General features: G+C 45.5%; 1 protein-coding gene across 2 annotated transcripts; it reads left to right on the plus strand.

The window, feature by feature from the left end:
* Positions 1 to 17,670: 17,670 nt before the first annotated feature.
* On the plus strand, positions 17,671 to 22,766 carry LOC143775590 (uncharacterized). Of its 2 annotated transcripts, XM_077263918.1 has the most exons (7): positions 17,671 to 18,151; positions 19,434 to 19,514; positions 19,601 to 19,693; positions 19,826 to 19,909; positions 20,009 to 20,222; positions 20,305 to 20,461; positions 20,589 to 22,766. In XM_077263918.1, the coding sequence occupies exons 1-7, from the start codon at positions 17,741 to 17,743 to the stop codon at positions 21,550 to 21,552; spliced, it is 2,004 nt and encodes a 667-aa protein (XP_077120033.1). In that variant the 5' UTR covers positions 17,671 to 17,740; the 3' UTR covers positions 21,553 to 22,766. The 2 variants fall into 2 exon arrangements, with proteins under 2 accessions (XP_077120033.1, XP_077120034.1); XM_077263919.1 differs by lacking the exon at positions 19,434 to 19,514.
* Positions 22,767 to 72,089: the final 49,323 nt, after the last annotated feature.

A 72,089-nucleotide genomic window follows, 5' to 3' on the forward strand; every position in this document is an offset into this window, starting at 1 on the left:
TAGAAACCCAGACGGAGGCCTCAGGACTGACCTCTTCTCCAAACCCACCGATACTAACAGTCTTTTGCAGTATCATAGTTGTCATCCGGTCTCTACAAGGAATAGCCTGCCCCGGTCGCAATTTAAACGGGTGTCACGAATTGTCTCTAACTCTGATCTACTAACCACACGTCTTGATGACACGTCACGAAAATTCATAGCAAGACAATACCCCAGCAATTTACTTGCCAGAGAAAGGACGCTGGCTCTTAGTCCATCTCCTAACCCCATATCAACAACTAAACCTGTACGGGTTCCCTTTGTTCACACCCATCACCCGGTCATGCCCATTGTTTACAACACCATTCGCAAACACTGGTCTCTTCTGCATAACGCATACCCACACATAGAAGCCTTTCAGACACCGCCTCTCATGTGTAAACGCAGACCAAACAATATTAGGGACCAAGTGGTTAAAGCAGACCTCGGCAGTTCCACCAGGTTACCACGTCAAACCTTTTTGGGCACTGAAAGGCGGGGCACATACCCTTGTCTCAATTGCGCCTGTTGCTCCAATGTGATCAAATCTAGTACTATCACCCATCCCCACTCAGGCAAATTGATCCCAATTAGGGGATTCTTCACATGCGAATCCAATAACGTGGTCTACGCCGTGAAATGCCCATGTGGGCTTCTCTACGTGGGTGAGACAACGCAACATATCCGCGAACGTATATCTAGCCACAAGTCCACCATTAGGTGCAAGAAAACCTGGCTCCCCCTTCCATACCATTTTGTAGCGGCCAACCACTCAGTGTCCCAATTACGCTTTCAGGTGCTCGAACAGGTCGAGCGCCCTAGACGAGGTGGGAATCACATAAAATTATTACGCCAACGTGAATCTTATTGGATTTTTACTTTGCAGACACTCACGCCGAAAGGTCTCAATAGGGAACTTGATTTAGTTTGATTAATATTTTTTCCTTAGGTGGCCACGTGATCTCCTGCTTAGCCATATGTTATTGCATACCATATTGTTCTGCATTTATTGTATGTTTTCAGCCATCATTTCTTTGTAGGTGTAAGCATGCTGACCTTCTCTATTTCCAATTCACTAACCTATCCTCCTACTTACAGGTAGCCTGAATACCGTTATCCAATACGTTCTACTGGGGTAAGTACCCAGACCATTTTTTAAATTTTTTTATTTATTTATTTTTTATTTTTTATTATTTTTATTTATTTTTTATTATTTTTTTATTATTATTTATTTTTTATTTTTTATCTTTTATTTTTTATTCATGTATTTTTATTTTTATTTTTTTCATTTTTTTTTATTTTTTTCATTCTTTTCATTTACTTTTTTATTTTTTCATTAATTCTTTTATATTTTTATATTTTATATATTTTTTTCATTTCATTTTTATTTTTTCTTTTCTTCTTTCCTTCTCTGTTATTTCATTTCATTACCATTATTATTTTTATTTTGCTTGTTTTTCCTTTTTCTTTTATTTGCTGCAGATCACCTTGCTCATTTTTTATTTTCTGGCATTTTTTCAACATTATTTTTTATTTTTTAGGTTTATTTCCGTTTATCTTTTCATTTTTCCACTCCTCATTCTTTAGTTTTATTTTATTTATTTTCATTTTTATCTTATTTTCTGGCACATTTTTCTAATTTTTTCCAAATATTATTACTTTTCTTTATTTTTCATGTTTTATTTTTCATGTTTTATTGAAATTTCTTTACTTTTCATTATTTTTCCTTTCATTCCCTCATTATCCTCTTTGTCTTGTTTCATCATCTTTATCTCCCCTTCTTCCCTTGATCAGGCCCCCTTTTTCTCCTTACACTATACGGCTCCCTCGGCTCTAACATAGCTGCACCACCGTTACTATTGCAGCACTCATTCACACTACGCAGGCGCCGCTCCCTTCTTATTCCTATGCTTCGCCCCTGTCTCTCTGCCGGGCTACCGCCGCTATGCGCATGCACATTGTGTTCGCGCATACTCCGCCTCCATCCTCCTTATGTTTCAGCCTGGCCACTGCCCCAGAGCGCACGCGCGGTGAGCGCTTTCTTTTCCTTTTACACCGGCGCCCTGCACGTCACAGGAGCGCTTCTTTGCGCTTGCGCTCCTGTGCGTTCCACCTCGATCCCTCTACACACCACGCAGGCGCCAGCCTCTTTCCCGCCCCTTCTCATTTCCGGCCCCGGGAGTACTTTAATCGCAGCCACCACACACGGGCCACACCACCGCTGCTGCTCCTCCTGACATAGGACCCACCAGGTATGCCTCATGCTACTACATACTCACGTACCCTCTCTAGCACTACTTTATCCAATTAGCCCCTCACTCTCAGTTTTTACAGGGACTCCATTCCCTATCCGTGCCGTTCCGGATCTGTTCAGTGTTCTTCTACTACAAGTGGTACGTTGTACTGTTGTTTACATTATCTCTCCTTGCCCCTTCCCTGGCTCCCCCTGGCTGGAACAGCCGTGGTGCTGCATTTGCCCAATCTGCCCTATTTTTTGCCTAAAGGTACCTTCACACGAAACGACGCTGCAGCGATAGCGACAACGATGCCGATCGCTGCAGCGTCGCTGTTTGATCGCTGGAGAGCTGTCACACAGACCGCTCTCCAGCGACCAACGATGCCGAGGTCCCCGGGTAACCAGGGTAAACATCGGGTTGCTAAGCGCAGGGCCGCGCTTAGTAACCCGATGTTTACCCTGGTTACCAGCGTAAAATGTAAAAAAAACAAACATTACATACTTACATTCGCGTCCCCCGGCAGCCGCTTCCTGCACTGACTGACTGTGTGAGCGCCGGCAGTAGCAGGGCACAGCGGTGACGTCACCGCTTTGCTGTGCTTTCACTTTCACTTTGCGGCGCTCAGTCAGTGTGGGAAGCAGACGGCGGGGGAATGTAAGTATGCACTGTTTGTTTTTTTTACATTTTACACTGGTAACCAGAGTAAACATCGGGTTACTAAGCGCGGCCCTGCGCTTAGTAACCCGATGTTTACCCTGGTTACCAGTGTAAAATATCGCTGGTATCGTTGCTTTTGCTGTCAAACACAACAATACACGGCGATCGGACGACCAAATAAAGTTCTGAACTTTATTCAGCGACCAGCGACATCACAGCAGGATCCAGATCGCTGCTGCGTGTCAAACTAAACGATATCGCTAGCCAGGATGCTGCAACGTCACGGATCGCTAGCAATATCGTTACAAAGTCGTTTCGTGTGAAGGTACCTTTAGTCTCTGTCTCAGTATTTCTATATTTATTTAATATTCTTCTCTTCACCTTCTCAGGAGCCTACGTGTCCCTCTGGACGTTCGCTCACTCTTCTTTTCTTGAAGGTCAGTTATGTAATACACTTTGTATGCTATTATTGTATACTATTATTTATTGCTTCATGTACTTTTTCACATATGGCTACTGTATCATATTGTATCATATTGGTCATAGGCCTGATATAAGATTGACATTATTGTCCACCTCTTTTGCCCTCGCCCTCCTTGTTCCACAGCGGTAAATCACGATCTTTGATACTCTGTTTTAGGGCAATTTTTGTTTAAAAAAAATTTTGTACAAATTTTTTTTAATAAAAATTTTTTTTGGGTAGTCTGTAAATTTTGTATATATTGTATATATCAGATTGTGATGTTTATTCAGTATGGTGTAACTGTACATGTACAATTTTGCTTTATGTTATACATGACTTCTAATATGTCTTTCTACATTTTTTCAGTGAGGTTTGATAAAGGCCTATAAGGTCGAAACGTTACCTCAGCTACTGTCTGTATCACTGTGGTGTTCCTATTAAAAGATTCTTCACATTCATGATGCAAATATACAAATTGAGTGCGGTTGTTTTCTTCAATTTCTGAATGGTCTGGATCTCTCCAAGTTCAACCAGCACCTTCTTCATTTAGGCCTTGTTATTATTATTATTATTATTATTCATTTTTATAGCGCCATTTATTCCATGGCGCTTTACATGTGAAATACGGGGCAAATATAGACAAATACATTAGACATGAGCAAAAAAAAACAAGGCACACGGGTACATAAGGAGGGAGGACCCTGCCCGCGAGGGCTCACAATCTGCAGGGGATGGGTGATGATACACTAGGAGAGGGCAGAGCTGGTTGTGCGGCGGTTCAGTAGGTTCAGGATCACTGGAGGCTGAAGGCTTGTCGGAAGAGGTGAGTCTTCAGGTTCTTTTTGAAAGTTTCTATGGTAGGCGAGAGTCTGATGTGCTGGGGTAGAGAGTTCCAGAGTATGGGGGAAGCACGGGAGAAGTCTTGGATGCGGTTGTGGGAAGAAGAGATGAGAGGGGAGTAGAGAAGGAGGTCTTGAGAGGATCGGAGGTTGCGTGTTGGTAGGTACCGGGAGATCATGTCACAGATGTATGGAGGAGATAGGTTGTGGATGGTTTTGTAGGTCATTGTGAGGGTTTTGAACTGGAGTCTCTGGGCAATAGGAAGCCAGTGAAGGGCTTGGCATAGGGGAGAGGCTGGGGAATAGCGGGGAGACAGGTAGATTAGTCGAGCAGCAGAGTGTAGGATGGATTGGAGTGGTGCCAGAGTGCTAGAGGGGAGTCCAGAGAGTAGGAGGTTGCAGTAGTCGAGGCGGGAGATGATAAGGGCATGCACTAGTGTTTTTGTGGTGTCACGGTCAAGGAATGCGCGGATCCGCGAAATGTTTTTGAGTTTGAGGCGGCAGGAGGAGGCAAGGGCCTGGATATGTGGCTTGAAAGAGAGGGCAGAGTCGAGGATCACCCCGAGGCACCGGGCGTGTGGGACTGGGGAAAGTGAGCAGCCATTGACATTGATGGATAGGTCTGGTGGAGGGGTAGAGTGAGATGGGGGAAAGATGATGAATTCTGTTTTGTCCATGTTCAGTTGTAGAAAGCGAGCAGAAAAGAAGGCTGAAATAGCAGACAGACAGTGCGGGATTTTGGTAAGTAAGGAGGTGAGGTCAGGTCCGGATAGGTAGATCTGCGTGTCATCAGCATAGAGATGGTACTGCATACCGTGGGATTCTATGAGCTGTCCCAGACCGAAGGTGTAGATGGAGAAGAGTAGGGGTCCTAGAACAGAGCCTTGAGGAACACCGACTGACAAGGGGCGAGGTGAGGAGGTGGTGTGGCGGAGGGAGACACTGAATGTCCGATCTGTCAGATATGATGAGATCCTTTTTTTGTCTGCGGATTTTTCAGGTCCTGATTTGGAAATCCCGCAGTGCTAAACCGCGGTGGTTTTCCCTGCGGGTTTTTGTGCGGTTTCTCCTGCAGATTCCACTGCGGTTTTCCATCTGCACTTTCCTATTGGTGCAGGTGGAAAACAGTTGCGGAATCCGCAGAAAGACGTTACATGCTACTTCTTTTTTTCCGCAGAAAATCAGCGCGGATTTTCCAGCGGAAAAAAGGAACGTGGGAACAGCGGATTTGGTTTTCCATAGGGTAACATTATACTGTACCCTGCATGGAAAACGTCTGCGGATCCGCAGCTGCAAATCCGCTGCGGATCCGCAGCAAAAACCGCAGCGTGTGAACATAGCCTTAATCAGAGTGCACGTCATTTCTTCTACATTAAATCTCTATGGGGGCCTAATGTGAATGCAATTCAATTTTCATATTTCATGTTTTGGCATTACAGTGTGCTGCTTTCTGTTTGAATGTATATGAGTTGGTGACTCTAGGTAAGCATCTGTTCAGACCTATTTATGTTTGGATGTGATGGTCAGTCTTTTGTTATTTGTATGCATTAGCCTTCTGACTGAACACTCTGCACCTTAGCTTCAGGCTTTTTAATTGCAGCAGGATCCTACCCCTCCATAGAGATATAGACTTCAGTCTAAGAGAGGATTCACATTAGGTTCCCATAGAGATTTAGACTTCAGTCTAAGAGAAGATTGGCATTATGTCCTGGCAAAGAGAATCGCCTTATATAAATAAATAATAATAATAATAATAATAAAATCGTGGCTGCCGGGTACACATGAATTGGCCAATTTATGCACTAAGCATTCTCAATTTTTCCTATTTCTAGTGCAGTAATGCAATACAATTTTCATATTTCATGCTTTAGCGTTACAGTGTGCTGCTTCTGTTTGAACAGTCTGATGAACTAGTCATAGGTAGAGATCCAAATCATACTTGAATGCTTTATTATAGACATATAAAAGGCTTAAGACAAATAAACACAATAATAATCTTTATTTTTATATAGCGCTAACATATTCCGTAATATAATTACAGGTACTAACCCGGTATATGAGTTTATTAGTGGGCCCATTCACTTTTGGTATGTTTTCCATCTCTTTTCAGTACTCATGTGTTACCCATACTTTGGGATTAATTTGTTTGATTTATGTCATTTATGTATCTGCTAGACAGAGCGCAGCGCCCCAGAGTCCTGGTCGTTGCAGTACTGTGGCTCCGCCGCTAAGGGGGCTATGGTACGTCTGATGGCACTGAAGGAGTTCATCTGACCAGGTATCACATACACCAATACATTTCACAGTCGGGCCTCCAGGGGGAGCTAAGGGTGCTATTTATTAGGCCACTCCTCACCGTGTGGGTAAACTGGGGGTCAGGCAGGAAGTTAGTCAGAAAAGCTGACTGGGTTGGAACCAGGCAACACCTGGTGGCAGAGGGTGTTGTGGGGGAAGATTCGGTAGGGTCCCTGTCAGGTTTGGGACCCTGACAGAGGCCTGGCCACAAGAAAGAACGTCACGGGACCGTGCCTGCTCAGCATAGCGGCGGTGCCCTAAGAAAGGAACAGAAGCGAGATTTATTGTGCTGAGTGAGAAACGAGATCAAAGCAAGAGGAGAAATACCAGTAGGAGTCGTGCTGTAAGACCGAGGCAACATCCTACTGAGGCGCACAACCGGCGGCCGGAACGCCGAGGAAGTATTTATATATCTAGCTCCAAGCAATACTTCAAACCAACGGCAGGACAGTCAGTCTCAGGCGGGCTGTCTCACATACATCACCTATGAAGACATGGGGGGCGCACTAGGAAAGGGGCGACTCTAGGGTCCCGGAAGAGCTCCGAGCCTACTCTTCATATGGGTGCCGTCCTAACCAGAACATCAGGGAGGGACGGAGGAGAAGAACATCATCCGAACGAGATGTGAGGGAACATCAGAAACAGACACAACAGTTGTGGGGTACTATCCCGTAAGCACAGCAGGGGAGGACCACAACACATAGCGCTAGCGGGAAGGCACAGATTTCCACCTGCAAAGAGAACTCTGGAGGTGCCATTGGGCCGGCCGGACTTGCGTAGCCTGGTGAACCGTATTCCGGACTGAGGACCCAGAGATCTTCAGTAAAGAGGTAAAGAGACTGCAACCTGGTGTCCTCGTTATTTACTGCGACCGGCACTTCACAACTACACCATCATTCACCACCCTTTCACCGGACGTCCCCCTGACAGGCAGGGCCACGGACTGGGCCTAGCCACCGTGACAACCCCCAGAACAGAGACTCTGAGGCCCGGTACCGGGTACCCCTCGGCCCTGCGGTAGTGGGGGCGCTCCATTTTGGCGTCACGAACAGGATCTACTTAAGCCTGAAGAGTCAGGTCATGTGTGCCTTGGAACTGTGATTTATTGTGTTTGGACTGTGCTTTATTACAAGAACTGTGTGCTGCCATTACTACAAGGATTACCGCCAAAACCGCCGCCATTGCAGCGCTGAGGAGAAGCGCAGGAGAAGAAGAAGGGCGTGGAGTGGGCGTAGACAAGCTGGAGAGCGCAAAGAACAATGGCCGCCCAGTCTAAATATTTCTGCACCGTGAGGACGTGTCCATCAGCAGCCGAGATCCACCTCCTAATCCTCAATGGAGGGCGGAGACAGAGAAAACGAAACCGCCCACGAAGGAGAGAGCGGGAAAAGGACCAGGAAGAAGAAGTTAGAGACATGGAGGACGCCATGGCCAGCCACCCGGAGCCGGAGCGTGGGGTCGGAGCCGAGGACTCCCCCAGCTACCCGGAGGGGCACCGCAACCAGGCCTCCACCGCTGATATTGAATTCCTGCAGGCCAGAGCGGATGAGCTCGGCGACCAACTCCGGCGGACACAGCGGAGCACTGAGGCCGAGTGGAAGAAGACCTTCATCGGGAGCCTCACCAGATGTCTGTCGGTAGCCTCGTCTGGTCCGGAGCAAGAAAAAAGTTCCAGCGCTCCGAAGCCAGAAGGCAAGGCCCTGCCGGAAAATGAGATGCTGCAAACGGAGATGACAACGCCGCAGCGCAAGGCCCTGCAACTAGAGTTCCAGACCCCAGCGGAGACGGAGCAGACCGGAACCGGCGGGACCGCATCTGAAGCAGGTATGAAGGACGACCCTGCCCTGACGACCGACACCACTCCAGTGACTGCTAGTGCCACAGCTGCTGACTCCGTTCCAGTGACTGATCTTGCAGCAGCCGCTACCTCTGCTGCCGCAGATGCCCATACTCAAGCTGCACAGACCTCCATCGCTGCGCCCGATTTAACCGTACATGCAAGACGGATTAACGGCGTTTGTCCAGCACTGGGTGCAACCCTGGACCTCACTTTTCCCAGGCCAGGAAGGCTTAAGTGCCAGGTGCAGCCCTGGAAGCCGTCCAACTAAACCTCGGAAACCTGAAACTGTACATAGTTAACTGTTTGTTTCCCTGCTTTTTGCTACTTTAAACCCGACCTGGGTTATTCTTAAAGGGATCCCTTTGTTTACCCGGGATCCCTTCTTTTGCTTTTTGGTTGTTTTTCTACCTTTTGCTCCGTTACTAAGAAACTGCTGGAATCATGAACGATGCATGGTACAAACTGCTTGTAAATAGTTTGCACCTTCTTAAAGGTGCTCCCTACTGGTTTTACTTAAAGAAAGACTCTTTGCGAAGATACCGCACCGGAGCCTTTGCTTAGTACGGACTGGTAGCTTGAGAAGATGTGCTACCTCATAGAGACTTGATCCCCTCTTAAAGGGGATGTTCGCGTATTGCGCTGATGAACCGCATTGCCTTAAGACAGTTGGGTGGCAATAATGTCTTGAAAAGAGAAAGTAATAATGCTGATATGTAAGAGTTAAATGTAACTAACTAGTTAATTGTAAGAAAGGTTCAATAATGTTGAAACAAAAATGAGGACAGAAAGTGAACCCGTATGGGGTTAATCAGTGAGTCCTCTTAGGAGTCATGTAGGGATGGCTCAGTGATTTCAAACTGAAAGTAAATGTTATGTTCTATACTGTGTATAGTAGTGGAAGGACAGTAGGCCCGGGCTGAAAAGGGCGGTCCTGTAAAGAAAGGAGAGGCAGTAGGTCTGGAGCATCTCGGACAGGCGGTCCTGCAGATTTAAAGAAGGAGTATGAAGTTAATTGCCTTATAATGTGTTATAAGAAGGTCTTTAGTGGATTAAGAGTGTACATCCTTAAAGGCAATGTTAAATTATTGTTCAACAATTTTGCACTTAGTAGAATACCCGGTTGGGTAAAGGAAAGTTAGTTATAGCATGTTGCTATAATATTTAACCATGTTTGTAACATTTAAGTGTCCTCACCTCCCATAAAGGGAAGCTCTGTTCAAATATGCTTATTGTTATTGCACTCACAGAAATTGTATGTCTTTTTGCTGACATGTATTGTTGTTTTCTTCCCAGTCCCGGAGTACTGGATTTAACCGGGGGGGAGTGCAGCGCCCCAGAGTCCTGGTCGTTGCAGTACTGTGGCTCCGCCGCTAAGGGGGGCTATGGTACGTCTGATGGCACTGAAGGAGTTCATCTGACCAGGTATCACATACACCAATACATTTCACAGTCGGGCCTCCAGGGGGAGCTAAGGGTGCTATTTATTAGGCCACTCCTCACCGTGTGGGTAAACTGGGGGTCAGGCAGGAAGTTAGTCAGAAAAGCTGACTGGGTTGGAACCAGGCAACACCTGGTGGCAGAGGGTGTTGTGGGGGAAGATTCGGTAGGGTCCCTGTCAGGTTTGGGACCCTGACAGAGGCCTGGCCACAAGAAAGAACGTCACGGGACCGTGCCTGCTCAGCATAGCGGCGGTGCCCTAAGAAAGGAACAGAAGCGAGATTTATTGTGCTGAGTGAGAAACGAGATCAAAGCAAGAGGAGAAATACCAGTAGGAGTCGTGCTGTAAGACCGAGGCAACATCCTACTGAGGTGCACAACCGGCGGCCGGAACGCCGAGGAAGTATTTATATATCTAGCTCCAAGCAATACTTCAAACCAACGGCAGGACAGTCAGTCTCAGGCGGGCTGTCTCACATACATCACCTATGAAGACATGGGGGGCGCACTAGGAGAGAGGCGACTCTAGGGTCCCGGAAGAGCTCCGAGCCTACTCGTCATACGGGTGCCGTCCTAACCAGAACATCAGGGAGGGACGGAGGAGAAGAACATCATCCGAACGAGTTGTGAGGGAACATCAGAAACAGACACAACAGTTGTGGGGTACTATCCCGTAAGCACAGCAGGGGAGGACCACAACACATAGCGCTAGCGGGAAGGCACAGATTTCCACCTGCAAAGAGAACTCTGGAGGTGCCATTGGGCCGGCCGGACTTGCGTAGCCTGGTGAACCGTATTCCGGACTGAGGACCCAGAGATCTTCAGTAAAGAGGTAAAGAGACTGCAACCTGGTGTCCTCGTTATTTACTGCGACCGGCACTTCACAACTACACCATCATTCACCACCCTTTCACCGGACGTCCCCCTGACAGGCAGGGCCACGGACTGGGCCTAGCCACCGTGACAACCCCCAGAACAGAGACTCTGAGGCCCGGTACCGGGTACCCCTCGGCCCTGCGGTAGTGGGGGCGCTCCAAGAGCACGTGATTCTTTTTGATATAACACCTGGTTACTGACAGTATATTTATATAGCTCTTATCTTATTGTGCAGGATAGCACAGGAGATCCCCCAACAGGGTACACCTTGTGTTTATTTGTCTTAAGCCTTTTATATGTCTATAATAAAGCATTCAAGTTTTAAGTATGATTTGGATCTCTTCCTATGACTAGTTCATTAGACTGGTCTTTGTTGTTTTAGTTTATCAGTTTTGTCTGGAGCAATCCTTAAAATAAAAAAGGGAATATAATATATATATTTTTTTTTTAGATAATTGATTACAATGTAGATCACTGTGATAATGTTTAAAGGTGTTCCAATGTGTTCCTCATTAACCATGTGATCAATTGCACTGTACACATTGAAAAATGCAATTCTGTACAATGAAAGTTAATAATGACATTTACATTTATTTTTGTTGACCAAAGAATAGTTCACTTTTGCAAACCTCAGAGGATGATGTTTCTGGAGGCTGCTGATGCTGGCACCACAGAGGAGTCAGTCACAGAGAACATGGGCTGTATCTGAATGTGAAAAGGAAGAAAAAAAATCTCTTTGTGCGTGCAGCTCTTTGTTTTCATTCCCAGCAGCACAATAGCCACCCAATTCATAGCTAAGTGCTATTCATTCTCTAAATAAACCCGCATGTGTTGAGATGTTCTCCTTAGCTCTGCAGAGTCTTCTCGTGCCTGCCTGGAGAAAACTGAATATCTTGTTGTTCCTTCCATTTAATGGTTTTGATTCTATCACCGCATTTATCTCAACACCGCACTTCTACTGCCCCTCACTGGAGCATGACGAGTATAATGACATTCAGCGCTGAAATAATTGCAGATTGGTGAATTATTTTTTTTTTAGTTCTTCGTAACATCAAATATTAGATAAATGAGCACAATACATCATGTACATTGACGCCCCCTGAGGAAGCGAGGCTATCTTTAGCACGCGAAACGCGCGTTGGGGTGACTGAGGCCCACACAGGAAGCTTATAGAGACCACATGGGTAAATATTGAGAGAATTTAACCTGTTCTTGTATTGACATTAACCAGGGCAACTGATGAGATGGCAGTGTTATGAATAATGGCCCACCAGCAATATGCTGCAGCACAGGTGTGAGGTCTAGGCACACTAGCTATATTTAATGTTGGGATGTCAGTAATCTTGTATTATTAGCAGGTGTTATTGTGGCTTTTTGTGTGGCCCATAGGTCATTTATACTCACCTGGGTAATTCACTTGTTACATTTGATATATATTATCCATCTTTTACTATGTAAATTTGATCTTTTTCATGTATTTGGAATTTAATAAATTATGTATTCAGCAAAAACTCTATGTTCTCCTGTGTATATAAACTATGTAAGAGTTGTTTGAAGAAAAAAATTGGATAGCGTTATGCAGCTGGTACTTTGCTTAATGATCATGTACATTTGTAGCTTGGTAAACACATTTTTTGTGCAAATTCTCTTGGTAAAGTGTCTCTTTAGGCTGGTTTCACACTTGCGTTTTTTGACGCTGCGTTTTAGCGCTAAAAAACGCATGCGTTTTTTTTCTATACTTAACATTAAAAACGCATGCGTTTTTTTCTATACTTAACAATAAAAACGCATGTGTTTTTTTTCTATACTTAACATTAAAAAAGCATGCGTTTTTTTGCATGCGTTTTGACACGTTTTTTGCAACGCATGCGTTTTTTTATGCGTGCATTTAGTTGCAGAAATGCAACCTGTAGTAATTTCTAGCGGCGTTTTTTTGCCGCAAAAAAACGCATGCGTTTATTCGCGGCAAAAAAATGTATTGCTGTCTATGTAAACGCATGCGTTTTTAAGCACATGCGTTTATAAACGCATGCGTTTCTATAGAAAAACACAAGAAAACACAAAAAAAACAAGAAAATCATAACCCTAACCCTAACCCTTGGGTTACTAGGGATCCTAACCCTAACCCTAACCCTAAGGTTAGGATCCCTAGTAACCCTAGGGATCCTAACCCTTAGGGTTAGTGTTAGGGTTAGGATCCCTAGGGTAACGGTTATGGTTAGGGTTAGGATCCCTAGTAACCCTAGGGATCCTAACCCTAACCCTAACCCTAGCTAATTCTATTAATAGTGGGTTTTCTAGTTGATTTTGATGATTGGCAGCTGTCACACACTTCTCAGCATGCGTTTAAAAAACGCAAACGCAGGAAAAAACGCATGTAAACGCGTCAAAACACCGCGTTTTTTTTCTGCATGCAAAAACGCATGCGTCTAAAAAACGCAGCGTTTAAACGCATTTACATGCGTTTTTTCACCAAATGCGTTTTTTTTTTAAAACGCTGCAGATCAAAACGCAAGTGTGAAACCAGCCTTAGACAATTCAGATATCTCACATTCATGTATTAGTCCTGCAGTCCCCAGTTTAGCATTAGCTTTAGAAGCAGAGCAATTTTCCAAAACCGAGGTCTCTGCGAGGTTCCCCAATCCCACCAAGCCACGTGCTCAATGGCAACCTCTGTTGATGTCAGACAAGTGGAGCTTCTTCATTCTTTTGTAGACAACAGCTTTCAGTATTCATTATTGGCCCATATGGAAATGATAGAGAAAAAGATAGATATCGCTCTGGTGATTGTGGCTTGTCATGTATTATATAATGGCCCATTCGTTTAAGTGGCCGGTATTTCACATTACCTTTCCCTTACCTTGGAGTGGTAATGTATGGCAAGGAGCAGCTGTCCTCCAGGGTAACAACTGATCTCCCTGGATTCCCTAGTGTATTATTCATGTGATAACCCCTTTAAGCAATACTTCTTTTCCCAGGGCATTATGTAGGCTTTTGAGAATAAGACATGAAAAGTATCTGTCTATTTCCTATACTGAAAGACTGTGCAGTGAAGCAGGAGAAGAGGTCACCAGTAAAATGTTCCTGTCTCAGCAAATTCTTGCTATACCTTGCCATAAATAGACAGTCTCCTATGTTTAGGCAGAGTGTCTCACGCTTTTTAAGATGTCTAGGGATAGCTTGAATAACTATATCCTGTATACTAATAACATGGCTAATATATTGATATTTAGATATTCATGTTTAGGCTTTGCGGTGCTACAGCTACTGTGTGCTAGCTGTAATAATAGCTCGAAGCATTTACAGAATTTTCCTTATTTAATTGATATTTCATTATTGATTTGTTAGCTTAGTTAATAGCATTTTCATGTTTTCCTATCCACAGGATTAGCTGTTCCATCATTCCTATAGTAGTGAATGGAGCGGTGGTCTAACATGCACATCACTGCTCCTTTCACACAGGGAACCCATTCATCAAATATGGTAAAATTCCATTAAATATAATGTTTTCCAGACAAGGTCGCCTTGTTGTGGCTGGTGAGCTCTCATGAATTGGTCAATTTCTGTACTAAGTACATTCAGTTTTATAATGATATTCTATATAGCAGTTTCAATTTCTTATATTCAGTGTTTGGTGAATTTCTTATATTCAGTGTTTGGTGACATTTTAGGGCTTATAGCATGCTCGTGTATTCTTTTGTTAGTATATTACCTGAACTTACATAAACTACATATTTTCCAATATACATTATTTGATACATTGCTAATAAATTAGTTTTTTTTTTTATTCTGAGGTTACCTTCATTATTTTACAAAATGTTTCTATAAGTACTAGGGGATACATTACTATGAAATGAAGATCCATAAATAATCCTAAAGCATAATTATAATTAATACAGGATAAGATCTAATGCAAATGTATGCTACATAGCCTCTGGCCTGTGGTTTATAGTAATGTCTATTTAATGATGGCAATTCCAGGGTGTCGGGCATTTGTAAGATAAAATACTGGCTTTGATTGTGTGGAGGAAGCTAGAAGCAATCTAAATGAACAAAACTAAAAAATAGAAAAATAAATATATTTTGCGGAAAAAATAAAAAGAAACAATTCAGAGTTATACAAATATATGTGTAGTGCTATACCCAGACAATTTACAAATAAACGAGCAATAACTGGTTTAATTACAATATTACAGCTAAGAAATAAGAAATGAGAAAAGTACCGGTAATATTAAGCAAAAAATAAAAGTACAGCTACAAGAAAAAAAAGTGTATTCTTTAAAATTACCTATAGCTCTGCAGTCATTAATAAAATGTGGTCTGAGAGTTTCCAAAGTCACAATTAGGCTACGGTCAAACTATCAGTATTTGGTCAGTATTTTACATCAGTATTTGTAGCCAAAATCAGGAGTGGAACAAGCAGAGGAAAAGTATAATAGAAACACGTCACCACTAGTGTTGAGCGATACCGTCCGATACTTGAAAGTATCGGTATCGGAAAGTATCGGCCGATACCGGCAAAGTATCGGATCCAATCCGATACCGATACCCGATACCAATACAAGTCAATGGGACTCAGGTATCGGACGGTATTCCTGATGGTTCCCAGGGTCTGAAGGAGAGGAAACTCTCCTTCAGGCCCTGGGAACCATATTAATGTGTAAAAGAAAGAATTAAAATAAAAAATATTGCTATACTCACCTGTCCGACGCAGCCTGAACCTCAGCGAGGGAACCGGCAGCGTTGTTTGTTTAAAATTCGCGCTTTTACTTGGTTACGTGAGGTCCCGGCTTGTGATTGGTCAGGGCGGCCATGTTGCCGGGACGCGGACCAATCACAGCAAGCCGTGACGAAATTACGTCACGGCTTGCTGTGATTGGTCCGCGTCCCGGCAACATGGCCGCCATTAACCAATCACAAGCCGTGACGTCACGGGAGGCTGGACATGCGCGTATTTTGAAAAGCGCGCGTGTCCAGCCTCCAGTGACGTCCCGGCTTGTGATTGGTTAATGGCGGCCATGTTGCCGGGACGTCACTGGAGGCTGGACACGCGCGCTTTTCAAAATACGCGCATGTCCAGCCTCCCGTGACGTCACGGCTTGTGATTGGTTAATGGCGGCCATGTTGCCGGGACGCGGACCAATCACAGCAAGCCGTGACGTAATTTCGTCACGGCTTGCTGTGATTGGTCAGGGCGGCCATGTTGCCGGGACGCGGACCAATCACAAGCCGTGACGTCACGGGAGGCTGGACACGCGCGCTTTTCAAAATACGCGCATGTCCAGCCTCCCGTGACGTCACGGCTTGTGATTGGTCCGCGTCCCGGCAACATGGCCGCCATTAACCAATCACAAGCCGTGACGTCACGGGAGGCTGGACATGCGCGTATTTTGAAAAGCGCGCGTGTCCAGCCTCCAGTGACGTCCCGGCTTGTGATTGGTTAATGGCGGCCATGTTGCCGGTACGTCACTGGAGGCTGGACACGCGCGCTTTTCAAAATACGCGCATGTCCAGCCTCCCGTGACGTCACGGCTTGTGATTGGTTAATGGCGGCCATGTTGCCGGGACGCGGACCAATCACAGCAAGCCGTGACGTAATTTCGTCACGGCTTGCTGTGATTGGTCCGCGTCCCGGCAACATGGCCGCCCTGACCAATCACAAGCCGTGACGTCACGGGAGGCTGGACACGCGCGCTTTTCAAAATACGCGCATGTCCAGCCTCCCGTGACGTCCCGGCTTGTGATTGGTTAATGGCGGCCATGTTGCCGGGACGTCACTGGAGGCTGGACACGCGCGCTTTTCAAAATACGCGCATGTCCAGCCTCCCGTGACGTCACGGCTTGTGATTGGTTAATGGCGGCCATGTTGCCGGGACGCGGACCAATCACAGCAAGCCGTGACGTAATTTCGTCACGGCTTGCTGTGATTGGTCCGCGTCCCGGCAACATGGCCGCCCTGACCAATCACAAGCCGGGACTTCACGTAACCAAGTAAAAGCGCGAAATTTAAACAAACAACGCTGCCGGTTCCCTCGCTGAGGTCCAGGCTGCGTCGGACAGGTGAGTATAGCGATATTTTTTATTTTAATTCTCTTTTTTACACATTATTACATTAATGTTGTTGCGATACCCGATACCCGATACCACAAAAGTATCGGATCTCGGTATCGGAAATTCCGATACAGCAAGTATCGGCCGATACCCGATACTTGCAGTATCGGAATGCTCAACACTAGTCACCACTTCTGTATTTATCACCCACTCCTGGTTTTGGCTTACAAATTCTGAGGTAAAATACTGACCAAATACTGGTGGTGTGACCGTAGCCTTATAGTCAAACACGATCTAACTAAACTAATAACACACAAATAATTATACATTTTGTGTCTTTTATTGAGTAAGTTGAGTAAACAGCTACAATAAAGAATTAATAAGTATGATAGTATGTGAACCCTTTAATTTAATAAACTGTAGATTCCTGTAGCAAATACAAGTGCTTCTCACTGAATGAGAATATCATCAAAAAGTTAATTTATTTCAGTTCTTCAATACAAAAAGTGAAACTCATATATTATATAGAGTCATTACAAACAGAGGGATCTATTTCAAGTGTTTATTTCTGTTAATGTTGATGATTATAGCTTACAGCCAATGAAAACCCAAAGTCTTTATCTCATTAAATTAGAATAATTGACAAAAAATACCTCCAAAGGTTTCCTAAGCATTTAAAAAGGTCCCTTAGTCTGTTTCAGTAAGCTCCACAATCATGGGGAAGACTGCTGACTTGACAGATGTCCAGAAGGCAGTCATTGACGCACTCCACAAGGAGGGTAAGGCCTCTTTCACACTTCAGTTTTTTGGCGTCAGTCTAAATCCGCCATTTTCCTCAAATAACGGATCCGTTTTTATTTTCGACGGATCTGTTTTTCCCCCCATAGACTTGCATTAACGACGGATTGCGACGGATGGCCATCCGTTCTATCCGTCATGCGACGGATCCATCGAAATTTGGCGGACGTTGTCTAGACATCGACGGACTTTGTAACGTTTTTTGTCGCCGCCTAATTAACGGTCCGCGATGGATCCGTCGCGTCCGTTATTTTATAGAATGGGCGCCTATGGACGACGGATCCGTCGCGATCCGTTTTTTGGCGGATCCGTCGCCCCAATCCGTTTTTTTCAACTGAGCATGCTCCAAAAAGTTGATACTTTTCCCAGACAACCCCAAAACTATATAAACAGGACAGGTGAGCCTCATTTTTCAATGTGCCATGAAGAGAGAACACAGATCCTGCCAGCAAGAGAGAATACAGATCCTGCCAGCAAGAGAGATCCTGCCAGCAAGAGAGATCCTGCCAGCAAGAGAGATCCTGCCAGCAAGAGAGATCCTGCCAGCAAGAGACATCCTGCCAGCAATCCCTCCAGCAAGAGACATCCTGTCAGCGAGAGACATCCTGCCAGCAAGAGAGACCCTGCCAGAGACTGCTATGTGAGTACTGCCATCCAGCGTGTGTGTATGCCTGCCTTGCATGTTTTTTATTTTTCATACTGTGCTGGTATTTTTAATGGCTGTGCTGTGATGTGTGTGTGTGTGTGTGTGTGTGTGTGTGTGTGTGTGTGTATGTATGTATGCCGTGTGATGTATGCCAGACCGCCTGCCTGCCTGCCTGACATGTGTTTTATTTTTCATACTGTGCTGGTATTTTTAATGGCTGTGCTGTGACGTGTGTGTGTATGCCGTGTGATGTGTGCCAGCCTGCCTGCCTGCCTGACATGTTTTTTATTTTTCATACTGTGCTGGTATTTTTAATGGCTGTGCTGTGACGTGTGTGTGTGTGTGTGTGTGTGTGTGTGTGTGTGTGTGTGTGTGTGTGTGTGTATGTATGCCGTGTGATGTGTGCCAGCCTGCCTGCCTGTCTGACATGTTTTTTATTTTTCATACTGTGCTGGTATTTTTAATGGCTGTGCTGTGACGTGTGTGTGTGTGTGTGTGTATGTATGCCGTGTGATGTGTGCCAGACCGCCTGCCTGCCTGACATGTGTTTTATTTTTCATACTGTGCTGGTATTTTTAATGGCTGTGCTGTGACGTGTGTGTGTGTGTGTGTTTGTAAATGCTGTGTGATGTGTTCTGCATTTTTTTGGTGATTTTTCATACATTAACATACTGTACTGGTATTTCAAATAAAGAGCAGTGTAGCTCCTACTGTCCAAACAAAAAAAAAAAAGAAAAAAAAAAATTGTAATAAAAATTACACAAAACTGTCCGTAGTATGATTTCAAGATAAATTTAAAACTGGTCAACAAAATGTTATCTGGTTATAACTAGGGTAACCATAATTATCATTTTTGGGTATTGGTATTTTAACTTTGAATGAGGGAATTTTTTTTATAAGGTTGAAACTGTCTCTGAAAGAAAGAGCTGAAGATCCTGTGGTGACGTCATCACTATCATAGGGCTTTCAGCATTTATCAGCTCCGCCTCCTGATCACATGACGATGAAGTCACATCAGGTCCTTCAGCTCTCAGCAGCTCATTCCTGGTTGTGTGCAGCTTGTGTTATCTGGTATCAACCAGCAGCAGATTTCGGGTTCCTGCTGTTCTGGTGAGATGTGGAGAGAGGGGCAGAATGTGGAGATGGATGGGGCAGAATGTGGATTTGGGTGGAAAATATTTTGGCAGGGGGGCCCCATTAGGAAGTTCGCACCGGGGCCCATAACTTTGTAGTTACGCCACTTTATAGTTGCTTAGAACTCTCTTTATACTTGCAGATTCTAGGGACCAAGACAGACTCAGGCAGAATAAAAATGTCTTCATCTGAGAGCCCCCCCTCACATCGTCAGGCACCTGAGGTTTTTTTTTTTTTATTCCTAAATTTTTTTTGGTACATCTCTGGTAATGTTTTTGAACCCTATATGTATTTATTCTGTTTTAACAGGAAGAAGAAGGAGGAGCAGCAGCAGCAGCAGAGGAGCAGCTTCATGAAGGAGACGGGCAGGGTGGAGAAATGAGAGGAGCGGGAGCGCATAGTGTAAGTTTTGCAGATACAGATCCTCACATAAAACACACTACACTCAACACAAACATTCAGCACAGCACACACACGGTACATATGCTTCCATCCAAGCACATAATTTATTTCTTATTTATTTTTTTTTATTAGTCTTCACAATCCGGGGCTCGACGTAGAGTTCCTCAGAGCACCTACCATAGTCGTCGGAATGCTAGGCGCGGCAGTCAACGCAGAGTAAGTTCCTTTTTTGGTTTGGTGTTTAGCAAACTGTAAAATTCATGTGTTATAATCTTTCCCTTTTTATTCTTTTTTTTTTTTTTTTTTTGTTAAAAGGCTTCACAGCGTGCTCCCGAACAGGATGAGGAAGAGGACGAGGGCATAGATGTGGACACCCTCTTCCAAGCGGTCCAAAGTCGGGAGCCGTTATGGAACATGTCGGACCGCCGCCATGCTGACCAGTACGTCACCCGACGGCTATGGGAGGAAGTGTGCAATGCTGTCATTGATAACTGGGAGGAACTCAATGCTGGGGCCCAGGATCTAGCACGTAAGTATTCACAGTTCATTATCGTGTGTTAGCATGATTTAATGTGTTGTATAGTAACCTTTTTTTTTATTTCTCTTTCCAGGTAACAGGGTAATCGTGCGGTGGCGGTCACTGAGGGATCGCTTTAAGAGGGAGTTCAATAAGGAGATGCAGGCCCCGAGTGGATCTAGAGGACGCAGGAGCAGGTATAAGCATTCCAGAGCCCTGTCGTTCCTCCGGTCGACGCTGCTGAGCAGAAGGTAAATATTCAACACCACAAGTTTTCAGTAAAACTGTTAAAATGTGTAACCTTCAATTTTTTTTTTGGCAGCAAGGGCAATTGTAATATCAAGATACTAATTTTTTTGTTTGTTTCTTCTTTAACAGTACTGTCAGCAGCACTCGGGAGCCTGCATCAGAGTTGCACCCCTCTGGAGCGATCCCTCAGGGGTCCGCCACCGGGGACCACGTCGACCCTTCTGTGTCTGCACCTTCCCTTTTGTGTGATCCCTCGGCCCCATCCACCAGCGCTGGAGCAGCAGGGTGGACTTCGTCACTTGAAGCTGCAGGTGATGAGATTGAGTTCCCTTTACCCCACCCCTCTGACACTGCCGCAACATCTAGACCACCTTTGGGGTCAGGACGGCAGCGCCAGAGAGGTCAGGAAAGGAGCTATGCGCCTGAATTTTTGCATTTGAATGCAGCCTTCCAGAATGCCATCAAGCTTTTGGGTGAGCAAACGTCTGCTGGGTACAATATGCTTCACAAATGCATATTGGAACTCAGCAGTCGTCTGGATAGGCTGCAGTCAGATGCAAACCAGTCACCAAGACACTGTTTTTTTCAGTCAGTCCTCAGGCACATGGAGAATCTAACTCCTGACCTGCAGATGCATGTGATGCAAGGCTGCCACACTGCTCTAGTGCAGGCGATGTCCCAAGCCCCTCCACCCACCCTTCATGTTTCAACACCTTTCCCCTCTCAAGTCGCCGTCTATCCTCCCATCCGTCCTCCTCCCGTCCATCCTCCTCCCGTCCATCCTTCTCCCGTCCATCCTCCTCCCGTCCATCCTACTCCTTCGCCATACCTTTCTTCCCCCCTCAGTATTTCCCAATTCCTACCTTCCCCTTTCCATTCTTCCCCTTTAACTTCACCGTTCCCACCCCCACCAACACCTTCACCATACCTCCCACAGACCATATCTGTACCTCAACTCCCTTCCCAACCTCATGTTTTCACCACCCATTCCACTTCTGTTCCTCCCCGTGATGTCCTGTCCCCCCCTATCGACGTGGCCCGCCCTGTCAGCCCCTCCGCTACTATCTCCACCCCAAATTATGAGAACCTTTAAAAACTATGTAAATAAATAAAACTTTTTGTGGTTTAAAAACAATTTTATTGCCTCTGTTTTTTTTTTTGTTTTTTTTAAAAACTGTATTAAAACCACCAAGGTTATGGTAATAGTAAACATTACAAAATGTTTAAAGGGTACCAGTACAAAACATACAAAATACAGCAAGGTTAACCAAACAAAAAAATGGTATTTTTACAAGTTTGAAAAAAATTTTTTTTAAACCATTTGATACTGCCAGTCAACTGATCCTGCAGGAGACATGAAATAGTCTGCAAAATTGTCCCGCATTCTGGAGACTGCTACAGGACTGCGAAAAGTTGTGTTGTGGTAGTCCGGCAAGGTGCTTTCTGAAACATTATCCTCCAGGGAAACATGTTCTTTTGATAAAACAAAATTGTGAAGTACCACGCAAGCCTTCACCACATCATCGACAGTTTCAGTCTGCAGTTTAATGGCAGTTAGTAGCACTCTCCATTTGGCAGTTAGGATGCCAAAAGCACATTCCACTACTCTGCGTGCTCTGGTTAAACGGTAATTGAAAATTTTCTTCCTCTGGGTCAGTCCACTACTTCCAAAGGGTTTAAGCAAATGTGGGGAAAGCTGGAAAGCGTCATCACCAACGCAAACAAATGGTAAAGGTGGACCGGTGGTTCCAGGGAGAGGTCTAGGGGGCGGAAAATCAAATGTCTCTCCATACAACCGACGCCCCATTGGTGAACTTTTAAAAATCTGTGAGTCATTTGCGCGTCCATACGCACCGATATCCACAGCGATGAACTTACAGTGTGCGTCGGCTATGGCCATCAAAACAATTGAAAAATATTTCTTATAATTGTAGAATTCTGATCCAGAGCCAGAAGGTTTGACGATCCTTATATGTTTCCCATCAACTGCGCCGACACAATTTGGGAACTGGCATATTTGTAGAAAATTTTGGGCAATCTCCAGCCACCTCTCCTGTGATGGCTCTGGAATATATTCCGCTTGTAAGCACTCCCACAGTGCCCGGCAGGTATCTCTGATTATCCCAGAAATGGTGGATATCCCAAGCCTAAATTGAAAATGTAGCGATGAGAACGACTCTCCAGTTGCAAGGAATCTGTTAACAAAACGAAAAGACAATAATTAATAAAAACTTCAAAAAACATCATTACAGTTATAAGTCTGATGAATGAGAATAATTAAAAAAAAAAAAATAAAAAAAAAAATAACTTACCGAATAGTCACCATGAGACGCTCCGCTGGTGATATGGAGAAGCGCATCTGGGTGTCTCGTCTCCGTATAGAGTCTTCCACATGACCCAATAAAATTTCAAAATTTTCAGCCTTCATCCTCACATAGTTGAAGAACTTCTGAGGGTTTTCCCTCAGTTCAAGGTAAAGTGTTGAATAAACACCACGGGTCATGCGTTGGGCTGTGATGGGATGGATCCACAGCCTTCTCTTCCGCCGCTGCCGCAGGATCCGCAGGCTTTCCTCCTCCTTGTCCCGAACGATGACTGCCAACTGATTTGCCTCAAAAGTAAAATCCGCACATATCTTCGCTATGTTTGCCAGTACTTGCTCCATCGCTGCCACTTTCTCTAATAAACCCTTTCAAAGATGTGATGTAAATACACAGTATATATAGTTTTCCAGTAGTTTCCAGTAGCCAATCACATTGAGATCCTCCCCTGCTAAAAAACGGATCAGTCAAAAAACGGATCCAACGGATAAAAAAACGGTCGTGACGGTTCAGTATAACTGATCCGTCAAAAAAACGGATCCGTCGGAACCGTTTTCCTAACAATTTTGACGGATCCGTCGATCCGTCACGATGTCGGAGGTGACTGACGCCAAACAACTGAAGTGTGAAAGAAGCCTAAGCCATAAAAGGTCATTGCTAAAGAAGCTGGCTGTTCACAGAGCGCTGTATCCAAGCATATTAATGGAAAGTTGAGTGGAAGGAAAAAGTGTGGTAGAAAAAGGTGCACAAGCAACAGAGATAACCGTAGCCTTGAAAGGATTGTTAAGAAAAGTCCATTCAGAAATTTGGGGGAGATTCACAAGGAGTGGACTGCTGCTGCTGCTTTAAGAGCCACCACACAGAGATGTATCCAAGACATGGGCTGCAAGTGTCACATTCCTTGTGTCAAGCCACTCATGAACAATAGACAACACCAGAAGCGTCTTACCTGGGCCAAAGAGTAAAATAACTGGACTGTTGCTCAGTGGTCCAAGATGTTGTTTTCAGAAGAAAGTAAATTTTGCAGTTAATTTGGAAATTAAGGTCCCAGAGTCTGGAGGAAGAGTGGAGAGGCACACAATCCAAGCTGCTTGAGGTCTAGTGTGGAGTTTCCACAATCAGTGATGGTTTGGGGAGCCATGTCATCTGCTGGTGTATGTCCACTGTGTTTAACAAGATCAAAGTCAGCGCAGCCATCTACCAGGAAATTTTAGAGCTCTTCATGCTTCCCTCTGCCGACAATCTTTTTGGAGATAGAAATTTCATTCTCCAGCAGGACTTGCCACCTGTCCACACTGCCAAAAGTACCAATACCTGGTTTAAAAACAACAGCATCATTGTGCTTGATTGTCCAGAAAACTTGCTTGACCTTAAACCCATAGAGAATCCATGGGGTATATTCAAGAGGAAGATAAGAGACACCAGACCCAACAATGCAGACAAGCTGAAGGCTGCTATCAAAGCAACCTGGGCTTCCATAACACCTTAGCAATGCCACAGGCTGATCGCCTCCATGCCACTCTGAATTGATGCATTAATTGATGTAAAAGGAGCCCTGACCAAGTATTGAGTGCATTTACTGAACATACATTTCAGTAGGCCAACATTTTGGATTTTAAAATCATTTTTCAAGCTGGTGTTTTAAAGTATTTTAATGTACTGAGAAAATGACTTTTGGGTTTTCATTGGCTGTAAGCCATAATCATCAACATTAACAGAAATAAACCCTTGGAATAGATCACTGTTTATAATGACTCTATATAATATGAGTTTTACTTTTTGTATTGAAGAACTGAAATTAATTAACTTTTTGATGATATTCTAATTTTGTGAGAAGCACTTGTACCTTGTATTTACACCCCAGTGACTGTACACTGGGAGAATAAACAAGTGTGTGTTGGTTTTATGTAGAAACTCCTGAAAATGGGCTTGGTAGATGGAAAAAGACATATGTGTTTATTTACTTAGTAACTAGAATCTACCATTAGTGTGTAATGCTGCAGAGTAGGGGGCATGAGTGAAGGGTTTGATAGTAACCAAACTGAAAAAATGTGGCACAGCAAGAAAAATGAGAATATACATATTCCAACTTCCGAACTCAACTTCATTCTCTTAGAGGTGAAAAACATGATGGTTAGTAAATCTGGGGTCACACAGCTGTACACGGCTGTATATTCTCTCATGTGAGATAATCGGGCCCATTATGCTAATGACACTCTAATCAACTCTGTTTCAGAGTTTGACCCGAGTGTTATCTGAGTGTGATTCGATTCTCTGATTCGATGAGAGAATCAGAGCATATGTGCGGAGAAGATCGAGAGCTTAATTTCTTCATCTTCTCCATTGCCTCTGTAACCGTGGATGTCGGACACGCAGCGAGTTTACGGCTATGTGTATACGTTGCGGAATGTATGCGCTTTTGCTGCAGTTTTTCACCTTGAAAACGTGGCGAAAACGCATACACAACACAGCCCATAGAATTCAATAGGATTCCGCAATGTTGTGCTAATGCGTATTTTTTCGCGGAGGAATCGCATCGCAGAAAAATACGCAGCATGCTCATTCTTTGTGCGGAATCATGGTGATTCCGCACAAATACAGTGCCTTGCGAAAGTATTCGGCCCCCTTGAATTTTTCAACCTTTTACCACATATCATGCTTCAAACATAAAGATACCAAATGTAAATTTTTGGTGAAGAATCAACAACAAGTGGAACACAATTGAATGAAATTTATTGGCTATTTTAAATCTTTGTGGAAATTGAAAAACTGAAAAGTGGGGCATGCACTATTATTCGGCCCCTTTAACTTAAAGGGGTTGTCCACTACTTTCAATTAACCCCCCAATGTATCCCCCCGGGGCCCCTGATGAATTGTGCAAATACCTTTTGTTGCCGTTTTTGCCTGTGAGCGGCGCTGTAGCGGCGGCTGAGTCCGGGTCACGTGACCCCCAGGCTGCAGCCGCCGCTTATTTCCGCCGACGTCACGTCAATTTCCAGGCTCTGGAAATTGACGTGACGTCAGCAGCAGGCGTGTCCCAGCCGCACAGTCAGAGCAGTCACTCATCAAGAGTGACTGGGCTGTGGGCGGGGCTGGTGGCTGCCTGCGGGGCTGTGCTGGGGGCGGGCGGGGCTAGGCAGGGATGTGCGGGCGCTGGGGCTTGTATGTACGTGCCGGCACCGGTGCTCTGCGTGCCAGCGCCGGTATGTAGGTACGGCGCCGGGGCTCTGCGCCGGCATGTGGGGGTGGGGGTGGGGTCCGGCGCCGGGGCTCTGCTGCCGGTATGTGCTGGGTCTGCTGCGGGGGGTGGGGTGGTCTTTGGTGTGTGTGTGTGTGTGTGTGTGTGTCTCTGTGTGCAGGCATTGTCCGATGGGACTACAAGTCCCATCGGGCTCTGCCTGCTACAGTGACAGTCAGTGACACATTAGCCATTGATGGGACAGTAGTAGTCCCATCATCCGGCTAATGTGTTGAATGTAAAAAAAATCAAACAAAAAAACAACACATATACAGTACATACACACATACAGAACATGCGCCATGCGACGACATGCGACATGCGCCATGCGACGACATGCGCCATGCGACGACATGCGCCATGCGACGACATGCGCCATGCGACTGCATGCGCCATGCGGCAGCATGCAACGACATGCGCCATGCGACGACATGCGCCATGCGACGACATGCGCCATGTGACGGCATGCAACGACACGCGCCATGCGACGACATGCGCCATGCGACTGCATGCGCCATGCGGCGGCATGCAACGACATGCGCCATGCGACGACATGCTGCATGCGACGACATGCTGCATGCGACGACATGCGCCATGCGACAGCATGCAACAACATGCGCCATGCGACGACATGCGCATACAGTACATACATGCATACAGACATACAGTACATACATACATACAGTACATGTAATAATAATAATAATAATAATAATTTTATTCATATAGCGCCAACATATTCCGCAGCGCTTTACAACTTATAGAGGGGACTTAGACAGAAAACAGACATTACAGCATAACAGAAATCACAGTTCAAAACAGATACCAGGAGGAATGAGGGCCCTGCTGCTCGCAAGCTTACAATCTATGAGGAAAAGGGGAGACACAAGAGGTGGATGGTACATGTAACATAGAGTACATACTCACCATCACTTGTCACTTTGATCCCCGAAGCCAGTGTCATAAAAAATATTAAAATAATAAACAACCAATATACTCCCTGATCCGCAGAAATCCAATTAAAACGAGTGTCCCACGACGATCTCCCGTGGAGAACAGGAGCATCTGCTGATGCAACCACTCACCAGGGGCTCCAGGAACACAATGAGGGGAGGAAGGTATCCTTCCACAATGTATTCCCCACAATGTATTCCTACGCCCCTGTGAGAAAATAGTCCCTAGTCTCACTTTATGGTATGCTGTATGAGAAAGTTCCCACGCAGCTTTTTGCCATAAAGTGAGACCAGTGAACTATAGTAACCTCAGTGATGCACTGCAGGAGCCATTGTCTCCTGTCAGTGTGTCACTGAGGGTCCTATAGAGCAGTGACATCAACCCTAACCCTAACCGTAAACGTGACAGAAATACGTGGCACTTAAATACGTGACACTGAAATACGTGGCACGTGGCACTTAAATCCGTGGCACTTAAATCCGTGGCACTTGCATCCGTGGCACTTAAATCCGTGGCAATGAAATACGTGGCACTTACATACGTGGCACTTACATACGTGGCACGTGGCACTGAAATACGTGGCACGTGGCACTTACATACGTGGCACTTATACACGTGGCACTTACATACGTGGCACGTGGCACTTACATACGTGGCACTTACATATGTGGCACTTACATACGTGGCACTTACATACGTGGCACTTACATACGTGGCACTTACATACGTGGCACTTACATACGTGACACTTACATACGTGGCACTGAAATATCGTGGCACTATGTCATAAAATGTTCATTAAACGGTTAGGGGTGAGGTTAGGGGTAGGGTTAGGGTTTGGATCCCTTTATCACCCTGATGGTGGTGGGTGGTTTTTCAGTGTTTTTTCTGTTTTTTTTCTATAAAAACGCATGCGTTTTTAACGCAAACGCGCGCGTTCAAAAACGCATGCGTTGCCGAAAACGCGTCAAAACGCATGCGAAAAAACGCATGCATTTTTAATGTTAAGTATAGGAAAAAAACACATGCGTTTTTTAGCGCAAAAACGCAGCGTCCAAAAACGCAAGTGTGAAACCAGCCTCAGTGCCGGAATTGGCGCATCTAAGGCTACGTTCACATTTGCGTTGTGCGCCGCAGCGTCGGAGACACAACGCACAACGCAAACAAAAACGCAACAAAACGCACGCTAAAACGCTGCGTTTTGCGACGCATGCGTCCTTTTTGGCCGAAAGTTGGACGCAAAAAAAATGCAACTTGCTGCGCCCAACGCTTGCGGCCAAAAAACCCATGCGTCGCAAAACGCAGCACAATGCATGTCCATGCGCCCCCATGTTAAATATAGGGGCGCATGATGCATGCGGCGACGCTGCGGCGCCGAACGCTAATGTGAACGTAGACTTACAGATGCGCCATTTCTGGGGTGGCTGCAGACTGGTATTTGTAGCCGGGGGGGGGGGGACCAATATCCATGGCCCCTCTCTAGGCTATTAATATCAGCCCGCAGCTGTCTGCGTAGCCTTTCTGGCTATAAAATATAGAGGGACCCACGTCATTTTTTGGGGGGGGTCCCTCTATTTTAATAGCCAGAAAGGCTACGCAGACAGCTGCGGGCTGATATTCATAGCAGGCTACAAATATTGGCCTCGGCCGTCGGCTTTCCCCCTCTGGCGCAGAAAATTTTTGCGGGAGCCCACGCCGTTTTTTTCAGTTTTTTATTAAATTAAACGCTCATTAAGCCCTGTTTCACACTTGCGTCGGTACGGGTCCGTCGCTATGCGTTGGGCCGACGTACCGACGCACGTTGTGAAATTTGTGCACGTCGTGGGCAGCGGATGCAGTTTTTCAACGCATCCGCTGCACATTCTGAAGTCCGGGGAGGAGGGGGCGGAGTTTTGGCCGCGCATGCGCGGTAGAAAATGGCAGACGTGACGGATGTGCCAACGGTCCGCCAAAACACGACGCATCCGTTGCACGATGGACGCGACGTGTGGCCATCCGTCGCGATCCTTCACTAATACACGTCTATGGGTAAAAAACGCATCCTGCGAGCACATTTGCAGGATCCGTTTTTTTCCCAAAAAGACGGATTGCGAAAAACGCAAGTGTGAAAGTAGCCTTATAGAAACATCGGCCTTTCTATTATATATCTATGGATATATCTATCTATAGATATATTTATCTATAGATATATCTATAGATACATAGATGTATCTATCCATATATTTGGCTGCTTTCACACATCAGGTTTTTGCCGTGAGGCACAATCCGGCGAGTTTTGAAAAAAACGGATCCATTTTTTTCCGACGGATCCGTCTTTTTCTCATAGAGTTTCATCCGTTTTTTGCCGGATCCGTCAAAAAAGCTGTTTCCGCCGGATGGAAAACACATACAGAGGAACGTTTTTTCTGTCCGGCGAAAAAACGCACAGCGACGGATCCGGCAAAAAAAGTATGAAACTGAGCTGTGAAATGATGAATCCGGCCTTGGAATCCGTTTTTTCATGCATGTTTCCATTCAAATCATGCACATTTTCCGTTTATTTACTTATTTCCAAAAACGGCATTAAAACCGCGCATAAACCGCACCCAAAAAAGCATAAAAACTGCACCAAAAACTGCATCAAAACTGCACCAAAAACTGCATCAAAACCTGGTGCAGTTTCGCAGTTTTGGTGCGGTTTTGATACAGTTTTTGGTGCGGTTTTGATGCAGTTCTTGGTGCGGTTTCGGTGCGGCCTTTTCCGCAGCATGTGCACAACAAGTCTGCGGCTCCCATAGACTTACATTGGTTGTACACTACACTGCGGATTTGATGCAATTCAGTGCAGCAAAAAACGCTGCGGATCTGCAATCAGATCCGCAACGTGTGCACACAGCCTTAGCATTTAGTGAACCTAGCCAAAAAGCCAAGCAAAAAACAAGTGTGGGATTGCACTTTTTTTGCCATTTCATTGCACTTTGAATTTTTTTCACATTTTCTGCTACACGACATGGTAAAACCAATGGTGTCGTTCAAAAGTAGAACTTGTCCCGCAAAAGATAAGCCCTCACATGGCCGTATTGACGGAAAAATTATGGCTCCGGATAGAAGGGGAGCGATAAACGAAAACAAAAAAGCTCCAGGGGTGAAGGGGTTTAGAAACATGGATATGGACATATGTATGGAAATAGACATAGATATATCTGTATCTATCTATCTATCTATCTATCTATCTATCTATCTATCTATCTATCTATCTATCTATCCCTCTATCTGTAATGGAGTGTGGGTTGGACAGATGTAAAAGAGGAGGTCGGACAGAAATGACATCACAAATCTTTCTGAAGCTAGAGGGGGGAGAGGAGGGAGGGGTTGGGGTGTGTTTTGGAGTGGGTGTGCTAGGTTCAGGCTTAGTAGCAGTGCAATGCATCATGGAACTTGTAGTATTAGAGCACAATGACTCAGGAGAAAGGAAGTTGTCGATTAACCCCATGAGAGCTGAATCCAGCACTAAAATGTGCTGCTACAGCATGATAAAAGGTAATATTGCTAAAATAAACACAGTAGATGTTTTCAGTGGCCCATAATAGCAAGATTTATGAAAAAAAAAAAAAAAGGTTATAGTAGTGGACAACTTCTTTAATACTTTGTTGCGCCACCTTTTGCTGCGATTACAGCTGCAAGTCGCTTGGGGTTTGTCTCTATCAGTTTTGCACATCGAGAGAATGAAATTCTTGCCCATTCTTCCTTGGCAAACAGCTCGAGCTCAGTGAGGTTTGATGGAGATAATTTGTGAACAGCAGTTTTCAGCTCTTTGCACAGATTCTCGATTGGATTGAGGTCTGGACTTTGACTTGGCCTTTCTAACACCTGGATATGTTTAATTGTGAACCATTCCATTGTAGATTTTGCTTTATGTTTGGGATCGTTGTCTTGTTGGAAGACAAATCTCAGTTCCAGCATCAGGTCTTTCGCAGACTCCAACAGGTTTTCTTCAAGAATGGTCCTGTATTTGGCTCCATCCATCCTCCCATCAATTTTACCCATCTACCCTGTCCCTGCTGAAGAAAAGCAGGCCCAAACCATGATGCTGCCACCACCATGTTTGACAGTGAGGATGGTGTGTTCAGGGTGATGAGCTGTGTTGCCAAAAAGTTTGATTTTGGTTTCATCTGACCAGAGCACCTTCTTCCACATGTTTGGTGTGTCTGCAAGCTGTAAACAACACTTTTTATGGATATCTTTGAGAAAAGGCTTTCTTCTTGCCATCCTTCCATAAAGGCCAGATTTGTGCAGTGTACGACTGATTGTTGTCCTATGGACAGACTGTCCCACCTCAGCTGTAGATCTCTGCAGTTCATCCAGAGTGATCATGGGCCTCTTGGCTACATCTCTGATCAGTCTTCTCCTTGTTTGAGATGAAAGTTTAGAGGGACAGCCGGGTCTCGGTAGATTTGCAGTGGTATGATACTCCTTCCATTTCAATATGATTGCTTGCACAGTGCTCCTTGGGATGTTTAAAGTTTTGGAAATCATTTTGTATCCAAATCTGGCTTTAAACTTCTCAACAACAGTATCACGGACCTGCCTGTTGTGTTCCTTGGTCTTCATGATTCTTTCAGTGCTTCAAACAGAACCCTGAGACTATCACAGAGCAGGTGCATTTATACGGAGATTTGATTACACACAGGTGGATTATATTTATCATCATTAGGCATTTAGGACAACATTGGATCATTCAGAGATCCACAATGAACTTATGGAGTGATTTTGCTGCACTGAAAGTAAAGGGGCCGAATAATATTGCACGCCCCACTTTTCAGTCTTTGAATTTCCACAAAAATTTAAAATAACCAATAAATTTCGTTCAACTTCACAATTGTGTTCCACTTGTTGTTGATTCTTCACCAAAAATTTACATTTGGTATCTTTATGTTTGAAGCATGATATGTGGGAAAAGGTTGAAAAGTTCCAGGGGGCCGAATACTTTAGCAAAGGCACTGTAGGAATGTATTGATCCGCTTACTTTCCGCATTGGGCAATGCCCACCATGTGCAAAGTAAGCGGATCATATGCAGATACAATATCGTTGTTAAAAAAAAAGAAAAGAAAAAATAGTTATATACTCACCTTCTTGTGTCCCCCGGATCCAGCCCAGGCCTTAGCGATGCTCCTGGCAGCTCCCGTTCCCAGTAATGCCTTGCGACAAAGACCTGTGATGACTTAGCAGTCTCACGTGATGTTACGTCATCTATGGTCATTGTAGCGAGGCATCACTGGGAACGGGAGTTGCCGGGAGCATCACAAGCATCGGGAAGACTGCGGGGGCCGCCAAAAGGTGAGAATATCACAAATTTTTTTTTAATTATTTTTAACATTATATCTTTTTACTATTGATGCTGCATAGTCAGCATCAATAGTAAAAAGTTGGTCACACTTGTAAAACGCTATGTTTGACAAATGTGACCAACCTGTCAATCAGTTTTCCAAGTGATGCTACAGATCATTGGATGCACCCGCAGCATAGCAGAGCAGCACTGCCAAATAGTATAACATTGTTCTGAGTGCTATCCGATAAAACATCACATAGCACTCGGCCGTGTTATACAGTAGTGTGAGCGAGCCCTAACGACAATACTCATGCAGGATAAAGAGAAAGTTCACCAGCTTATTGGTTACGCTCCGGACATCCACAAATACATGGCGATTGAGATATCATGATGGACTCAGTTTCAGCTTACGGTGAAGGGGATTGCTTGTTCGATTGCGATCAAGAAATAACTGTAACTGTCATATGGCATACGTCTCTAAAATTTGCAGGCAGCATGCTATGCATTGCCATTCATTAGGAGATCCTGCCATACATTAATTTATTCGGCTGTGAAGCTTAGGCTAGTTTCACACATGCGGTTGAGTCTGCAGCGTCTTGTTCGCAACCACAAACGCATGTTAAAACTCATGCTAACACAGCGTTTTTTACCCGCATCAGCTTACACATAACGGAAAGAAACCCGCTGCGTTTGTGCTTTTTCTGCGTATGCGTTCAATATTTCCAGGAGGGCGTGTCTCAACGGGCATGTCTAAATCAGTTCCTGGACATGCGCAGTCCAAAGTATGCAAGCGCATTGAACGCATGTGTACGCAAATACATGCGTAAGCATGCGTTCTCATAGACAGTAATGCGTGTTTTTAACCCACTCATCTGCATGCGCATACCTGTGCATATTTTACGGAAATTTGCCGCCTCAAAAATTGCAACATGGTGCGTTAGCCGCACCCAGCTGCACACCGCGAAAAGACGCATGCTTAAGCAAACGCGGATGAAAGCATGCAAACGCATGCACCTGCGTCCGCAATGTTAAAGATATGAAATCAAGATGCATGCAGATGTATGCATCAGAAACGCTGCGGACACAACCGCAAATGTGAAGCCAGCCTTATTTATATATTTAGTTCACTTACATAGCAACATTAATTCCATTGCGCTTTACAGACATCATCATCAATATCCCCAATGGGGCTCACAATCTAAATTCCCTATCAGTATGTTTTTGGAGTGTGGGAGGAAACCAGAGAACCCGGAAGAAACCCACGGTGAGAACATACAAACTCCTTGCAGATGTTGTCCTTGGTGGGATTTTAACCCAGGACCCCAGCTCTAATAAGCTACAGTGTTAACCACTGAGACACCGTGCTGCCCATAAACTTAGTCTTGGAAAACAGAAAATTTGCCAATACATACAGTATGCATATATAACAGTCTCAGGTATAAAACAAAACATATTTCTTAGCGACAGCAAAATATTTACTTTGTTGGGCTGAGGCATACCCTTTGGGCGGGGGCTACTTGTTACTCAGCTAAATATCGATATGTGTTGCAGCTACTTTGCAGTAATACAAGTGAATGTGGTCACATTGCCACTGTGAGGCAACTGAGACAGCAACAAGCAAATCACAAAAAATCCAGCTTGGTACATTATTTTGCAACTTCCCTCTCGTGGTCACAGTACGCTCAGGGACACAATGAGATCACATTCACTTGTATTATGCTGCGATGACGCAGTTATTCTTAGTGATCTTTGGCTAATGATTTCCGAAACAGGAGATTGTTTTTGCCCATAATTTTCAGTTCTGGAAAACTTGACCTCTCACAAGCAGGAGGCAGAGAAGTCTAGCAGAGGCTGTATCATGCAGAAATCACTAAGAATCTGAAGTATTTATCCCTTTCTCCCTTCCCTTAGGAGTCAAAGCAAAGCAGAGTTATGAGACTGTCCCCTCTGCAATACTGGAGGCCTCATTGGAAATGGATGTTGCATTTGGTGAGCCCTAAGAAGATATCAATATGGCAGACAACCTAGAATTGACACATCAATAAAACTAGTTAGACATAAGACATACCTATGATCCTCTATTTTAATCTTTAATAATTTTCTATGCTATGTTATATAGGCAAAAAGTGTTGACTCTTGTCTCAGTGGTGCGTTAACCCCTTCAAGTCGCGGCCCTTTTTCGTTTTTGCATTTTCGTTTTTCACTTCCCTCCTTCCCAGAGCCATAACTTTTTTATTTTTCCGTTAATTTGGTCATGTGAGGGCTTATTTTTTGTGGGACGAGTTGTATTTTTGAACGACACCATTAGTTTTACCATGTCTTTTACTAGAAAACGGGAAAAAAATTCCAAGTGCGGTGAAATTGCAAAAAAGTGCAATCCCACACTTGTTTTTTGTTTGGCTTTTTTGCTAGGTTCACTAAATGCTAAAAGTAACCTGCCATTGTGATTCTCTAGGTCATTACGAGTTCATAGACACCTAACATGTCTAGGTTATTTTTTATTCAAGTGGTGAAAAAAAATTCAAAACTTTGCTTAAAAAAAGAAAAAAAAAAAAAAGTGCCATTTTCCGATACCCGAAGCGTCTCCATTTTTCATGATCTGGGGTCGGGTGAGGGCTTATTTTTTGCATGCCGAGCTGACGTTTTTAATAATATCAATTTTGTGCAGATATGTTCTTTTGATTGCCCGTTATTGCATTTTAATGCAATGTCGCGGCGACCAAAAAAAACGTAATTCTGGCGTTTTGAATTTTTTTTTCGCTACGCTGTTTAGCGATCAGGTTAATGCTTTTTTTTATTCATAGATCGGGCGATTCTGAACCCGGCGATACCAAATATGTGTAGGTTTGATTTTTTTTTAATTGTTTTATTTAGGATGGGGCGAAAGGGGGGTGTTTTAAACTTTTATATTTTTTTCATATTTTTAAAAACATTTTTTTTTTACTTGTGCCATGCTTCAATAGCCTCCATGGAAGGCTAGAAGCTGGCACAACTCGATTGGCTCAGCTACATAGCAGCGATCATCAGATCGCTGCTATGTAGCTGAATTGCAGGTGTGCTGTGAGCGCCGACCACAGGGTGGCGCTCACAGCAGGCCGGCATCAGTAACCATAGACGTCTCAAGGACCTCTATGGTTACTGTCCTGACACATCGATGACCCCCGATCATGTGACAGGGGTCGGCGATGCGCTCATTTCTGGCCGCACAACCGGAAGCCGTAGTTAAATGCCGCTGTCAGCGTTTGACAGCGGCATTTAACAGGTTAATAGCGGCGGGTGAATAGCGATTTCACCTGCCGCTATTGCGCGCACATGTCAGCTGTACAAAACAGCTGACATGTCGCGACTTTGATGTGGGCTCAGCGCCCAGTTGCAAACAAGTCGCACGGCGTGCCGTTCACACTTCACCACCACTGAGTGGGCCACTATGACGGACATCTGACATGTTTTGCGTGCCTTCGATGATTCCATGCAGATGGCGAGTGGAGATGATGCACTAGTCAGCATGACTATCCCCCTTATCTGCCTGCTTGAAAAAACACTGCAAGCACTAAGGGATGAGGTTGTGGAAGAGGTGGAGGATGAGGAGTCACAAATGCTATCTGCTTCTGGACAGTCTGCGCAACGTGGTTTCTCACAAAGGCCTAGGCAGGTGACACTTTGTGAGGAGGATGAGGAGGAGTCAATGGGGAAGACATCTGTCCAGAGGAGGGAGGTACACAATGCTCTAGTAGTCAGTATGTAGGGCGAGGGTGGGGTGATGCAGAGCAGGTAGAGAGGACGCCTCAAGCAGGGGACAGCGTTTCTTGGCCAGTTGGCAGTCTGCAGCACATGGTTGGCTTCATGCTGCAGTGCCTGAGAAATGACTGCCGCATCGCCCACATTCTCAACACGGCTGATTATTGGGTTTACACCCTCCTAGATCCTCGCTACCTGGACAACTTACAAAGCCTCATAACACCGTTGAACCGGGAGCGTAAAATGTGGGAGTACCAAGACACACTGGGGCATTCCATCATGTTCTCCATTCCACCTGAGAGCAGTGCTGCTAGTGCTTTACAAAGCAGCTCAGTGCGTCGAGGCAGTGGAGGAAGCTCTGCACAAAGAGGGAGCAGAAGCAGCGCCTCAGCACAAGGCAAGACCAGCATGGCCCAAATGTGGCAAAGTTTTGTGTCCCCGCCACAAATGTCTACACCATCACAGACGGCTCCAGTCAGCAGGAGGCAACGTTTCCGTCAGATGGTGACAGACTACATGTCTTGCCCTCTCAGTGTTCTCCCACACGGCTCTTCCCCCTTCAAGTTTTGGGTCTCTAAGCTGGATACATGGCCAGAGCTTAGCCAGTATGCACTGGAGGTGCTGGCTTGCCCTGCTGCTAGTGTATTGTCGGAACGAGTCTTTAGTGCCGCAGGTGGTGTACTAACTGACCGTCGCATGCGACTATCCTCTGATAACGTTGACCGGCTTACTTTTCTGAAAATGAACAAGGCCTGGATCTTGCAGGAATTTGCCAGTTGTCTTCCATATTAAATAATTGGTTGGCAACAGTATCCAGGTCTCCTGTTGTGTTCATGTTTCTACCACCTGAACTGTAATTCCTGAGCTACAACACCGCCAGTTGCTGCTCAGAAGTGCCGTCTGCACAGTCAACACATGCTCCAGTGTTATTGGGTTTCAGTAACCTCAGCTGATCCCTGCTGTGTGTCCAGCAATTTCTCCTGCTCCGTCCACACTCACACTACTACAGATATTAAACTTACCGCAATTAGGATTCTGGCTATACTCTGTTTCTCCTGTAATCCCTGGGCTCCAACACCGCCAGTTGCTGCTCAGAAGTGCCGTCTGCACAGTCAACACATGCTCCAGTGTTATTGGGTTTCAGTAACGTCAGCTGATCCCCTGCTGTGTGTCCGGCAATTTCTCCTGCTCTGTCTGCATTCACACTACTACAGATTTTAAACTTGCTCCAATTACGCTTCTGCCTCCACTCTGTTTCTAGTATTTACCTTGGGCTCCAACACCGCCAGTTGCTGCTCAGAAGTGCCGTCTGCACAGTCAACACTTGCTCCTGTGTTATTGGGGTTCAGTAACGTCAGCTGATCCCCTGCTGTGTGTCCAGCAATTTCTCCTGCTCTGTCCACATTCACACTACAGATTTTAAACTTGCTCAAATTACGCCTCTGCCTCCACTCTCTTTCTAGTATTTACCCTGGGCCCCAAACCGCCAGTTGCTGCTCAGAAGTGTCTTTGGCACGGGTACTCCCTCCTGCCCAGCCTGGTTCCAGCACGCCAGCTGTTTCTGGGTAGTGTCAACGTCACTTTGCCTCCAATACGTTGTCCTGTCGGGTCGGGTTAGCCGACTCTATGGTGCCTGCAGTTTAGGTGCTTCCTATGTGGGCTGCGGGATCTGGCAATGAAGGCTGGTTCCGTAATGCCAATAGGACAAGCTCCCCCTGTAGTACTGTGGGTTTTAGTAACTCCAGCCGGCTTGCGGCCATGCGATTTTTTTTTCATGTGTACCTTCTGCTGCCTATCTGAGTTCCAGTACCTTTAGCTGGTTCTTTGGAAGTCAATCTTGAATATGTCCCCCTGGGTTCCAGTAATGTCAGCTGGTTCTAGGCAGAGCCTTTGGCTTAGGTACCTCCTTCTCGGTATTCGAGTTCCACCAAAGTCTGCTGGTCCTTGGTAGTGCTTTCTGGCACAGGTACCTCCTGCTTAGTAACCGGGTTCCAGTACCATCAGCTGTTACTCAGTAGTTCCATTGGCTCTTGTACCTTCTGCTACCCATCCGGGTTCCAGTAGCGTCAGCTGGTTCTTGGCAGTGTCTTTGGCTCTTGTACCTTCTGCTACCCATCCGGGTTCCAGTACCGTCAGCTGGTTCTCGGCAGTGTCTTTGTCTCTTGTGCCTTCTGCTACCCATCCAGGTTCCAGTATCGTCAGCTTGTTCTCGGCAGTGTCTTTGGCACGGGTACTCCCTCCTGCCCAGCCTGGTTCCAGCGCGCCAGCTGTTTCCGGGTAGTGTCAATGTCACTTTACCTCCAATACGTTGTCCTGTCTGGTTGCGGTCGGGTTAGCCGACTCTATGGTGCCTGCAGTTAAGGTGCTTCCTATGTGGGCTGTGGGATCTGGCAATGAAGGCTGGTTTCGTAGTGCCAATAGGACAAGCTCCCCCTGTAGGACTGTGGGTTTCGGTAACTCCGGCCGGCTCGCGGCCTTGTGATTTTTTTTTCATGCGTACCTTCTGCTGCCTATCTGAGTTCTAGTACCATTAGCTGGTTCTTTGGAAGTCAATCTTGAATATGTCCCCCTGGGTTCCAGTAATGTCAGCTGGTTCCAGGCAGAGCCTTTGGCTTAGGTACCTCCTTCTCGGTATTCGAGTTCCACCAACATCTGCTGGTCCTTGGTAGTGCTTTCTGGCACGGGTACCTCCTGCTTAGTAACCGGGTTCCAGTACCATCAGCTGGTCCTCGGTAGTTCCATTGGCTCTTGTACCTCCTGCTACCCATCCGGGTTCCAGTACCGTCAGCTGGTTCTCGGCAGTGTCTTTGGCTCTTGTACCTTCTGCTACCCATCTGGGTTCCAGTACCGTCAGCTTGTTCTCGGTAGTGTCTTTGGCACGGGTACTCCCTCCTGCCCAGCCTGGTTCCAGCGCGCCAGCTGTTTCTGGGTAGTTTCAACGTCACTTTGCCTCCAATACGTTGTCCTGTCTGGTTGTGGTCGGGTTAGCCGACTCTATGGTGCCTGCAGTTAAGGTGCTTCCTATGTGGGCTGCAGGATCTAGCAATGAAGGCTGGTTCCGTAGTGCCAATAGGACAAGCTCCCCCTGTAGGACTGTGGGTTTCGGTAACTCCGGCCGGCTCGCGGCCTTGCGATTTTTTTTTTTCATGTGTACCTTCTGCTGCCTATCTGAGTTCCAGTACCATTAGCTTGTTCTTTGGAAGTCAATCTTGAATATGTCCCCCTGGGTTCCAGTAACATCAGCTGGTTCCAGGCAGAGCCTTTGGCTTAGGTGCCTCCTTCTCGGTATCCGAGTTCCACCAATGTTTGCTGGTCCTTGGCAGTGCTTTCTGGCACAGGTACATCCTGCTTAGTAACTGGGTTCCAGTACCATAAGCTGGTCCTCGGTAGTTCCATTGGCTCTTGTACCTTCTGCTACCCATCCAGGTTCCAGTACCATCAGCTGGTTCTCGGCAGTGTCTTTGGCTCTTGTACCTTCTGCTACCCATCCGGATTCCAGTACCGTTAGCTGGTTCTCGGCAGTGTCTTTGGCTCTTGTACCTTTTGCTACCCATCCGGGTTCCAGTACCATCAGCTGGTTCTCGGCAGTGTCTTTGGCACGGGTACTCCCTCCTGCCCAGCCTGGTTCCAGCACGCCAGCTGTTTCCAGGTAGTGTCAACGTCACTTTGCCTCCAATATGTTGTCCTGCCGGGTTGCGGTCGGGTTAGCCGACTCTATGGTGCCTGCAGTTTAGGTGCTTCCTATGTGGGCTGTGGGATCTGGCAATAAAGGCTGGTTCCGTAGTGCCAATAGGACAAGCTCCCCCTGTAGGACTGTGGGTTTCGGTAACTCTGGCCGGCTCATGGCCTTGCAACTTTTTTTTTCATGTGTACCTTCCTATCTGACTTCCAGTACCAGTAGCTGGTTCTTTGGAAGTCAATCTTGAATATGTCCCCCTGGGTTCCAGTAATGTCAGCTGGTTCCAGGCAGAGCCTTTGGCTTAGGTGCCTCCTCGGTATCCGAGTTCCACCAACGTCTGCTGGTCCTTGGTAGTGCTTTCTGGCACGGGTACCTCCTGCTTAGAAACCGGGTTCCAGTACCATCAGCTGGTCCTCGGTAGTTCCATTGGCTCTTGTACCTTCGGCTACCCATCCGGGTTCCAGTACCGTCAGCTGGTTCTCGGCAGTTCCTCAGCCTTCTTGCACCTTCTGCTACATTTCCAAGTTCAAGCTTTTTTAAATGGTTTTTGGTAATCACTCTGGATCTCCCTGACGACGACCCTAAAGACGACGACCCTGAAGACCACCCCGAAGAAGACAATGACCCCGAAAACGACGATCCTGGAGACTACAACCCTGAAGACCACCCTGAAGAAGACGACGACCCCGAAAATGACAGCCCTGGAGACGACGACCCTGAAGACCACCCCGAAGAAGATGACGACCCCGAAAATGACGACCCTGGAGACAACGACCCTGAATACCACCCCGAAGAAGACGACGACACCTGTTATGACCCCAATGGCAGAGGGTCTCATAAATAAATACCAAGTCTGCAAACACAAAAAAACCAGCTCATAGGGCAGTGGTAACTGGGCTGACCGTATATCTAATCCTAGCACCACAAATAGCAGCAGCCGGGGAACGTGCCTAGGTTGGTTCTAGACGTCTCGCGCCAGCCGGAGAACTAACTAACCCTAGAAGGGAAAAGATAGACCTTTCTTGCCTCCAGAGAAAAGACCCCAAAAGTTGGATACAAGCCCCCAACAAATAATAACGGTGAGGTAAGAAGAAAAGACAAACGTAAGAATGAACTAGGTATTTAGCAAAGAGAGGCCCACTGACTAATAGCAGAATATAGTAAGATGACTTATACGGTCAGCAAAAAACCCTATCGAAAATATCCACGCTGGATATTCAAGAACCCCCGAACCATCTAACGGCCCGGGGGGAGAATACCAGCCCCCTAGAGCTTCCAGCAAAATCAGAAATCACATTTAGTACAAGCTGGACAAAAAATAAGAGCAATACAAATAACCAAAAAACAAGGAAGCAGGACTTAGCTTAATTTTGCAAGAACCAAGACCAGCAGACAGGAGCAAACAGAAAGAACTGATTACAACGATGCCAGGCACCAGACTGAGAATTCAGGAAGTTCATATACCAACACCCCTGGACTAACGACCCAGGTGGTGCCAAACTGAGGAAAGAAAATCCCAGAGTCATATCACTAGTGACCACAAGAGGGAGCCAAAAAAGTCTAATTCACAACAGACACCGAAAACGGCGACCCTGGAGATGACGACCCTGAAGACCACCCCGAAGAAGACGATGACCCCGAAGATGACGATCCTGAAGACCACCCGGAAGAAGACCAAGATGACCCTTTTGTGACAGGCAGAACGGAAAGTGTAATCTTCAAACTTTTCTAGATAACAACTACAGGAATGCCTGTCACAAATAAGAATATGATGAAGAAGAAGAATATGAAGAAGATGAAGAAGTAGAACATGAAGAAGAATAGTTGAATAAGAAGAATATGAAGAATGTAAAAAAAAGAATAATAGGAAGAAGGTGAAGAAGAAGAAGATGAATAAGGTGAAGAAGAAGTTGATGAAAAAGATGCTGCTGCTGAGGATGATGAAGGAGAAAGTGTGGGAGAAGTAAAAAAGAAGGTGAAGAGCATGGAAGTAGTGAAACATAAATATCTGACAAAATATAAAAAAGCTTAACACAGTCAATATCTTTGTAACTCCGAACGTCTTAAAAAATTTTATTCCTGCTATTCCATTTGATTGGGCTAAACCTCTATGCCTTTAATGTGTCCTTCACCTCCCCCAATACATTCTACATTATTCTTAGTTGTTTTCCTTCATGTACAATTAACCTACAAGGAAAGAAAGGGTTTATTTTCATTCCGATATTTGTGTCCCATTGACTTGCATTGGTTTCCGGAATCGGAATCAACAATATCCGATATTTTTGGGGTATCGGTCCGATCCAATTTGATCCGATATTTCCCGATATCGGAAGGTATCGCTCAACACTAATTGTGACACATGAGAAGTCCACAAATTGCTTAGAAACACCGAACATACAGTATGTAGATACACTTACATAACAGTGTACAATAGGTTTCTCTGAACACCATTAGTGCATAGTATATACATGCACAAGACATTCATGTATATGCTTGTCCAATCACTGTGGCTAAGGACTGTTTTGACATTTCAGCCTCCAGTCATGTTAAGTCTATAATATATCATGTTTTGGGCCTTTTACCTCCAAGCTATAGAACTATTATTCAAGTGCAGATACTGTAGTCCCCGCAATACAAGTGCAAGGCATCTTCCGTATACACAGATTATCTGGGTGCACGTCTTTCTGCAGCCTAAGGATGTTCGTGTATCATGTAACCTGTGATCTGGGAGCTATCACGTAACACATACAATTGTTCCCACCCCAGACATGAGGCACCAACAATGAGGGCTGTAATCTGTCAGGAAATGTGCTGGCCCTCTGGGAACTGTGTTGCTGGTTAGTGCTGAGTTGTTAAAGGGCTAGGGGACAATGGCTTTGTTTCAAAACCTCCTTTGTCAGCCAAGTAAAAAGGATTATTTTCTCTGTATATGCTGCATTTTGCCACATTCATCTGCATTAGTAGCAGGTCGACAAACTAAAATAAAGGTGGCCACACACTTTAAATGGATGCCAACCTGACCCATCGATTACTTCGGTCTGGCTGGCTGGCCATCTAATGTGTATGGAGGGTTATCAAAAACTTTGGCCCACAGCAGATGTCAGGGAAAGTCGGATTAGACTAATGGATTTCACCATGTCTTATTTTCTCAAAGGAGATAAACTGTTGGTGTTTCTGGCCGTGCCTTTGCCCTTCTTCCTAATGGGGATAGACACTTGCATATATGGGTAAGGTCGGGGTCACACTTGAGAGTGCAATGCGAGAAGCTCGCACGAGTCTCTTGCATCAATACCCGGCACTTCTGCCGGCACTGGGGACCGGAGCGTTCAGCTGCATAGAAATACATGCAGCCGCATGCTCCGGTCCGAGTGCCGGGTATTGATGCGAGAGACTCGTGCGAGTTTCTCGCATTGCACTCGCAAGTGTGACCCCGGTCTAACTGGAACTAATAGCTGTCCGGCGAAATTCCCTCTGTTTATAGTCTATTTAAGATAATTGCCTTATGTGGGACTTTTATTCATTAACTGCATACATAGCACTTAATTATACTATGTTGTTATTATTGTAATGGCACCTTGCATTATTATCACCATTGTAAATGGAATCTGTCAGCAGGTCCTGCTATGTAGTCTGAGAGCAGAATAATATAAGGCAGAGACCCAGATTTCAGTAACATATCATTTTCTAGGCTGTTTGCTGCAGTTTTGATAAAATCCTTGTTTTATCTACTGCAGGTCTGCCATTTCTCCGAATGCTGAGCTCTGTATAACCCCGCCCACACCACTGATGGGCAGCTTTCCCTGTACAATGTGCATAGGCAGAAAGTTGCCAATCAGTGAGGGGGAAGGATCATAAAAAGCTCATGAATATGGAAAATTTCAAGGCCACAGGTTTAATAGTCCTCAACTGATAATCTCCAGCTGATTAAACAATGACTTTATCAAAACAGCCCAGTAAATGATTCATCGCTTGAATAAGATCCTCTGTTTCTACATCATGCTGCTCTCAGATCAGGTGACAAAACCTGGTAACAAATTCCCCTTAAGGGCACACTCACACAGCCATCGATTCTCTTGTGCGAGAGAATCAGGACAATTATGCAAATGACACGAGACTTAGGGTACTGTCACACAGTGCAATTTTGATCGCTACGACGGCACGATCCGTGACGTCGCAGCGTCGTATGATTATCGCTCCAGCGTCGTAGACTGCGGTCACACTTTGCAATCACGGTGCTGGAGCGATGCCGAAGTCCCCGGGTAACCAGGGTAAACATCGGGTTACTAAGCGCAGGGCCGCGCTTAGTAACCCGATGTTTACCCTGGTTACCAGTGTAAACGTAAAAAAAACAAACAGTACATACTTACATTCCGGTGTCTGTCCCCCGGCGTTCTGCTTCTCTCCACTGTGTAAGCACCATAGCCGGAAAGCAGAGCGGTGACGTCACCGCTGTGCTCGCTTTCCGGCCGGCAGGCGCTCACAGTGCAGAGAAGCTGAGACGCCGGGGGACAGACACCGGAATGTAAGTATGTACTGTTTGTTTTTTTTACGTTTACGCTGGTAACCAGGGTAAACATCGGGTTACTAAGCGCGGCCCTGCGCTTAGTTACCCGATGTTTACCCTGGTTACAAGCGAACACATCGCTGGATCGGTGTCACACACAACGATCCAGCGATGTCAGCGGGTGATCAAGCGATGAAAGAAAGTTCCAAACGATCTGCTACGACGTACGATTCTCAGCAGGGTCCCTGATCGCTGCTGCGTGTCAGACACTGCGATATCGTAACGATATCGCTAGAACGTCACGAATCGTACCGTCGTAGCGATCAAAATTGCATTGTGTGACAGTACCCTAAAACTTAGTCAGAGTTTGATCTGAGTGTCAGTGCACTGTGCTCTGATCCTCTCGCATGAGAGAATTGCAGCACAGGTGCCAAAGAGACTGAGAAAGTAATTTCTTCATTTCCTTTATTGCCGGCATCCATGGTAATCGGAGCTAGAGGAGGTATTCAAATGAAAGCAAATTCATAAAATATAAAAATATTTTTTTAGCGATCCTCCATTAAGTGTAACCATAGTCATTAGAACGAAAATCCATCATCAAGTCAGATACACGGCCTTCATTTTTGCATTACGTTCAAGGTGTATATTTGAGGAGCTTCCAGGCCTTACGCTGAATATTTCCATAGGCAGGTACAGTTAGGTCGCTATGTAATGACATACTTTTTTGTCTCAACAATATTGGAAAGCACAAAAGAATGGCCTATGGGCAAAATAAGGCCACATGGCTATACAGTGTCATACATTAGGGCCTTTTGTCAGAGGTGTACAATGGGATTCTTCTGACAGAAGCTTCTGATTAGATGTGAGCAGAGCTGATGATGGTTTGGCCGGCAACTTCTGTATTTTTCCTGACTCCTCATAGGCTTAGCTTACAGTCTTCTGTTCTCCGTGAGAAAGCCACTGGTATAATATTCTCCATGCAGGCCAAAGGGGTTGGATACTGAATGTTATGTCCCCGGAGATATTATACCCCAGGGATTAAACTGTCCTAGGCCAAACTATACCCCTCCAGGCTCCAATATACCCTCTATTTTATGAGCTCTTGTAAATTAGATAGATTTAAAGCTGATTTTCAAGTAGTGGGAAGGTATTTGTGTTGTTAATCTCATGATGAACAATGTGACTGTTAACGGACAACAGCCATTACATCTGAGATTACACTGTTGTCCTTTAAAGGGAATCTGTCACCCCATTTTGGCCCTATAAGCTGCGGCCACCACCATCAGGGGCTTATCTACAGCATTCTGTAATGCTGTAGATAAGCCCCCAATGTAACCTGAAAAACAAGTTAGATTATACTCACCCAGGGGTGGTCCCGGTGCGGTTAGGCCCGATGGGCGTCGCGGTCCAGGTCCGGAGCCTCCCATCTTCATACGATGTCGTCCTCTTCTTTGCTTCGTGTCGCGGCTCCTGCGCAGGTGTACTTTGTCTGCCCTGTTGAGGGCAGTGCAAAGTACTGCAGTGCGCTGGCACCGGGAAAGGTCAGAGAGCCACAACAGGATACATCGGGGGCTTATTTACAGCATTACAGAATGCTGTAGATAAGCCCCAGATGGCGGTGGCCGCAGTTTATATGCCTAAAATGGGGTGACAGATTCCCTTTAAGATAAGTGATTTTACCTTAGAATGCAATTGTAACTTGATCTTATCACCTCACTGGTTTTCTCCCTCATCTCTTTCTATCATACTCAGACAAACAGCTGCTTTTACTGTGTAACTACTGAGAAGTGCGATAGGATTCTTTACCTCATTATATCTTTTAATATTTTTACTGATTGCATTTTTTCTGGTTCAAGTCATGAAAGTCTGTGTGTTTAGAACTTTAAGATTCAAGTCAGTTATCTTCTCACATACAGTAAGTTACATGACAAGTCTCACTCCTCTTGCGGTGGATACCGCGTGGCTCTCGTGTCTCTTCCTCTCCCGCTAGCTGGACTGACCTACCATTCAAAACTGTTTTCAGTGCAATTTTTCCAGTAAAACTTACATTTTGATGCGAATCAGTTAATTCCTATCGGGGTTCCACTATATATACCATTCATGCTACATTTAGCACACTGATGAAGGTCCATTGCAGACCGAAACATTTGTGGTTACTGTATGTATATTAAATACCCCCTTTTTTGCATCACATTGGAGTGTGGTAGTTGTAACTATTCCACGTATTAAGGTTTGGGAACCTATATCTATGCACCTCCTCTTTTAGGCTGTGCTGAACCTTTTCTATATCATCACATGACAAATCTGAACCTCCAATAAGATGTTAAAAAATTAAGTAATTCTTGTGTATATCACTCAACGCTGCTGATATCAAGGGGGCTATAATTTGGCATGTAGGGGTATGAAATGGCCTAGGCCAATTTAAACCCTAGAGTGTAAATTGGCCTAGGCCATAATATACCCATGGTCTAATCAAGTCTACATCACTTTAACCCTTGGAATAATCTGGACACTGGGTATACTATGGCCTGTTACACCAGATTCATAAGTTGCAAGCAGAGGCAAAACTATACTAGAAATCGCTGTACGTTGTTTTAAACTGAGATCACAGGATAATGCATTTAATAACAAGAAGTAAGCTTGAATCATAAGTTGGTGGCAACTACACACCATAAGCAAGCAACCAAAAATTGTTTCTCGTTTCTTGTGAATTACTGTCACTGCATTAGATAAGTGAAAAAAATCAGTAACACTGAGGCTAGTAGCACAGAGGTATACAAATACATCCATCCCTAGAACAGAACGTGCCTTAAGCTATAACGAACTCTATGTCATATAACTTCATCTGGCGCATTGTTTTCTCACAGTGAACAAACACTCCATTATGTCAGCCATGCTCATGACTCATGAGTAATTAATCCTGAATCTTTTCATGCTTGCAATACTTTCAGTATGTTTGCAATTGTCACGATATTAGTAAAAATTATCTATTCTTGATATGACTGTGCAAAATGTGTTGGCACAATAAAACAACGGGAAATAAATGGCATAAAGTAATTAGATTCAAATATACACCAGGAAAACCTTGGAGGTGCATTTTTGTTTTTTCCTAACCTTATTTAGGATATATTGAGGTACACATTGGTCGTATCTTAAAGGGGTTATTCTAACTATCCAGTTGCAATTGTGATAAAATGAACATTAGGCCAAGTTCACATGTTCAGTATTTGCTCAGTATTTTACATCAGTATTTTTAAGCCAAAACCAGGTTAGGAGCAATTATAGGAAAAGAATAATAGAAACATGTCACCACTTCTGTATTTACCACCCAATCTTGGTTTTGAGTTTCAAATGCTGAATGTGTGAATGTGGCCTTTCTCACGTCTTCTTTCCCCAAAAAATAAAGTGCTGACTGCTTGGTGATGTTCCTAGTCTTTGCTTACAATGAAGCCGGGGTCACCCTTGCGAGTGTGATGCAAGAAACTTGAGCGAGTCTCTTGCATCAATACCCGGTGCTGCCGCCGGCAGTCGGGACTGGAGTGTGCGGCTGTTTGTATTTCTATGTCGCTGCATGCTCCGGTCCCGAGTGCTGGCGGCAGTGCTGGGTATTGATGCAAGAGACTCCTGTGAGTTTCTCACATCACACTTGCAAGTGTGACCCCGGCCTTACCCAGCATGTGACCGCTACAGCCAGTCATTAACCGAAGCGGTCAGATGCTGCACTTCTGGATTCATGGCTCATTGTTGAACAGTGATGCCAGTAAGGAAAGGTGAGTGACTAGAATTTGACAAGAGTGGTGCCCTAATTCTAGACAAACACTCCTAGGAGCTTTTGCAGGAATAGAGCTGCATTGCAGATCCTTGTATAACACAGGTGCACAACTTTTTTTTGGACTAAGTGCCAAATTTTGTGATTGTACCACTCCCAAGGGCCCCTTAAAAATTGAAGGGGTATTATCACGTGAGATTTATATTGACAGTATTATAAATGCCATAATCTAATAAGTGAGGGCTCATTTCTGGAATTTCCACTATTGTAGACAAGGAGGTTCCTCTGCTCCTCTATCTAGCATTTCACAAAAAAAGAGTGAAGATGACCATACAATGAGCGCATGTAGATAAAAACTCCACACTCAAGCAGATGCAATAAACAGAAGGTTCATACAGTCCAACAAATCCAAAATAATATGATGTTTTGGTCCCGTATCTGGACTGTCATGCTGCTGCAGTGCAGTATAGTGCAACCTCCACCAGGGGGAGCTTGAGAGGGAAGTAAGACTGCACACACAGAGCAGCAGCACAGATGCAACCAAGTGGCGAGAGAGTGGTCAGACAAGCCGAGTCAAAAAAGTTAGAAGCAGAAGTACCAATAGTAGCAGCAGTATACATGGTCAGGAACAAGCCAGGGCGTTTAGCAATGGTCAGAAGCGGATAAGACAAAGACAGAAGGCAGAAACGAGTCCGAATATGAGCCAAGTGAAAAACCAGAGAATCAAACCAACAAACAGGGAAACACTGGGAAAAGGGCAGACAGAGGGAGTCAACAGACACGGGGCAAGTCAGGGATCACAGCAGGACAGATCAGGAGCTACCAGAGTCAGGTTCACACGCCGAAGGCAGCACTATAGCTGACACCGCCAGCAGGATGCATCGGAGCTAAATAGCACACCTGAACCCAGAATGAGGCAGAGCACAGTTAACCCTTGACATGATCTGCCCGGAAAAGGGCAGACGGGATTAAACCCTAGAACGGATCATGACATGGACCTTCATCAGAATGAGAGGCACCTCACTGAGAGCTACGGACGTTGTGCTTCCCACATGGGCATCTTTTTCCAGATATGAGACCAAAACATCATCTTTTTTTTAAACTGTTGGAATGTGTGCACAAATACCTTCCATTTATTGCATCAATTTCAGTGCCAAGTTTACATCTACATACTGTTACAGATTGGAACCCTACTCGGGCACTCACCTACATTTACGGAGTGACCTATACTAAACTTGCTACATACAATGAGTGCAGCTATGTCCATAGTTTGTAAGAGTTAGGCTATGTGCACACGTCTGGAATTGCCGCGGAAATTGCTGCGGAGAATATCACGATTTTTTATTTTAATTCTTTTTTTTCTTACATGTATATGGTTCCCAGGGCCTGGAGAAGAGTCTCCTCTCCTCCACCCTGGGTACCAACCGCACATGATCCGCTTACTTCCCGCATGGTGGCTATAGCCACATGTAGAAAGTAAGCGGATCAATGCATTTCTATGTGTGCGAAATCCCCGCGGTTCCGCACAAAGAATGAACATGCTGCGTTTTTTTCCGGAATGCGCAAAAATTGCGGATTGCATTCTAATAATAGGATGCTTAATGTATTAGGATTTTTTTGTGGTTTTATCGCTTTTTATAGCACAACAAATGCGAAAAATCCTGAACGTTTGCACACAGCCTTACAGAAAACAGAAGAATCAGATCTGGCTTGGTCTCACACAAAATTACATCATGGGCCAAATATGACCCGGGCCGCAGATTGTGCACCCCTCTATTGTGTAGTCAACAGGAGTGCCAATGTGCAGAGAAAAAGCCCCCTTCTCCTTGGGAATGTCATAGAACCCAGAGGTTGGATCCTCACCAAGCCAACGTTTTTTTAACCCCTTACTGTCATCGGACGGGATAGTACGTCCGATGTCAGCTCCCCTGCTTTGATGCAGGGCTCCCCGGTGAGCCCGCATCAAAGCCGGGACATGTCAGCTGTTTTGCATTAAAATGCAATAACGGGCGATCAAAAGATCGTATCTGCACCGAATTGGAATCATTAAAAATGCCAGCTCGGCACACAAAAAATAAGCCCTCAACCGACCCCAGATCATGAAAAATGGAGACGCTACGAGTATTGGAAAATGGCGCAAATTTTTTTTTTTTCTAGCAAAGTTTGGAATTTTTTTTCACCACTTAGGTAAAAAATAACCTAGTCATGTTAGGTGTCTATGAACTCGTAATGACCTGGAAAATCATAACGGCATGTCAGTTTTAGCATTTAGTGAACCTTGTAAAAAAGCCAAGCAAAAAACAAGTGTGGGATTGCACTTTTTTTGCAATTTCACCGCACTTGGAATTTTTTTCCCGTTTTCTAGTACACGACATGGTAAAACCAATGATGTTGTTCAAAAGTACAACTCGTCCCGCAAAAAATAAGCCCTCACATGGCCAAATTGACGGAAAAATAAAAAAGTTATGGCTCTGGGAAGGAGGGGAGTGAAAAACGAACACGGAAAAACGAAAAATCCCACGGTCATGAAGGGGTTAATATCCTAGTGATAAACTATTTCTTATATGAAGGAAATATCCCAGCAGCTGTAAAGGTTGTGTTTATGAGGTCAATAATCTAAAAGCATGAAGTTCTTCTCACTTTTGAATAGCTCATTCTCTACATGGTCTTCTCTTGCACCTGCTGGAATAATGAATGCTATAGGACAATTGAGTAATTTTGTTGATCTGTGATATAAGATAGAAAAAAATGAAAATACTATTACGTTGGAATCATTGTAATAAAACACATTTACTTAAAACAGTGTATACAGCTCTTAATAGCCAAGAGCCCGATCCAGGTAAAGTTATGATATTGCCTCAATGTTGATTTTCACATTAACTCAAATAGTCATGAGTTTAGAAATATTTTCACATCAGCCTTGCATTATACTGTTACTGTACAAATCCTTAGGGAATTCTAGTATTTACTACAATATGATTCTGGCTGCAGATAGCTAGCAATGGAATCCCTAATATTTTAATTGGAGTTTACAAAAAACTTAAACTTTGGCCAAGTTGATATATCATTATATGTAACATCTGGTGTAAATAGACTCTGCAGCTCAGAGAATGGTCCTCCTCCGAATATCCATATGTTTCTAGTAGAGCACACACTTTTCTATTATTGACTAAACTTGTATAACTTTTGACCCAGTAGAGAACAGCATGGTTTGCATTAAAATTAATATCTTTACACTATAACCTTATTGGGGAGTTTAGTTTGTAGCAATGTAAATATGTGTTTTTGTTTTATGACTTTCTTTAGATGAAAATGGTCAGAACTGGAAATATGAAATAGCTTTCAAAGATTTCATGGATTTTTTTAATATAAGGGGATTACAAGTTAGCACAAATATGTGTCTGGGGCATTATCTTGCCATTATTTGTAAAGTTATGGGGAAATTAGTGAACACGGTCACAAGATGCTGTGTTACTTTTCCAATATTGTAAGTTTAGGGGCAGTTGTGATGTTGCCAGACCAAGTGATGAGGACTCACTTCAGTGCACAACCCATGGGTAAATGTGCCACTGTTATTTTTAAATAAAGAGAATTCTTTATTTCCACTAAAGGACAGCCTCTTTACGAGCTGGCTCACACTGGCGTATAACACAGACGAGGGCTATCTGATGTTTTATTGGATAGCACTTATGAGAAAACAATTGCCGCATAGTGCGAGTGGCTCCAATAGTCAGACCATGCAATCTCATACAAGTCTATGGGTGCGAGTAAAACATCAAACGGCACTCAGATGTCATCTGAGTGCAGCCCCATGACGATGAACAAAGTGAATAGAGAAAAAGGAAAAATGAAGTTCTTTGTTTTCTCCATGACTATGCTACGATTCTCTTATACGAGAGAATCGGATCATACTCAGATGAATCTCTGACATAGTATGAGCCGAGTGTCATTAGCATAATTGGCCTGATTCTCTCCTGGAGAATATATGCCAGTGTGAGCGAGTCCTAAAGGTTGTTTTTCCTGGGCAGATTGATGCCTATAGTGTGTTCAAATCAATGTATTTAACACATCGATTAGGATTTGTTTAAAAAACCCTTTTACACATTTTGAGCCAGAATGTACAGAAACAAAGGATTATTACTACATACAATTTGCATATTGTCAGCTTCACATCTGTTTATAAAAGCACATGTGCTGCTAGTGCAGCGCCCCAGAGTCCTGGTCGTTGCAGTGCTGATGCTCCGCCGCTAAGGGGAGTGTTGGTACGTCTGATGGCACTGAAGGAGTTCACCTGACCAGGTATCACAGACACCAATACACTTCACAGTCTGGCCTCCAGGGGGAGCTAAGGGTGCTATGTATTAGGCCACTCCTCACAGTCTGGTAAAACTGGGGGTTAGATAGGAAGTTAGACAGAAAGCTGACTGGGTTGGAACCAGGCAACATCCTGTGGCAGAGGGTGTTGCAGGGGAAGATTCAGGGGGGTCCCTGTCAGGGGTGGGATCCTGGCAGAGGCCTAGCGAACAGAGAGAACGTTACGGGACCGCACCTGCACTTCATTGCGGCGGTACCCCAAGAAAGGACAAGAAGCGAGGTTTATTGTGAAGAGTGAGAAACGAGATCAACGCAACAAGGAGATAACACCAGTAGGAGTCGTGCTGTAAGACCGAGGCAACATCCTACTGAGGCACGTAGCCGGTGGCCGGAAACGCCGAGGAAGTATTGAGCTCCAGGCCTTACTTCAAACCTACGGCAGGACAGTCAGTTATAGGCAGGCTGTCTCACCCAAATCACCTAAGCAGACATAGGGGGCAACAGTTGGAGAGGGGCAACTCTAGGGTCCCGGAAGAACTCCAGGCCTACCCGTCATACGGGTGCGTCCTAGCCATATTATCTGGGGGACGGAGAAGAACATCAGAATCAGTTGTGAGGGAACTTCAGAAACAGACACAACAGTTGTGAGGACTATCCCGTGGTGCTAAGCAGGGAAGGACTACAACACACAAGCGCTAGAAGGTAGGCACAGATTTCCACCTGCAAAGGGAACTCTGGAAGTGCCATCGGACCGGACGGTCTCAGACAGCCCTGCTAACCGTACTCCGGATTGAGGATCCTGAAGCCTTCAGTAAAGAGGTAAAGAGACTGCAACCTGGTGTCCTCGTTATTCACCGCGACCTGCCCCACACCACATCATTCTCAACTTTCACTGGACGCCCCTCAGCAGGGTCACGGACTGGGACTAGCCACCGTGACAATCCCAGAACCGAGACAGAGAGGCCCGGTACCGGGTACCCCTCGGCCCTGCGGCAGTGGGGGCGCTCCAACTTGGCATCACGAACAGGATCTACTTAAGCCTGAAGAATCAGGTCATGTGTGCCTTGGAACTGTGATTTATTGTGCTTGGACTGTGACTTATTGCAAAGACTATGTATCGCCACTAGCCGCCAGAAGCTCCCTCCAAAATCACCGCCATTACGGCGCTAAGGAGAGCGCGGGAGAAGAAGGGCGTGGAGTGGGCGTAGACACGCTGGAGAGCGCGAAAAGACAATGGCCGCCCAGTCTAAATATTTTTGTACCGTGAGGACGTGTCCGTCAGCGCTTGAGATCCACCTCCTAATCCTCAATGGAGGGTGGAGACAGCGAAAAAGAAACCGCCCACGAAGGAGAGAGCGGGAAAAGGGCCCGGAGGTGACCCACGTGGAGGATGCAATGGCTGACCGCACCGATCCAGAGTGTGGGGTTGAAGTCGGAAGCTCCCCCAGCTACCCGGAGGAGTATGAAGGTCAAACCTCCACGGCCAATGTGGACCTCCTGCAGCTCAGGATCGACGATCTGGTCGGACAGCTCCTTCAGCTGCGGGGGGAAGCCAAGACCGCACCCCAGGAGGTTCCAGCAGAGGGGTTCCTGGCCCCGGTCCCTGCATCGCGGTTGGAGTTGCTGCCGACACCACCATTGATGTCGCCGTCGGTGGGACCGGTCGCGAGAGAAGACACTGCACCGGCCTGTAAGCCCGCCGACCCTGCCCCGTTAGCGGAGGATCTACTAGTGGGCCCAGTTCTAGTGCCACCTCCCCCTGGGATCCACCGGCTCCAGCGCCTCCTTCCCTAGGACCAGGCCACCGGCATGGAGCACCTTCTGAAGGCCCCAATCGCGCCAGTCACTCTGCCGGGCGCAGTCTACGCTGAACGTACGGTGTGCCGCTGGGTGAACCCTGGGTCCAACTTTATGGGGTTCCCCGGGGTGGCGACCCAGGATGGGGAGATGGTGGAGGCCCTCAGCTGGGAGGAGTATCGAGTCCAGCTAGACCAGCAGTGGGAGGAACAGGAGCGGAAGACCCAGGCCGGGTGGAGAGCCTACCATCAGCGGGATCGGGGGGTAAAGGACCAGGCCCGTAAGGACCCCACCGCTCACCAGGCCCCGCGCAGGCAGGGCATCGTTATTGCCTTTAAGCTCCGTGGAGGCTGGGGCTTTATCAAAGAGCCGGGCTTGTACGCCGAGGTATTCGTCAACCGGAGAGATGTCGAGTCCCATCTGAGGGAGGGTCATCCGGATCGGGACCTTTACCCAGGGGACCAAGTTACCTACACCCGGCACTTTGGGGAGAAGGGGTGGTTCGCATTGAATGTCCGCAAGCGGTGCGACCCCGTGACACCCCCAACCAAGGTGCCAGTCAAGCAGCTCCCTGCGGCGGAGACACCCTCCTGTGATCGGCCCACTATTAACACCAAGACCACGGCAGCTACACCAACTTGCACCGTTGTTACCACTGTGGTAGCTGGAAGTCCGGCCACAGTGATGACCAGGACCCGGGTCGGATTGGGATCTAAGACCGTGGGTACCCAAACCCCTGCCTGGAGTGAAGGGGCATCAGGCACAACGCCGGGAGGCCGCAGGTACCCGGGCGGGTGGCCCCGCCTACTACTGCCTGCAGAAAGGCCGCCAGAATCTGAGTGAAATCTCTGTTATCTGCAAACTGTATATAGTTAACTGTTTGTCTCTCCATGTGTTTCTGCTGCTACAACCCGACTAGGGTTAACTTTTAAAGGGATCCCTTAGTTTACCCGGGATCCCTATTTTTGCCCTTTTTGTTTTGTTTCCTGTTTATCACTGTTGAAAGAACTGCTGGATCATGAACACTGCATGATTACAAACTTATTGTAAATAGTTTGCACCTTCTTAAAGGTGCCCCCTACTGGTTTTACAAGAAAAAGGACTCTTTGCGAAGAAAACTGTTCCTGGAAACAGTACAGGAGTCCCTGCCTTACACGAACTTGCAGCTTGAGAAGTTGCACTACCTCTAAGAGACTTGGTCCCCTCTTAAAGGGAACGTTCACCAATAGCACTTAAAGTATAATGTTGCCTTAAAAGAAGTAATGATAATATTTATATGTAAAAGTTACAGGTCCTTCTCAAAAAATTAGCATATAGTGTTAAAATTCATTATTTACCATAATGTAATGATTACAATTAAACTTTCATATATTATAGATTCATTATCCACCAACTGAAATTTGTCAGGTCTTTTATTGTTTTAATACTGATGATTTTGGCATACAACTCCTGAGAACCCAAAAAACCTGTCTCAATAAATTAGCATATTTCACCCGTCCAATCAAATAAAAGTGCTTTTTAATAACAAACAAAAAAACCATCAAATAATAATGTTCAGTTATGCACTCAATACTTGGTCGGGAATCCTTTGGCAGAAATGACTGCTTCAATGCGGCGTGGCATGGAGGCAATCAGCCTGTGACACTGCTGAGATGTTATGGAGGCCCAGGATGCTTCAGTAGCGGCCTTAAGCTCATCCAGAGTGTTGGGTCTTGCGTCTCTCAACTTTCTCTTCACAATATCCCACAGATTCTCTATGGGGTTCAGGTCAGGAGAGTTGGCAGGCCAATTGAGCACAGTAATACCATGGTCAGTAAATCATTTACCAGTGGTTTTGGCACTGTGAGCAGGTGCCAGGTCGTGCTGAAAAATGAAATCTTCATCTCCATAAAGCATTTCAGCCGATGGAAGCATGAAGTGCTCCAAAATCTCCTGATAGCTAGCTGCATTGACCCTGCCCTTGATGAAACACAGTGGACCAACACCAGCAGCTGACATGGCACCCCACACCATCACTGACTGTGGGTACTTGACACTGGACTTCAGGCATTTTGGCATTTCCTTCTCCCCAGTCTTCCTCCAGACTCTGGCACCTTGATTTCCGAATGACATGCAAAATTTGCTTTCATCAGAAAAAAGTACTTGGGACCACTTAGCAACAGTCCAGTGCTGCTTCTCTGTAGCCCAGGTCAGGCGCTTCTGCCGCTGTTTATGGTTCAAAAGTGGCTTTACCTGGGGAATGCGGCACCTGTAGCCCATTTCCTGCACAGGCCTGTGCACGGTGGCTCTGGATGTTTCCACACCAGACTCAGTCCACTGCTTCCTCAGGTTCCCCAAGGTCTGGAATCGGTCCTTCTCCACAATCTTCCTCAGGGTCCGGTCACCTCTTCTGGTTGTACAGCGTTTTCTGCCACATTTTTGCCTTCCAACAGACTTACCATTGAGGTGCCTTGATACAGCACTCTGGGAACAGCCTATTTGTTGAGAAATTTCTTTCTGGGTCTTACCCTCTTGCTTGAGGGTGTCAATGATGGCCTTCTTGACATCTGTCAGGTCGCTAGTCTTACCCATGATGGGGGTTTTGAGTAATGAACCAGGCAGGGAGTTTTTAAAAGCCTCAAGTATCTTTTGCATGTGTTTAGAGTTAATTAGTTGATTCAGAAGATTAGGGTAATAGGTCATTTAGAGAACCTTTTCTTGATATGCTAATTTATTGAGACAGGTTTTTTGGGTTATCAGGAGTTGTATGCCAAAATCATCAGTATTAAAACAATAAAAGACCTGACAAATTTCAGTTGGTGGATAATGAATCTATAATATATGAAAGTTTAATTGTAATCATTACATTATGGTAAATTATGACATTTAACACTATATGCTAATTTTTTGAGAAGGACCTGTATATGTAGTTAGTTAGTTGCTTGTAGGAAATGTTTAATAATGTGTTAGAGAATGAGGACTGGAAGTGAACCCGTATGGGGTGAATTGGTGAGTCCTCCTAGGAGCCATACAGAGATGGCTCAGTGATCTTGTGCTGAGAGAAGGTTGATAAGTCCTATACTGTGTATAGAAAGAGAAAGGCAGTAGGCCCAGACGAGGAACGGGGCGGTTCTGCAAGAGAGCGAGAGGCAGTAGGCCTGGGGCAGATAGACAGGCGGTCCTGCGAATGTAAAGTTGGAAAATGAAGAAAAGTTGATTAACATTGTAGTGTTTTATGAGTAAGCCTTTAGTGGATTCAGCTTATACGTCCTTAGAGGCAAAGTTAAATTATTGTTCAGTGATTGCACTAAGTAGAATACCCGGTTGGGTAATAGAAGTTATTTATGGTATGTTATTTAAAGTATGTAACCCCTTCATGACCCAGCCTATTTTGGCCTTAATGACCTGGCCGTTTTTTGCAATTCTGACCAGTGTCCCTTTATGAGGTAATAACTCAGGAATGCTTCAACAGATCCTAGCGATTCTGAGACTGTTTTTTCGTGACATATTGGGCATCATGTTAGTGTTAAATTTAGGTCGATAATTTCTGAGTTTATTTGTGAAAAAAACGGAAATTTGGCGAAAATTTTGAAAATTTTGCAATTTTCACATTTTGAATTTTTATTCTGTTAAACCAGAGAGTTATGTGACACAAAATAGTTAATAAATAACATTTCCCACATGTCTCCTTTACATCAGCACAATTTTGGAAACAAATTTTTTTTTTGCTAGGAAGTTATAAGGGTTAAAATTTGACCAGTGATTTCTCATTTTTACAACAAAATTTACAAAACCATTTTTTTTAGGGACCACCTCACATTTGAAGTCTTTTTGAGGGTTCTATATGGCTGAAAATACCCAAAAGTGACACCATTCTAAAAACTGCACCCCTCAAGGTGCTCAAAACCACATTCAAGAAGTTTATTAACCCTTCAGGTGTTTCACAGCAGCAGAAGCAACATGGAAGTAAAAAATGAACATTTAACTTTTTAGTCACAAAAATGATCTTTTAGCAACAATTTTTTTATTTTCCCAAGGGTAAAAGGAGAAACTGGACCACGAACAATATTGTCCAATTTGTCCTGAGTACGCTGATACCTCATATGTGGGGGTAAACCACTGTTTGGGCGCACGGCAGGGCTCGGAAGGAAAGGAGCGCCATTTGACTTTTTGAATGAAAAATTGGCTCCAATCTTTAGCGGACACCATGTCGCGTTTGGAGAGCCCCCGTGTGCCTAAACATTGGAGCTACCCCACAAGTGACCCCAGTTTGGAAACTAGACCCCCCAAGGAACTTATCTAGAAGCATAGTGAGCACTTTAAACCCCCAGGTGCTTCACAAATTGATCCGTAAAAATGAAAAAGTACTTTTTTTTCACAAAAAAATTATTTTAGCCTCAATTTTTTCATTTTCACATGGGCAACAGGATAAAATGGATCCTAAAATTTGTTGGACAATTTCTCCTGAGTACACCGATACCTCACATGTTGGGGTAAACCACTGTTTGGGAACATGGTAAGGCTCGGAAGGGAAGGAGCGCCATTTGACTTTTTGAATGAAAAATTATCTCCATCGCTAGCGGACACCATGTCACGTTTGGAGAGCCCCTGTGTGCCTAAACATTGGAGCTCCCCCACAAGTGACCCCATTTTGGAAACTAGACCCCCCAAGGAACTTATCTAGAAGCATAGTGAGCACTTTAAACCCTCAGGTGCTTCACAAATTGATCCGTAAAAATGAAAAAGTACTTTTTTCTCACACAAAATTTCTTTTAGCCTCAATTTTTTCATTTTCACATGGGCAACAGGATAAAATGGATCCTAAAATTTGTTGGACAATTTCTCCTGAGTACACCGATACCTCACATGTTGGGGTAAACCACTGTTTGGGAACATGGTAAGGCTCGGAAGGGAAGGAGCGCCATTTGACTTTTTGAATGAAAAATTATCTCCATCGCTAGCGGACACCATGTCACGTTTGGAGAGCCCCTGTGTGCCTAAACATTGGAGCTCCCCCACAAGTGACCCCATTTTGGAAACTAGACCCCCCAAGGAACTTATCTAGAAGCATAGTGAGCACTTTAAACCCTCAGGTGCTTCACAAATTGATCCGTAAAAATGAAAAAGTACTTTTTTCTCACACAAAATTTATTTTAGCCTCAATTTTTTCATTTTCACATGGGCAACAGGATAAAATGGATCCTAAAATTTGTTGGACAATTTCTCCTGAGTACACCGATACCTCACATATGGGGGTAAACCACTGTTTGGGCACATGGTAAGGCTCGGAAGGGAAGGAGTGCCATTTGACTTTTTGAATGGAAAATTAGCTCCAATCGTTAGCGGACACCATGTCGCGTTTGGAGAGCCCCTGTGTGCCTAAACATTGGAGCTCCCCTACAAGTGACCCCATTTTGGAAACTAGACCCCCAAGGAACTTATCTAGATGCATAGTGAGCACTTAAAACCCCCAGGTGCTTCACAGAAGTTTATAACGCAGAGCCGTGAAAATAAAAAATAATTTTTCTTTCCTCAAAAATGATTTTTAGCCCGGAGTTTTTTATTTTCCCAAGGGTAATAGGAGAAATTGGACCACAAATGTTGTTGTCCAGTTTGTCCTGAGTACGATGATACCCCATATGTGGGGGTAAACCACTGTTTGGGCGCACGGCAGGGCTCGGAAGGGAAGGCACGCCATTTGGCTTTTTGAATGGAAAATTAGCTCCAATCATTAGCGGACACCATGTCGCGTTTGGAGAGCCCTTGTGTGCCTAAACATTGGAGCTCCCCCACAATTGACCCCATTTTGGAAACTAGACCTCCCAAGGAACTAATCTAGATGTGTGGTGAGCACTTTGAACTCCCAAGTGCTTCACAGAAGTTTATAACGCAGAGCCATGAAAATAAAAAATAATTTTTCTTTTCTCAAAAATTATTTTTTAGCCCACAATTTTTTATTTTCCCAAGGGTAACAGGAGAAATTGGACGCCAAAAGTTGTTGTCCAGTTTCTCCTGAGTACGCTGATATCCCATATGTGGGGGTAAACCAATGTTTTGGCACACGTCGGGGTTCGGAAGGGAAGTAGTGACGTTTTGAAATGCAGACTTTGATGGAATGCTCTGCGGGCGTCAGGTTGCGTTTGCAGAGCCCCTGATGTGCCTAAACAGTAGGAACTCTGTTGTGAATTAGACTTTTTTGGCTCCCTCTTGTGGTCACTAGTGGTATGACTCTGAGATTGTCTTTCCCTAGTTTGGCACCCACCTGGGTCGTTAGTCCAGGGGTGTTGCTATATGAACTTCCTGAATTCTTAGTCTGGTGCCTGGCATCGTTGTAATCAGTCCTTTCTGTTTGCTCCTGTCTGCTGGTCCTGGTTCATGCAAAATTAAGCTAAGTCCTGCTTCCTTGTTTTTTGGTTATTTGTATTGTTCTTATTTTTCGTCCAGCTTGTATTAAATGTGATTCCTGATTTTGCTGGAAGCTCTAGGGGGCTGGTATTCTCCCCCCGGGCCGTTAGACGGTTCGAGGGTTCTTGAATATCCAGCGTGGATATTTTTGATAGGGTTTTTGCTGACCGTATAAGTCATCTTACTATATTCTGCTATTAGTCAGTGGGCCTCTCTTTGCTAAATTCCTAGTTCATTCTTACGTTTGTCTTTTCTTCTTACCTCACCGTTATTATTTGTTGGGGGCTTGTATCCAACTTTTGGGGTCTTTTCTCTGGAGGCAAGAAAGGTCTATCTTTTCCCTTCTAGGGTTAGTTAGTTCTCCGGCTGGCGCGAGACGTCTAGAACCAACGTAGGCACGTTCCCCGGCTGCTGCTATTTGTGGTGCTAGGATTAGCTATACGGTCAGCCCAGTTACCACTGCCCTATGAGCTGGTTTTTTGTGTTTGCAGACTTGGTATTTATTGCAGAGACCCTCTGCCATTGGGGTCATAACAGAACTCCCCACAAGTGACCCCATTTTGGAAACTAGACCCCCAAGGGAACTTATCTAGATGTGTGGTGAGCACTTTGAACCCCCAAGTGCTTCACAGAAGTTTGCAACGCAGAGCCGTGAAAATAAAAAATCATTTTTCTTTCCTCAAAAAAGATGTTTTAGTAAGCAATTTTTTATTTTCCCAAGGGTAACAGGAGAAATTTGACCCCAAAAGTTGTTGTCCAGTTTCTCCTGAGTACGCTGATACCCCATATGTGGGGGTAAACCACTGTTTGGGCGCACGTCAGGGCTCGGAAGGGAAGTAGTGACATTTGAAATGCAAACTTTGATGGAATGGTCTGCGGGCGTCATGTTGCATTTGCAGAGCCCCTGATGTGCCTAAACAGTAGAAACACCCCACAATTGACCCCATATTGGAAACTAGACCCCCCAAGGAACTTATCTAGATGTGTGGTGAGCACTTTCAACCCCCAAGTGTTTCACAGAAGTTTATAACGCAGAGCCGTGAAAATAAAAACTAATTGTTCTTTCCTCAAAAATTATGTTTTAGCAAGTAATGTTTTATTTTTGCAAGGGTAACAGGAGAAATTGGACCCAAATAGTTGTTGCCCAGTTTGTCCTGAGTACGCTGGTACCCCATATGTAGGGGTAAACCACTGTTTGGGCGCACGTCGGGGCTTGGAAGGGAGGGAGCACCATTTGACTTTTTGAACGCAAGATTGGCTGGAATCAATGGTGGCGCCATGTTACGTTTGTAGACCCCTGATGTGCCTAAACAGTGGAAACCCCTCAATTCTTACTTCAACGCTATCCCCAACACACCCCTAACCCTAATCCCAACTGTAGCCATAACCCTAATCACAACCCTAACCCCAACACACCCCTAACCACAACCCTAACCCCAACACAGCCGTAACCCTAATCCCAACCCTAACCCTAATCCTAACCCTAATCCCAACCCTAACCCTAATCCCAACCCTAACCACAACTGTAACCCCAACACACCCCTAACCCTATCCGTAACCCTAACCACAAGCCTAATCTTAACCCTATTTCCAACCCTAGCCCTAATTCCAACCCTAACTCTAATTCCAACCCTAACCCTAAGGCTATGTGCCCACGTTGCGGATTCGTGTGAGATTTTTCCGCACGATTTTTGAAAAATCAGCAGGTAAAAGGCACTGCGTTTTACCTGCAGATTTACAGCGGATTTCCAGTGTTTTTTTGTGCGGATTTCACCTGCGGATTCCTATTGAGGAACAGGTGTAAAACGCTGCGGAATTCGCACAAAGAATTGACATGCTGCGGAAAATACAACGCAGCGTTTCCGCACGGAATTTTCCGCACCATGGGCACAGCGGATTTGGTTTTCCATAGGTTTACATGGTACTGTAAACCTCATGGAAAACTGCTACGAATTTGCAGCGGCCAATCCGCTGAGGATCCGCGGCCAATCCGCTGCGCATCCGCGGCCAATCCGCTGCGGATCCGCAGCCAAATCGGCACTGTGTGCACATGCCCTAACCCTAACCCTAACCTTACCCCTAACCCTACCCCTAACCCTAACCCTAGTTCTAACCCTAACCCTAGTGGAAAAAGATAAAAAATATTTTCTTTTTTTTATTATTGTCCCTACCTATGGGGGTGATAAAGGGGGGGGTTATTTATTATTTTTTTTATTTTGATCGCTGTGATAGAACCTATCACAGCGATCAAAATGTACTTGTAACGAATGTGCCGGCCAGCAGATTCGGCGGGCGCACTGCGCATGCGCCCACCATTTTGGAACATGGCGGCGCCCATGGAGAAGACGGACGGGCACCGGGAGCCTCGGTAAGTATAAGGGGGGGGGGGAGATCGGGGCACGGGGGGGGCGTTGGAGCACAGGGGGGTGGCATAGGAGCACGGGGGGAACAGACAGGAGGACGGGGGAGCGGAGCACAGGACGGAGGGGACTACGGTACAGATCGGTGGGGTGGGGGGGCTCACATCAGGGTTTCCAGCCATGGCCGATGATATTGCAGCATCGGCCATGGCTGGATTGTAATATTTCACCAGTTTTTCAGGTGAAATATTACAAATCGCTCTGATTGGCAGTTTCACTTTCAACAGCCAATCAGAGCGATCGTAGCCACGGGGGGGGGGGGGGTGAAGCCACCCCCCCTGGGCTGAAGTACCACTCCCCCTGTCCCTGCAGATCGGGTGAAATTGGAGTTAACCCTTTCACCCGATCTGCAGGGACGCGATCATTCCATGACGCCACATAGGCATCATGGGTCGGATTGGCACGGGTTTTCATGACGCCTACGTGGCGTCATGGGTCGGGAAGGGGTTAACCATGTTTGTAACGTTCAAGTGTTCTCACCTCCCATAAAGGGAAGCTCTGTTCAAATTTACTTGTTTTTGCATTTCTGAAAATTGTATGTCTTTTTGCTGACATGTATTGTTGTTTTCTTCCCAGTCCAGGAGTACTGGATTTAACCGGGGGGGAGTGCAGCGCCCCAGAGTCCTGGTCGATGCAGTGCTGATGCTCCGCCGCTAAGGGGAGTGTTGGTACGTCTGATGGCACTGAAGGAGTTCACCTGACCAGGTATCACAGACACCAATACACTTCACAGTCTGGCCTCCAGGGGGAGCTAAGGGTGCTATGTATTAGGCCACTCCTCACAGTCTGGTAAAACTGGGGGTTAGATAGGAAGTTAGACAGAAAGCTGACTGGGTTGGAACCAGGCAACATCCTGTGGCAGAGGGTGTTGCAGGGGAAGATTCAGGGGGGTCCCTGTCAGGGGTGGGATCCTGGCAGAGGCCTAGCGAACAGAGAGAACGTTACGGGACTGCGCCTGCACTTCATTGCGGCGGTACCCCAAGAAAGGACAAGAAGCGAGGTTTATTGTGAAGAGTGAGAAACGAGATCAACGCAACAAGGAGATAACACCAGTAGGAGTCGTGCTGTAAGACCGAGGCAACATCCTACTGAGGCACGTAGCCGGTGGCCGGAAAAGCCGAGGAAGTATTGAGCTCCAGGCCTTACTTCAAACCTACGGCAGGACAGTCAGTTATAGGCGGGCTGTCTCACCCAAATCACCTAAGCAGACATAGGGGGCAACAGTTGGAGAGGGGCGACTCTAGGGTCCCGGAAGAACTCCAGGCCTACCCATCATATGGGTGCGTCCTAGCCATATCATCTGGGGAACGGAGAAGAACATCAGAATCAGTTGTGAGGGAACTTCAGAAACAGACACAACAGTTGTGAGGACTATCCCGTGGTGCTAAGCAGGGAAGGACTACAACACACAAGTGCTAGAAGGTAGGCACAGATTTCCACCTGCAAAGGGAACTCTGGAAGTGCCATCGGACCGGCCGGTCTCAGACAGTCCTGTTAACCGTACTCCGGATTGAGGATCGTGAAGCCTTCAGTAAAGAGGTAAAGAGACTGCAACCTGGTGTCCTCGTTATTCACCATGACCTGCACCACACCACATCATTCTCAACTTTCACTGCATACCCCTCAGCAGGGTCACGGACCGGTTCTAGCCACCGTGACAATCCCAGAACCGAGACAGAGAGGCCCGGTACCGGGTACCCCTCGGCCCTGCGGCAGTGGGGGCGCTCCACTGACAACTATGATTTTTAGGCTAGTATGTAGGGGTGTAGACAGTCTTAACCTGCTCATACCCCTGAAGACAACATCCGCAGCATGTGTATAGTGTCATGCGGTTTTATATGTAATAGTGATATGCGTCTGTGGAGACATGGAGGTCAGTGGGCGCTCTCTATCGCTGGACCGACTGTCTTTAGAAAGACTGCATGGGCCAGGGCTCGTCCTACTGAACGCCTGCTCTCCTTTCACGTGGGCATAATGATGTTCAAACAACACAGGGTGAGGTTAAAAGAGTGTGGCAATACTTTACTGAGTCACCAACAGACAATAACAAATACAACAGTCCCAGAAAGTACATAAGATGGTGCAAATTACAGTCTCACCCATCCGCTGAGATTAGAGAAGCTGTGAGTTCAGGCATCCAGGCCTGACTGCCCACTGACCACTGGCTTAGGAAGCTGACAGTCCACTGAGGTATGTAGCCAGCTGATTGTCCCAACCTGGCTTCTCCAATCGTCTGCATGGGGCCAGGTGATCACAAGGTTACAACCAGGCTTCTCCGAATGTCTTCATGTCGCAAGGTGACCAGATGGTTCCAACCTGGCTACTTGAACATATCCATGGGTTAAGTGATGGTCAATGGATCAGATTTATATACCTTCAGCTGGAGCCATAGTCCCTCAAGCTGACTTGCTTTAGAGTGTCTGAAATTTGTATTCCTCCAGATGGAGCCATGGTGTCCTGGCTGCTGTTCTGTAGAGTCTCATTGCGGAAGAATATATGTTCCTTTTTAAACCAACATGTGTCCTTCAAGCCATCATCCACAGGTCAGGGGGAAGGTGGGATGAGGTCAACTCTCACTGTTTGAGTATTTAATCAATCTGCATAGTTTGTCCTTTACTGTTTGCTGGTCAACAAGCTACGTGGACTATGGGTACCGTCACACATTGAAATTTCCATCGCTACGACGTTATGATTCATGACGTTCTAGCGATATCGTTACGATATCGCTGTGTCTGACACGCTACTGCGATCAGACACCCTGCTGAGAATCGTACGTCGTAGCAGATCGTTTGGAACTTTCTTTCGTCGCTTGATCACCCGCTGACATCGCTGGATCGTTGTGTGTGACAGCGATCCAGCGATGTCTTCGCTTGTAACCAGGGTAAACATCGGGTAACTAAGCGCAGGGCCGCGCTTAGTAACCCGATGTTTACCCTGGTTACAAGCGTAAACGTAAAAAAACAAACCGTGCATACTCACCCGTCGGTGTCCTTCAGGTCCCTTACCGTCTGCTTCCTGCTCTGAGTGCCGGCCGGAAAGTGAGAGCAGAGCGCAGCGGTGCTGCGATCTGCTCTCACTGTACGGCTGCACTCAGAGCAGGAAGCAGAGGGCAAGGGACCTGAAGGACACCGACGGGTGAGTATGTACTGTTTGTTTTTTTACGTTTACGCTGGTAACCAGGGTAAACATCGGGTTACTAAGCGCGGCCCTGCGCTTAGTTACCCGATGTTTACCCTGGTTACCCGGGGACTTCGGCATCGCTCCAGCGCCGTGATTGCAACGTGTGACCGCAGTCTACGACGCTGGAGCGATGATTATACGACGCTGCGACGTCACGAATCGTGCCGTCGCAGCGATGAAAATTTCAATGTGTGACGGTACCCTTATACAATGGGTAATCAGCATAATAGTAAACATTGATTGCTCACTGACCCTGCGTTCCTGTCCTACAAAGAAAACAGCACAATAAACTGTAGGAGCTGATATAATAGATAAACATAATCCTACAAAAGATAAGGAAGCATATGCCAAGTAAAATAAACATATTTTTTATAGAATCAAAAAAAAGGATAAAAAACCTTACATAAAATCACTTTTTAAAGGAGATACAGATGCAAGAATAAATAGATAGTTAGATAGAAGAATAAACTGACTACACAGACAAAATACTGTGTAGATGATCAGTGTCATAATAAGTATTCATTCAAGATCCAATAATTGATGCTGGGAACCCAATCAAGGTAAATCTCTCAAGCATGAATAAACAATTTGTAACAATAGAGATCCACACATGCCAGTGTATATTCAATAAACAATCAATCAGCCCCATAGGCTCATGTATATATCACCACTGGCATGTGGGGATTCCACACTGAACAAAAATAATGATAATTTTTGAGTGCACCATTAACAGTCTAGCAGCAAACAGCATATATTCAAATATATATATATAGTTAAGCATCAGTAGAATACTGTATTCAAAAAGCATGTACAAATAGTTGTAGACTAGATTAATGTCCAGAAAAAACACTAGACAGTATAGATGAAATACATTCATGCACATTGTAAGGCGCAGTGGCTATGCATCATAAAGCTGTCAGATAGATAATACAGACTCCTATAAAGTGCAACAGATAAGTCCAGTATATTGGTAACAAGATATAGCAGCAACTAAGTAAAGTGTCTATAGTGCATATTAGGCTGAATGAGGCATATTACCTGGTAGTACAGTGCTGAGGCTCTTTTTGGCACTGCAAAGCAACAGTTTGTTTACAGATGGCACAATGAAGCTTATAAGGAAAAGAACACTCTACCAACAGTTAAGCATGGTGGAAGATCCATAATGGGGTTGCTTTGCTGCATCCGGTACTGGATGCCTTAACTGTATCACATGAATCTTGAAATCAGAGAATTATCTGAGAAATTTTAGAGTGAAATGTCCTACCCCGTGTGGGAAAATCTGGCTTGAGTGGAAGATCATGGGTCTTTCAGCAAGACAATTACCCAACGCACTCATCCAAAAGTACGCAGGAATGGTTGAAAAATAAAAAATGGACTGCTTTAAAATGGCCAGCAATGAGTCGGCTCTTACACTTGCCCTGTGGCAGTGACAAGTGGGATTAATATTTGTGGGGTTTATTTCAGCTATTTTATGGCCGCTGACATCAAGCTTAAAGGTTAGTATTCATTACTAACCCCATAGTCAGATTGTAAATAAACACACAGCTAGAATAAAGTCCTTTATTCAAAATAAAAACATGCACCATATTACTTTATTTAAAAATAAAAAAGTTTTGCTCACCTTATGCCTATTTCATTGAAGCACCTATGCCATTGCTGCACATTTCATATCTTCACAGCACAGACAATTGCCTTCAGATGACCTCAGCATCTGAAACAACGGATACTGGAAGCTTGTGCTAGCATTTCTTCTGCGGTGTTGATATCAGTGTGTCAATAGTGGGAGAAGAGGGTTGCATTGACAATCCAACACGATGGACAGCACTTTGAACACATTTTATAAGTGGTCATAAACTTGTAAATAACTCATGAAAGAGTAAAGTTACGTTAAAACCAAGCACACCATTGTTTTTCTAGACCGCTCCCCTGGCATACGGGTAATACCCTGAAAAAGAGGCTCTGGAAAGGGTGGTCTTACCCACCGATCCAGAAGGCGTCTATCAACATGAATAGCCAACTACATAGCAGCCTCCAAGGACGCAGGCGTTTCATACACTGCTAAAGCATCCTTCAACCTTTCAGTAAGGCCCTGAAGAAATTGGCTTCTGAGAGCCGGGTTATTCCATTTAGTATCAGTTGCCCATTAGCGGAATTTTGAGCAATACGTCTCCACTGACCGATTTCCCTGCTGAAGTAGTCGCAACCTGGACTCAGCCAAGGCAACTCGGTCAGGGTCATCATAGATAAGGGCTAGAGCCCCCAAAAATTTATCCACAGACTGGATACAAACCAAATCCTGCAGCAAAGAGAAAGCCCCGGATTGAGGATCTTCTTGTAGCAGAGAGATCACAATACCAACTCATTGCTTCTCATTTCCAGAGGACTGAGGACGAAGTTTAAAATACAGTTTGCAAGCTTCCTTAAAAGCAAAAAACTTGTCTCAACCTGGAGGGCAACCTTGGGTTCCATTTGGTGGGGGAGGACAAAGATGGAGGAGGGGGAGAGGAAAATGAGGGGGTTAGGGGGACAATGATGGAGGTGGTGCAGAGGGCAATGATGGGATGTGGGGAAGAGGACAATGATGGTAGGTGGGGGAGATCACAATGAGGGTGGTGGGGAGAGGACAATGAGGGGGTGGGGGATTGAGATGGGAGGAAGGGGGACTTATAATAGACTTATGAACAGGGGGATTGGGAGGAGGACATTAGATATGGATGTAAAATTAATTGGGTGGTGGAAAGGGTGCCTGATAGCGTACTCCCAATCTCACAATTCATTGTGATGCTATCAGGGACTTAAAATTAATAGGGGAGTGGGAGAGGAGGCGGTATGGTGCATAGGACACTTTCTAATGAATTGAAAAGTGGCAGGAGGCTCTATCAGGGACTTGTAATGAATTGGGAGGTGGCAAAGGATGTTAAGTACCTGATAATGTCTTCTCCCACCCCCAAATTCATTATGATGCTATTGGATCGCCCCCAGTGTAGGGCAATGGGGTACTCGGTACCGGGTCCTGCGGTTCAGGGGATGTCACGTGGCTGACCCGGTCCGTGGCCCTCAGGGGTGTCCAGTAAAAGAGTTTATATATGGGCAAGGTGCAATAAAGAGCGAGGAGACAGGTTTGCAGTCTTTTACCTTGTTTACTGAAGACTTCAGATGGTATCCTCAGCCCGGAGCACCAGATGACAGGGCAGGCAGAGTCCAGTCGGTCTGAAGGCAATTCCAGAGTCCCCTTATCCAGGTGGAAATCAGTAGTTTTCCTACTAGCGCCTGTGTGTTGTAGTACCTCCCTGCTGAGCCTCTCGGTAAGGTCCTCACAACTTTCGTGGATGTTTCTGATGTTCTCTCTCTCTCTGTCCCCCAGATGGTATGGATAGGACAACCCGTATGACTGGGATAGCCTGGGGCTTGTTTGTAGGGACCCCTAGAGACGCCCCGACCCCCACAATTTGCCACCGTGTCTTCTTAGGTATAAAGGTCGGGCAGCCAACTTGGAATTAACTGTCCTGCCGGTCTCTGAAGTAATGCGTAGAGTCAATTACTCCCTCGGTGTTTCTGGCTACCGGCTTCTGCGCCTCAGAAAGGAGCAGCTTGTTCCTGCCTGATCTCCCTCTGATATTCCTCTCCTGTGCTCTGCTTTCCTGCACACTCTTTGCAGTATGTTCACCTTTTTGTGTCTCTTTCCAGGAGTTGCAGCACTTCAGGCCAGCAGAGCTCCACTTCTTCTGTCTGCCTGACAAGAACTGAACTCCCTTCCCTCCAGATCAGGATGTCAATAGGGGAGCTCACCCTAAACAGGCTTAGAGCTCCCCCTTCTGGTCTGGAGTGTGAACATGTTGCATGCGTGTAATACCTGAATGTGGTTGTCTTTCATTGCCTTCAGACATGACATCACTTCTCCCCTGAAAGGATAATGACATCACTGCGACGACCAGGACACTGGGGCGCCGCACTCCCCCCTGTTAAATCCAGTACTCCGGGACTGGGAAAAAGAAGAACAACAATACATTAGCAAAAAGACATACACATTTTTGGAATGCTTTAAAACAGGTTAAGATAACAATGCTTCCCTTTATGGGAGGTGAGGACACCTGAACGTTGCAAAAGTCTTGTCATGCACAGTTCATGACTCCCAGTTCAGCGAGTGCAAACTTGAAACAGCAAGGATCCCGGGTAACCAAAGGGATCCTTTTAAAAGTATAATGAGAGTTTTTGAGTAATTCACTGTCCATTACTCCATTGTCCATTTTAAACCTGTGACACAGATATATATACAGACATTTTCAAACAAACAGCAGCAACCATTAATATTTCCAATTTTTGTAGCGAATTGGGGTCTGATTTTTTGTGCTACGTGTAGACCTTCGCAGTGCAGGGGTTGCTAGTGACCTAACAGGGTCTGCTGTGCTTGCTATCGCTGGTGTAGTGCACTGTCTTCTGGCTACACTTCTAGTGAGTCTAGGTAGCACTGGTATGCTGGAGTTCTCAGGACTGCTGCTACTAATTGTGGGCATGGCAGATTCACCGATAGCTGAGGGTGGACTTGCCGATTCAACTGTTGGCATGGCATCCTCTGTTGGAGTCTGCTGTGGCTGAGTTACGGCTGGGATCGCGTCGGCTCTTGGAATCTGTTGGTGCAGAGTCTCTTTTGGCTCCAGATGATCTGGCATCACATTTGGTTCCGGTGGGTTCGGCTGACAAAATGTCAAAACAGGTACCACGATGGCCTGATTTATTTGAGTCCAAGACTGGGGAAAGTCTCCAAGAACAGTGTGTATCATCTTCTCCTCTTCTACGGGTGGAGATGTTCCTGGATCTGTTTCCCTATCTCTCAACTTATCAGGGCATATTTTGAGGTGGTCTCTGGATATTGCTGTTGAGGTTTCTCCTCCATCTTTGCTAATGAGACAGACCTTTGTACTGTCAAAGTCGGATGGCAGGATGGTATATGGTTCTGCTTCCCATTGGTCGTCAAGTTTGTGTAATCTCCTCATCCGTTTGAGTACTTGTTCACCTGGCGACAAGGGAATTGCAGGAGCATGCTGGTTGTAGTCCCTTTCTTGTTTTTGTCTGGCTTGGGCTAGACTTCTTTCCACGCATTCCTGTACTTTGCGGTACCTTTGCTGTCTTTCTGTATCCCAATCTGCATCTGGCGAGGTATCTTCTGGGGTTAGGACTCCCATGTCTAGATCAACAGGTAACTTACTGGATCTTCCTCGCATCAGGTATGCTGGAGTGCAGTTGGTGGAATTCACTGGGATGTGGTTGTACATGTCTACCAAGTCAGGCAACTTTGCTGGCCATAAGTTCTGTTCCTCCACAGGCAAGGTCTTCAGTAAGTCGATTACCACTTGGTTCATCTTCTTGCACATCCCGTTGGTTTGTGGGTGATACGGTGTCGTTCTGATCTTCTTACACCCGTATAAATTGCAGAATTCCTGGAACACTTCCGCTTCAAATGCTGGTCCCTGATCAGTCAGTACCTTCTCTGGGTACCCGTTTGGTCTACAGAAGTACTGCTGGAAGGCTTTGGCTGCTGTCCTGGCCGTCAGATCTTTGACAGGCACAACTACCAGAAATCTAGAGTAGTGGTCCACGATGGTTAGAGCTTAGACATAGCCTGACCGGCTGGGTGTTAGCTTTACATGATCTAGCGTGACCAGTTCAAGCCTCCGTTTGGTGATGATAGGCTGCAGAGGAGCCCTTTGGCTGTCATGGTCCTTCCTGCGTAGGCTACATGGGCCACACTCTTGGCACCACTTTTCAATGGCTTTCTTCATGCCAATCCAGTAGAACCTTCCACGGAGTAGACTCTCCAACTTCCTCCATCCGAAGTGTCCTGCTCCATCGTGGTACGCTTCCAGAACCATTGGCGCATCTTGTCTTGGGACTACTATCTGCCATACCAACTCATGAGTGTGTGGGTCGATGCTTCTTCGGCACAGCTTACCATCGTAAATAAACAGTTTGCCTCTCCCCTTCCACAGTTGTTGCGTCTCTGGTGGATCATCCGGGCCAGGGTG

The sequence above is a fragment of the Ranitomeya variabilis genome, chromosome 5, assembly GCF_051348905.1.
Source record: "Ranitomeya variabilis isolate aRanVar5 chromosome 5, aRanVar5.hap1, whole genome shotgun sequence".
Taxonomy (NCBI): Eukaryota; Metazoa; Chordata; class Amphibia; order Anura; family Dendrobatidae; genus Ranitomeya; species Ranitomeya variabilis.

Excerpts from the sequence above, each read along its gene's own strand:
- LOC143775590 (XM_077263918.1), top strand. The coding sequence starts at position 17,741 with ATGGATCCGTCGCGTCCGTTATTTTATAGAATGGGCGCCTATGGACGA. Across the intron at positions 19,694-19,825 it reads GAGGAGCGGGAGCGCATAGT|TCTTCACAATCCGGGGCTCG; the intron begins GTAAGTTTTGCA and ends TTTTTTTATTAG. Across the intron at positions 19,910-20,008 it reads GGCGCGGCAGTCAACGCAGA|GCTTCACAGCGTGCTCCCGA; the intron begins GTAAGTTCCTTT and ends TTTTGTTAAAAG.